This window comes from Urtica dioica, chromosome 8 (assembly GCF_054948205.1).
Source record: "Urtica dioica subsp. dioica isolate 48M chromosome 8, U.dioica_male_clone48M_v1_H2, whole genome shotgun sequence".
Classification (NCBI taxonomy): domain Eukaryota; kingdom Viridiplantae; phylum Streptophyta; class Magnoliopsida; order Rosales; family Urticaceae; genus Urtica; species Urtica dioica.
The window spans coordinates 13,076,571-13,140,852 of NC_142763.1; the positions used below are offsets into that span (position 1 = coordinate 13,076,571).

The window sequence follows — 64,282 nt, forward strand, 5'->3', positions numbered from 1 at the left end:
TATATGTTTTTTTTTCTTTGGCTAGCTCTTGTTGAATTAATCAAGATACGTAAGATAGATAAATAATACATTTGAGCTGCAATTAAGATGCACTCCATGTTCTATAATTTGAATTTTATATCAAGGATCGAATAATATCGCACAACTTTTCCATTTGATAAAACGCATTCCATAATATAAAACAACAATAGATGTTAAAAGTTTGGAAATAATGTCATAAGTTGCTATACATATTAATTAACATCAACATGGAATAATAACAGCAAAAAATAGATATAATTTTATATACTATATTTATCCGAGTACATATACTTAGTTACAATCGCTCTAATAACAAGAGATATTAACATAGAAGAATTAAGTAATGAGACGGTTGAACTTGTGTTTAACCATTCAGATCTAAAGTGCTTATGAGTAGGGGTTGAGATACACGCCATATGTGAACTAGGATTCACATCTGCCTCAATGAATTTAATCATTATGAATTCACAAGTCTACAATTCTAAGTTAATATGCAGTCCCTTAATCGTGTACTTCCAATACCAGCTTCCACTTTCCATCAGATTCTTTGCAATTGATTGGGTCCAATTTGGCTTCCCTGCCTGTCAACCAAACGACATAAATGAGTAAAGATGTGTATAAACACGAGGTCACATATAAATAAGTTCGTACTGCAGAGAAATACCTGAACTTCCTGATGTAATCTTCAGCTTGAACCCATCAGGAACTTCAAATATATGATTGCCCTGCATTGTTAAAAACGCAAGTTCCTTAATATAGATATTCATAACTAGCTCGTATGACAAACTTCTGTCAACTAAGAGAGAAACTAATGGTTTCAACGAAACATGTCTACGTGCCTGAATGGTGACATCTTTTGCCTCAAACTCAGCATTTCCGTGCAATATGATATTACATGCCTCGTAGCGTTCAACGATGTGCTTCCAATATATGTTGTCCTCGCAATTCCAGTTGATTCCCTCATTCATAACTTTCACATCTCCAATTTACATCTTCCACACCTGCCAATGAGAATCCAGTTTAACAAGTTAATGACGTTATATTAGATAGTTAAATCTTTTTTTTTTCTTTTTCTTTTGTGTAGGATAATTATAATATGTAACATGTGTCCATATTGCAAGATATTTTCTCCATTGTCATGAATCCTAGTTGAACCCGTGATATTATCGGCCTTTATGATCAAGCTTCCATCAACCTTGAAAAGAGAAGCAAGTTCACTTCACCACAATATAGTAGCCTTTTGAGAAAATCATGAAATTTCAAGAATTCTTAACTCGCTATTCGTGGGTTGGTTATTTTATGATTTTTTAACGGTAAAATCCACATAGAATTAATTAATAATATATGTGAAGAATTATAATTTTCCAACATTTGCTAAAAGTTCTACTTCCATAGATTAACACTTTTGAGAAAATCATGAAAATTTTAAATGATAATATTATTATAAACATGGGACATTTTATAACGAATTTTTTTTTTCCGTACGATGCTTATACTATAAAATATTAATATGTATGTAAATATTCTAATTTTACGAACTAATCGAAATTTTACTTTTAAAACATTACCCCTTTTAAGAAAATAATTAATTTTGAAATATTCTCAAGACGTTAATTGTGGATCATTTTTTATGATTCCTTTTACGGTATGATAATTCTAGTATGAAATATTAATACCAATGAATTTTGAAATATTCTCAAGTCGTGGATTATTAAATATCCAGCTGTAAATTATGAGTAACGGCCTAACGGGTATGATAGCATTAAATGTAATTGAGAGAAATCAATCAAGACAAACTTGGAAAGAAAGAAAGAAAGAATGAAAGAAATATAGCTATGTATTTGGGCTTCGAGAAACAAATCAGAAGGGTAAAATAGAGACATTGTTGGTGAAATGAGATACTACAGGTGTGACTATCGATTATAGGCTTCGTTGGCGTATTTGTTGTGATCGTTGATAGACTCATTTGATTGGACGATGAAAATGTAAAGTTGACTCCACTAAGTAAAGTTAACTGATAGGACGAGGAAAATATGATGGAAAATAACTCAACTTTTGTTCTCTGGTTCCTCCAATTCTTATGTGTGTGAAAGAAAATATTCATTCACATTCTGTTAGACGACCTTTAATATTTTTAATTTTCTGATATTAAACGATTATTACTTTTACTATAAAAGATTAATTTTTGTTCATTATCCTATGTACCTAATTGGGGTGAGATAATACTGTAGTTTCTACAGTGACTTTTTATTCCAATGATGTGTGCCGTGTAAATGTGTGGCACGTCTAAGTTTTCTTCTTCAATGTTGTGCAGTGGTGACGTGAACCCCACAACCATTTTTTATTGGCTTCTTGATTATATTTTTATACGTCCTGTGTCAAATTGAGTTTTGTCTTCTTATACATTCGACTGTTATTTGCAAAATTATTCTCCCCCTCTCACTCACGTAGTCACGACGACGTGTATTTATCATAATATCATATACCCACAATTTTTGTTTTTAATTTATAATAATAATAATTTATTTTCTCCTTTCTCTATATATTTAATAATAAAAAATAATTGTGGCATTGTTCAAATCACCGAGCCACCAAAATACGATAACAATATGTCCCATAATTTTTATTTATCTCGCAAAGGAAGTGTCTCTTTTGTTTAATATTTTCTTCCCAGCCAAAGCAGGCAATTACTATAATAAGTTATATTGGCCTTTAATTATTCACATACGTGGTATAAAGTTTAATATATGTTCCAACTCCATATATATATATATATATATATATATATATATATATATATATATTAATTGTTTTCAATTTTATAATTCTTACAATAATAGTTTGAAATATAATATATTGTTCCTAAAAAAGATATAGTTAAACCAAAGTATTTGAGATATACATTATCACAAATTTAATATTTTTGTAAAATGAAACTCTACCTTTATAGTGTTTGAAAGTCACTGATTCATATGTGCGTATACGCATAAATATGAAAATATTATATAATATGTTTATGGATTTTGTTATATGTATAAACTATAAAAGGCAATCGTTAGTATGTGTTTGACATATTAGGGAAAATAACACATTTATACCCTGTGTTTTAGTTAAATATCGAGTTTAACCCTCGGTTTTCAAAAATGTCGAGTTCATACCCTCTGTTTAACTAAAATGACGAAATTATACCATCTGTTTAACTAAAATGACGAAATTATACCCTGAAATAGACAACAGTGTCACAAATATTCTTTTTATTGACTTTTCATTGCCGTTGACTATAATATTTATAATATAAACACCAATTATCTTTATTCATTCGCATCATATATGTAATTTATTTAAAAACTAAAAAATAAACAACAGTTTCTTAATCGTGAAGAACACAGAAAGAGGCAAAGGGGTAAACATCGATAGTTGATAGTCATCAAAATCGCATATTCGAACAGAGAATCCAAGATTTAGAGTTACAATTCGAACACGGAATGAAACCATTTCTTAGGCGGTATGAGTTTTATTATTTAATTTCAATTTAAGGCTATTTTTATTTCAAAATTGAGAATTTGGAAATTAGGGTACTGATTTAGATTTGATTCGATTTTTCTTATATAAGAGCTAATATCAATGAAAGGGAGATATGTGACGCTGTTATTCATTTCAGAGTATAATTTTGTCATTTTAGTTAAACAGAGGGTATGAACTCGACATTTTTGAAAACTGAGGGTTAAACTCGACATTTCACTAAAACACAGGGTATAAATGTGTTATTTTCCCGACATATTATTGCCTTTTTATTTGTCACAAAAAATATCCCGCAGCAAAGGGCGGGTACTTAAACTCGTAAAATACTAATAAAGTGACACTTGTTCTTATGCATGTTATCTAGAGTACTCTAGACTTACTCTCCTTGCAACGAATATCTCTCTCAAAACTTACCTTAATAATAATAAGAATTAATCTATTTTCCCCTTATTACCATTACAGAACCATAATTTAAATTTGTATTCAATATTTTTTCATGAACCCCAATGTCCCCCCAAAAAAAAAACATATATATGATGTCTTGTTACAGAACCATAGCTTTGCATTTATTCTATAGGTAAATGACTTTGCAAACATTAGGAGGATTGGACGAATTCGTCGAGATCAGATGTGTCCAATGCGGCGAACTCTTTTGCAGCAGCGAGCACAACGAGGCCAAGCTTCACAGCATGTTCACGGCTCGGCGCCTGTTGGAATTGAAATGCCATTTACATATGACCACACTAATAAATAAAAAGTAAAAAAAAAAAAATGACTAAAAGGTTTGTGTAGTGTAGTATACCTCAATGTTGAGTGGAAGCACAGGATCGTGGAGTGAGAGTCTAAGAAGAAACCAACCACCAAAACCGGAAACCCGAACCTGACGAGGACAATAAAAAACAATAAGAATTTCTTGATTGCTATTGAACCCTTCATTATTTTTAACCTCAAACTTACCCCTTCGTAGTTCACACGGGCTTTATTCAGTTTTTGGTCAGAATCAACCGAGTTCTCCAAAAGTTGCAAAACTGCTTCTCCGTAGTCTCGGAAACTCCTGAAAAACGAGGGAATTATTAATTAGTTGAGACTGAAGCCTGGTAATGAGTTTCATAGGTTAGCCTACCCACCCTCCTTTAAGATCAGGGTTGTTTTGGTCGATTTTTAGTCTCAGTTCGATGGCAACACCCGGCTCCTCTAATCCGTCCACAAGCTCAGTCAAAACCTTGCTGCCATGACTCTGTCCCGAAGCTCTTGTTGAAGCGAGTTTATTCAGGATTTTGACCTGCGATAAAAAAAATATAAATTGATTATAATACTGTTCACAAATCTCAACTCAACATTCTGTATAAACTCTGCAGCGTAAAGTTGAAAGCAGTGGTGGGTCAAAAGTGTAGATACCATGAGATATGCCCCGTCATCAAGCCAATTATTCTCCTTGAGAGCTCCATGGCCGCTGGTTTCGATAGCCAGATGCGATTCCTCTCCGACCGAGTTCTGCAACCAGTTCTAGTGTTTTCAGTCTAAATATTGAATTGAAACCACAGAGAATTTATCTAATGATTAAGGCTATTTTTGGAATCCAGGAAATGGAAGGAAAAAACTGGAAATCCCTATCATTTTCCTTGTCTAAAGTTTAAATTGTGGAGAACTTAAGTGGAAAATGTTTCTTGGAAACATAGATCCAATTATCCCTTTAAAGTTAGCTAGGAATATAAAAATCCAAGGAACCTCACGTGCGCAGAACTCATTTTCCGTACTCGCACACGTTTGCTTCATTTTTCTTCTTTGATCTTTTTCTTTTCAAAAAAAATTTCTTCACTTGGTTTTGTTGTTCGGTTTCTTGTGATCGAAGGTATCTCTGTTCTTGAGATATTCAAGCTTCAGTTATAACAAGAAGAAAGATAATAAATCTACAAACAAAAGACAATCGAGTGGAAGAGATGGGTTTCCTACCAAACGAATAGCTTCATCGATGACGTTTTTGTAACCTCTTTTAAAGCGATGGTGCTTCCCTCCTGCGAAGATTATAATTTTAATGCATAAAGAATGTTGAGAAGAAACAAAAAGAATAGAGACGTCCAATTCAAAACTCGTTATACCTAGTTTATTCTCGATAAATGTTGTCAAACCATCTGATGTCACACTGTCAGTAACAATTGTAGTGCCGGGATGCTAGAGAAAACGCAAAAAAGAACGTTAAATTATATTCACTAAACATGCCCTTAAAAAGACCCAGAGTAGTGAAAGCTATACTTCCTCGAGAACTATTGCAGACATCAACGCAATCAAGCGATTGCGATTGAATTCACGGCCGGTGGAATCCACAGCAGCAGATCTAGAAACGTTTTTTAAATTATTAACACCGTTGTTATCATAGTGTGAAGCAAAGTCATTAGTTGGCAAGAGAGAAGATTTACCGATCAACATCCGTATCAAAGATGATTCCTAAATCAGCCTTGTTATCAAGAACAGCCTTAGTGATAGCCGTCATTGCTGTCTTGTCCTCTGGATTTGGGATATGATTTGGAAACATGCCTGATTCGAAAAGAAACTCTTTAGAGCCGAATACGATATGAAAGTATATAAAAAGACCTATGTCATATCCAATATTAAAATATACCGTTTGGCTCCAAAAACTGGCTACCAAGCGTAACTGCTCCCAAAGGTTCGAGCACCTTCGCCTAAAAAGATAGAAAACGCGCATAAGTAAAATCTTGATTATATTATATAGAAAAGAATGTACAAAATAGCCATATCGAAACTAAATGAATCACAAAATAGCTAATGTTGGCTATTTCAACAGTTTTAGACAAACTTAGGTTATTTTGCAAATCTATTAGATTCAATCGGCTATTTAGCAAGAACACCCTAAATTAATTGATTCACATATGTAAAAATCAGAGCTGCATAGGGGTCTCACAAAGTTGACCAGAAACAAGCTAAAGCCATGTAGTTTTGTTGACTTCAAACAATATTGAACGGGAAACTTACTGCAAAAAATCCTCCTGCTCCATTGCCTGCATCAACGATGATGTGGAACCCTTCCAGTGGCCTCTCTGAGATTGAGGGAGAAACACAAAACACTTAGAATCCAAACAAATTTTTACTAGTCATAGAAAAGCAATAGTAACCTTGTTACATAAAAAAGGACAATCATAATCCTGGGATTAGTTTAATGACGATACCTATATTTCCAGCAGCTTTACGAACAGCTTTCACAAGATCAGAAGTGTACACATTCATGTAATCAACTTTCCTCACACTCGCAGAGGCTTTGTTGTTGGTGGTGGTATTCGGTTTATTGTATATTTCAGCAGCTCGTTCCAAGATGTTTTTTATGTCAGGTTTTCCCAGCCCACCCCCATTTGTAAAAAATTTAAACCCATTGCGGTTGTATGGAAGATGGCTTGCTGTCAAAATGGGGAAATTGGGATAAATTAGCTATAAAAAAAATAAAGTATAAAATAAAAAAGGACCATTTTTTTAATGAGTCTATATCAGATGTGTGATATACAATCTACCCGTTATCATGATGGACCCATCAACTGGACATAAAACTGCATCATCTTCTGTGAGTGTGCTGTTAAACATTGCTGGCGTGGAGGCTAATCTACAAGAGAAAAATCAAAAGATATCATAAATCACCGGTCACACAACTGAATAATGTATAAAACATACTCAGCAAGAAATACGAGATAGTGATTGTGATGTACCCATATTGAACAACATCCAGTCCAGCACCAGCAATTCCTCTCGATATTGCATCCTGCAATCATATTATAAAGAAACCCGAATTTACGAGTTTTTAAGTTCGGTTAGGCTCTATTTGGAACCCGGGGAACATGAAAGAAAGGAAAATGGAATCCCTCCTATTTTTCTTGTATTGTTTGTATGAAAGGAAAATAGAAGGAAATGAAAATACGAGGGAAAATGTATAACTAACAACGGATTCCATTTTCCATGGAGAATTGGGTGGAAAATGAAAGTCATCCAAATTTCTACATGTGGGGCCGCCTTTGTGTCTATTTTCTCATTTTTCCCTCTTTTTCGCCTTCCTTTCCCCTCATATTTTCACTTTCCTCGCAGTTCCAAACGGAGCCTACTAGAGGTGGTGAAGCATATGATTCCCTATTCCAAAACCAACCCATTCCCAGTGAGGGCTCAAGGGAAAGAAAGCACACCTGTAACGATTGTGCAGAGATACGAGAATCGTGGCCGATAGAAATTTTTAAGTGGCGAGAAACGCTGGGTTTCTTCTTTTCAAGCAACCACGCAGCAAAGGCGGCGGCTATACATTCAGCAACAGCTTCGGTGAGATTGATCGGTTCTCCCTCCACACCACCAATTGCAACACCTCGAATATCACTACACAAAAGCAAGCACGCGTTATCAGAGGCATTCAATAACGAAGAGCAAAACGGCAATCCATTACCTGCCGTTCTGAAGCTTCAAAAAATCAAGCTTGTCGAGGGCTGGCAAAGAAGTAGCCGATGATGATGATACAGAGGCTGTTAAACGGACAAGAATAACCAAGCAAATTGATAATAAAACCAAGGAAAATAGACTCAAAGAGGTTGTAAGTGCAAAGACATGACATGACATGACATATATAAACGTGTGTAGAACAGAACAGACCATTGCAAAAAAGAGATGGAGCGGTGTGGTGTTTTGATAGGTTGCGGAATTGCATGGAAGAGAGGGACGTCCATGGTTGAAAGGGAAGAGAGTTGCGCAATTTCATTCTAGGGTTGTCACATTTGTCTCTATTTTGTGACACAAATATACCCTGGACAACAATATTCCCTGATCTCGCTGCATTTATATACACACACGCTTCTCATTTCGTCAACTACTTTATTTACCAACACACTTATCAAACATTAATGATATATTCCTCGACCAACAACCAAGAAAAATGGCAAAATCTGAATTCATGAAAGCATCAAAACCACACAACACGCTACTAGTCAATTAATTGGAGAAAAATAAAATAGAGAAAACTAATCTGATGTGATGCTCTTGAGAAATCGAAATCAAAGACCATTCACAAACCGACTAAGTTCACTTGTAAACAAGCTGTTTCTCAAATTCATAAACCAGAAAATCTTAAGGAATAGAAAAATTGAATAAACTGGATGAGCAAATGAGGATTGAATCGAATGTGGAAGATTCACCTGCCATCTGAAGCGACATTGACCTTGTGGCGGAGAGAGAGAGAGAGAGAGAGAGAGAGAGAGAGGGAGAGAGTTAACTCAGTGAATGAATGTATAGCGCTCTGCTTCGTCTTTCTCGCCGATAAAGTTTTTAAGAATACTTATATATATATATATATATAAGTATTATTTCTTGTGTGTGTGTGTCTGGTTAGAATAAATACTCTTGTTTGTTCGGTGGAACAACTGCCGTGTTCTTCTAGGCAACTCGAATAAGACCAAAGCCCAATTGGCAAGGACTTGAACTTCGGCAAAGGTTAATTAATTTAATACAAAATTGGAACTGTAAACAAAAAAAATTAAGTGAAACTGTAATAACAAAAAAAAAAATTGAAAGCATGAAAGATAATTAAACTAAATAAAGACAATTGTAACTAACTAGATCACTTTAAACTCAAAGTTTATGATTTAGCTCACGTTTGAATAGTTTTAGAAAAATAGCTAATTATATTAGATGACATGAGTTAAAATTTCATATTTATCCTTAAATAAATATAACTTTTTTTTTTTCTAGATTCATCATTCTTTCTCTCTTTTACTTTTTTTTCAAACATTTTTTTTATCAAAACTTCAAAAATCCATATCTATCTCATACGAACTCAAAATTGAGTGATTCCAAATCCTACAGATTTGTGGCGCCGAGATCTTAAAAAATAGACTCATTGTGTTTGATGAAAATCATGTTTAATGCATCATGTTTACGTTTCCATTTATTTTCAAATGATTTCCGAAAATTTTCAGTTATTTTCATGTCTAAGGCAGTAACGTGATTTTTCTACATCTATGACATTAAAAATGATTTTTTATCAAACGCAATGGATCTAATTTTTGAAGATCTCGGCGTCACGAATCCGTAGAATTTGGAATCACTCAATTTCGAGTTCATATGAGATATATATGATTTTTTTGAAGTTTTTGTGAAAAAAAAAATGTAGGAAAAAAAGTATAAGATCTCTGTGACGAATTTGTTAATAGATAAGGGCAAATCAGACCTTTTTTTTTGTTTATCAGTCCGTTTGGCTATATTCCTAAAGTTTGACAAACATGGATAAAACCAAAAAAAAAAAAAATTTGCTTTTGACCATATTTCTGGAACGCCCCTAAATAAAAGTAAGACAAATTGTAGATCGTCGGTATTTCATGAAACTAACAAATTTTGGTTAGTATTTACATAATTAAATTTAAAAAATGGTATCCCTGTGTAATCTTTTCAATAGATACGATTTCTCTTTTGTTACACTTAACTATTTTTTTTTAAGACGCACATGTATAAAAAAAAAATTGAAAGATGACACAAATTTAAGTGATGATACTTTAACTCACAACAAATTGTACATATATTGAGATGTATCAATGAAATAAAATTTACTTTTTTTTTTTAAGACGGCTTCGTTACTAGTGAGAATTGAACTCACGATCTTTATTTCAAAAATAGTGTAGAATTATCAATTAGCATATGCTAAGGTACCACAATAAATAAAATTTACTTGGGAAATCCCATTCTTTTATGTCACATATTTATCTCCTCAGATTTTGACAACATACAAATTTTCGACAACTTGTTCAAGCGAATTTAAGGAAATATCAGTTATGTGATGACCGAATTTCTAGAAATGACAAATTGATCAGTTTTCTCAACATCATGCATATTCCTTAGTGAATCTCATGTATTGTTCATGACCGCATAGCTCGGTGATACTCATGATATTAACTTCCAGATACCATCAAGAGAACATTTTCAATAACTTTGTCTCTTTCTCCACCTTCAATTGTGACAAACTGATTAATACAGGTTTTGACATCGACAAATTTTTTATTTTATTTTCAGTCATCCACAATCGAAGTCTCGATTTCCATTTCTCATGATTGCTAGAAGTAAATGACTCTATATTCCTTAACTGTGTGATCGAACTTGCGATCTCAATTTGTTAATTTTATTCTTCTTGAGATCCTCCGAAAACAAAATAACTTTGATGTATCCCTTTTTATTGAAATAGTGATAAACATGTCCCACTTGTTAGAAGTTAGAACCATAGTAGTTATTGCAAGAGTTTATAAGTCCTTTTCTCGTATTCAATCTGTGAGTATTTAAGTATTTTAAGTAATCTTAGTCTTCACAAACGTAGTATTTCCACCAAATGATGTCTCATGTAGCCAAGACCACAATTGCTATAAGGATTTCTCTAGGGTGTAAGAATATCATCAAAATTACCAACTAAGGTAAAATAGTTACTTAGACTCACAAAGTCCCTCTCAAATTGTCTTCTTCATTTCTCGACAAACGCTGTAGTAACTTTGAATATAAACTCTCTTTAGATATGAGATCCTCTCACGTAATTATAATAGATGTGAATGTCGTTTTTTAGACAACAAATAAAATTATCACCATGAAAATTTTCATCAGTGCTTTAATATAACATTATCCATCAATGTGCTCAAGAAGACAATATAGCACTAAATGAAAACTTCAAGATGCCACAAACACTATGGACATAACTATGGCATTTTATTCAAGCTTCAAAAGTTTGGTTTTTAGGGGTCAACCCCTCTCTGAAATTGTAAAAAATCTTTCATATTGTAATTAAGGTTATTTAATGTTTAAATGTATAATATAATTGATGACATGAATTTAAATATGATGTATAGATTGAAAATATCAAAAATAATAATAATAATTTACACCGCCAAAAACTCAATTGACGAATATAGTAACTTGTTTTCCCTGAAAAAAAAAATATGAGTAAATTATTATGGGCGTCCACTTAAATAATAAATATAAGCTAGCACCTTCCAGGAAGTTGACCAATGAAAAGCTCCTTCATTGTAATTTCCTAAATTACAGAGGACGTGATTGATAATAAATAATATATATAATAAAAATGACACGCAGAGAGAAACTTCGCAGGCCATTTCTCATCATCTTCAAGCTCTGTGTGCAACATTTTCAGATAACTTCAAAACGAAGGAAGACCGAAATCCGAGTGATCTGATTCCTAACACAACTTTTCTATAGCGATGAATATTTTCTCCAAGAAACCTACTGCCAAAGGTTAATTCAATTCGTTTGAAAATCACGACAATTCAATTCCATTTCGATTATTTTATTTATTTGATATAATTTGTTCGTTTTGCTCTTTTAAATCAGAGGCTCTTCGGCAGAGCAAGAGAGAGATGACTAATGCCACACGAGGTATTGGTTATATTTCCAATTTCACTTAAACTAGCCTTCGATTACCAAAATTTATAATAAAAATTGGTTTTTTTTTTTTTCAAACTGGTTTTTTAGTACAATCAATCATGAAATTAAGCTAGGAACAGTTGATTTTACTCAATTTTCTTCTAAATTGCTATTTAGTTTCTCTAATGCCATAGATATCGCTGATCCCAGCACAAAATCAGTTCATAAGATTACTTGGTCTAAAATGAGAGTATTCGAGATTTCTGATAAGAAAATGTTCATGCTTTTCAGCTTAAGAGAACTTAATTTTTTTTGCTTGGTATGGGATTCTCATGGCTTCCCAATCCTCACGCTTGTGATATACATTTTAATTACGACAGGTGTAGAGAGGGAAATCGGGTCTTTGGAATCCGAAGTACGCCAAAAAAGCCCTTCGTAATGATTTCCATCTTTGATTGTGTTTGTCAATTAGATTATATCTGATGTCATTTGTGCTTGTATTAGGAAAAAAAGCTTCTTGCTGAGATAAAGAGAACCGCCAAAACTGGGAATGATGTGCGTAACGTGATATGCTTGATTGTGATGCTATAAATTCGTTTTAAACATCTCTGATCGTAATATTTCGGTCGTGAATTTCATTCATCAGGCAGCGACCAAAATTCTTGCCCGACAACTCGTCAGGTTAAGGCAACAGATTGCCAACTTACAATCCAGTCGGGCTCAAATGAGAGGCATTGCAACTCATACACAGGTAAGACGTTGAAAATCAGTCCGTTTGCATTCTTACCTCTTTCACATTTTGGCTCAGTTTTTATGAGTACATTGTTCTTGAAGATACTTGTCTTTTTTTTTTTTGTTCCTCTGTTCTTTTCTTTTCTTTTGCAGGCCATGCAAGCTCATTCTTCTGTTGCCGTTGGCATGAAGGGTGCGACTACGGCGATGAGTGCTATGAATAAGGTTGATTATAAACACTCAAGGATTGGCCGGAAGTGTTTTTAATAAATGTGACATAGCTATGTTCTTAGTCCATACTCTTGTGATGACTTTGACTGACATATGGTTTTTACAGCAAATGAACCCAGCAAAGCAAGCAGCAGTGATTCGGGACTTCCAAAAGCAGTCCGCGCAAATGGATATGACTGTAAGAATGTTCACTTTTATAAAATTCCACAGCATGTTTTCTTATTGGTTCTGTAGTATCATGAAGCCAGTGATTAAAAGCTAGGATTTTGCTGGGTGAAAAAATTCGAAAGAAAATTCAAGGAGTAGAAAAACTTGAGACAAATAGGAAGCGTATAGTGTTAGGATTTTGATAAAATTTGAAGGAAACTGAAATTAGAGGGAAGGGTATATGGGTAGAAAGAAAGACATGATAAGGGAAAGTGTTAAAAGGTTTATTTTTCTTTAGAATGAAATCCAAGCTTTGGTTAGTAGTTCTACCCAAAAATAATAATAATACTAACAATAATAATCCCTCATTTTCATTTTTATCCAAGCAACGAAAGGAAATGTGTTGCTTTTCAATATTTTTCCCCCAAAGAATTACTGCTCCTATAGAAGGATAACTATTGGAATATGTCTCACACTTTTGCAGACAGAAATGATGTCCGAAGCAATAGATGATGCCTTGGATGGTGACGAAGCAGAAGACGAGACCGATGAGCTGACCAATCAGGTAATTCATCCCAGAAAATATATATATATATATATATATATATATATATATATATATATATTATGAACCTCCACGAATATGTATTGGTTGACTTTTGGTCCACAGAATTAACAGTATTGTTTCTTTTCTTTATTTAACCTTTCCAGGTGCTAGATGAAATCGGGGTTGATATTGCGTCCCAGGTTTGTGTAACTAGTCAAACATCTGTCCTGAGCATGTCCAGTGGCTAGTTATTTTAAGTGTCTCTAAGCTAATTGTGAACATTCTTTCACTATTTGCAGTTGTCAGCGGCTCCAAAAGGAAGAATTGCTAAAAAGACCACCGAGGAGGCTAGCAGGTTAGCATTCCGTTTCATTCACATTTTTGCTTCCATTAATAATTGTGTATTTGAACGCACCGGGGCTATGAACCGTGTTACATGCTCATTTTGTGACGAGAAATGTTGAAACGATGCAATTGGATGTATTGGAGGATTTTTCCAAATCACTCTGAAAAATCCACGGTTCAACGGTCTGAGAAACTGCCTCCACCTGTATCTCAAACATCGAAGTTTGCCTAGAAAAAATAATAAGGAAACCAAAGAACGTAAAATAAACAAAGAAATATACACGACCGCGGACCCAACTTCGGGCTTAGCAATTTTTTGTCTTTCTTGAGGTTTTCGCCCCCACGGGCAAATCCAAGAAGTCATTGCCAACTTTACAAAAACTTCATCAGACAATTGGCCCAAGCCATCGTAAACGACCATCAAACCATGAAGCACGCCATTGAGGCGCTTTCGAACCCTGAGATATATATTTACTACTAACTCCCCGTGACTTGCTTTTAACTCATTCACACACGTCGGTTCACTCCGTGAGTGAGAAATCAAAGCTCGATATTTCCAACATTTTCTATCACCCGTGCTGAGAGGAAATTATGGAGGTCACGGGAGACATTGTGGAGGTCACGGGAGACATTATGGAGGTCACCGATCCCCATCTCCTTGACAGAAATCTATTTCGACCATTCTCCGATTGTAAGGGCAACATAATTTTGAACCTAGAAAGTCACTCTCTTTAAATCTCTATCATCACCATTCTCCAACTCGAGGAACTCCTATACACCGCGAAATTGAGAATTTCATGAGACACCCTCTGGTGAGTCTGATAGATCATTTCCGTCATTTTATTTTAGGAACCAAGCTTGGAGGAGGTGACACATGAACCTGAGGTGTTTGTCGAATTTTCGCATCATTATGATGCACTAGTATCTAATGGTTGTTATTATCCAATTACAATTTAGATTTTTTAGGCTCTCGAAAAATATAGGATCCAAATGGTGCTAATTTTGGGATATGTTTTGTTCAACTAAACACTGCCTAGTGGTTACGGATAGAGTTCTTTTTCCATTGCTATAGGAGTTTTGATGCCTAGCGTTTTCTTTAATCTACTTCTAAGTTATATTTTTTTAATAATTTTTTGTCGAGCGTTCTATTATTGTTAAGTTACCAGGCTTTCTACTCTTTGCAGTTCTGATCTTGATGAGCTTGAGAAGCGATTGGAAGCTCTAAGAAACCCTTGAGAGGGAATCATTTTTGCTTCGGTATTTTTTTTTCTCCGTCCAACATGGTGATTCTTTTATGCTAACTGAAAAATGGCATTGGACTCTCTGAAGCTGTATTCAGTGTATGGTATCTTCTCGTGCTTCGTCTTCATATCAGCTGGTAATTGGAATGGGAATGGGATGCTCTCTCAAATATTATCCTTGAAGCCTCATTATTACATCTAGGAACTTGATGCTTTGAAGTTTCAGACTTCATAGCTTTCTGAACATTTTCTATTTTGGGTTATATCAACATGTGAAAGACTCGAAAGTAAGTAAGGTACGCATTGCATTTGATATATTATGTTGTATATTCGAGTCTTGAATATCATGGGTTGTATTGCAAATAATCAGCTTTTTACATCAAAGGCTTGTTCATATGTTTATGTGGTGTTCAACTTTAAAGATTAGAATGACTTGGTTTCTGAAGAAGTGGCCACCTATAATCTTTACAGAGCATGATTGAGGATAAATGGTATAGATTTGATTTTTAAGGTATAATAAAAACTGAATGTACAAATGTTGACAATACGAGAATCAAAGTCATTTTCCCTATATTGTACCGAGCTAAGAGTTTATCATATCAACCCACAGATTCTTGTCAAGAATATTTTGATATACAATCCGTAGATTCTCGAATTTGAATAAGCCCCAACATGTTCCACATCCTACAAAAATACGAATGGCATGAAAATGTAAAACCTCCAAGTAAAAAACTCTAGCGATTGCTATTTTACCGACTAAAGTCGTAAGCGAACCAATCCCATAGGCAGTGTTTACCAATAATCTCACGAGTGTGCGTCTTCTCTCGACTTGCGCTTGTATAAGTTAGCCAGAGTTGACACATTAATGCACACCTCCGATTTCCTTGTTGATATTTTATCGCATCAATAAAATCATGGTGTCACCACTTATGTGAACTCTACTTCGGCACTACAATTCAGAAGACACCACGCCAAGTTGTCTTTGCCAACACTTGGATGGTGAAGAAAACCATTGGCAGTACAATAGAATTCATAGCAATCAAACCATGCAAGAGTTTTAGCGGCAACTAGTCGACGACTCTCAACGCCTAGCATGTAAGGGGTGACTCAAAAGGTTATGATCATATGAGATTTTGTAAAGTAATGTCACTAATCTTACTCACAAACAAGAAAACATTGACTATATGGGTCATACATAAATCCTACACTAGAGTCACATATGAGTATGTAGTAGCTTCTAAAGCCACAAATGCACTGTTTTTTAACTGTGTGATACAATTTTTTCTTACCATCTCCCTTGCAGGACATACAATAAACCGATCAGCGAGAAACACTGTATCGAACCATAGGGAACTCGGGTAAACAAGCACCAAATATTGTCCCGTGTGACATCAAGCGATTGAGTACATAACTAGGCCGAGCTCGATTACAAACAATTTATAAAATAAACCTGGCTTAAACTAGCATTATTAATTTATTTTGGTTTACAATCAGATCATTATCAATTAAAATAAAGGGCTAACCTGCTCTATGCCCATTAAATAGGACACCGAAAATGAAAATTCTTTTACTAACAAATCTTATGGAAGTCATTCCCTAACAATCTTGGGGAAGTCATTCTCATGGCTGAGGTGAAACAAATACCTTAACAATGTGGACATGTACAGTTTAATCAGAGTTCAATTGCAAGGTGGACATATGTGATATATATTATATACTATTTCTCTGGACAATGTGATAAATAAATAGCAATTGGAATCAACACCAGAAAATTCAAAACATAAAAGTCACGACTAAGAATCAGTGCTAACTCGCCAAAGTAGGGAAAAAAAAGGCACAAATAAAATTGTCAAACAAAAGAGGCCGTACAAAAGATTTTATGAAGTAACATGTGTATTTTAAAGATCGTAATAATTATTTATTATTACAACTTCTCGAGTTACGCCACGAAATAAGTTTCCATACAGACAAGAAAGAAATAAACAGGAAAAAAAAAAAAAAAAACGCATTTAAATTCTCTTCTTTTGGGAATTTAGTCTTGACGTTTCAAAGACCCAAATATGGCCTTAAGATGGATATACCTGACAAGGAAGAAATGGCGGGGTATATAAAGTAATCATAAGTAGAAGTGAGATTGATGCCCCGTTATGATAATAAAAATAAAAATATAAAACCGACACCCATGCGTGCACAAACGAGCGAAAATATCTTCCACGAGAGGATATATTCTCAACTCGTAAAGATTGATTTGCATAGTGAACCATATGTGTGTGTGTTAATGTTTTTTTCTCACTACTTTCTGATGGAAAGGAGCTCAAAGCTTCGGAGAGGGTCGTCGCGGGTGCGTCGAGTAGCGGCGGAAGTGCGAGGATAAGACGGCTTGGCTTCGTAGCCGGGGCCCGGAACGATTCTCTGGGTTGTGGAAGGCCGTCCGGTGCTAGACACTATTCTCCCCGAGCTGTGCTCGCCCGACGAGCTCGGCTTGCTGCTCGAGATTATCGCCTTCCTTGAGCTGCTTCCGTATCGGGACGAGCTTCGTCCTTTTTCCACATCAACGTGCTGAAAATTGGCAGAGGTTTTTCGTGAGTTTTTTTTTTTTTTTTTGGGAGATCGTTGTGAATCGAATTTGAAATTTTACCGCATCCTTGGAAGAAGGTGCTTCGTCGTAGGTTCTGTACTTTGAGGGGTGATCGTTGCGTGGGCTAGAACCTGAGACGTGCTTTCTGGAGAACGCTTCGACTGCGCCAGAGAATCTCTCGCGGATCTCCTTCCCAACTGAGGAGAGAATCGTAGCATCACGGGTCGGTATAAATATTCTAAACTCTGACCTAAATACCAATAACGGGTCTTAGGTTGGGGTATCAAATTAAATGAGCACCTGAAGTCCTCTCTGGTCTTTGTATTGATGGCCCAGCATTCATATTTGGTCTTCCAGTGACATGCTAAAACCGAGACAGTAACTCCATAAGTAATGTTACTAGTAAATGTAAGCTCAAGAGTGAAAGGCATAAATACTCACCCGTCCCTTAGAGCTGGCACCAATCTGAGGATACTTCAATACAGTCCAGTCAAAAACATAATCAAATTGATAACCTGGGCAGCATATCCACAAAGTAAAAAAATAATTAATAAAAAGGACAAAAAAAAGATAGAAGGGAATAGGAGAGACTAAAATCACAGACCTTCTCGAATAAATAAATCTCTGAAAAGCCTCTTTAAATAAGAGTAATCTGGTTTATCATCAAACCGCAACGATCGGCAATAGTGAAAGTAGGAGACAAACTCGGATGGGTATGACTTGCATAGAACCTGTTAAACATAACAAGGCGATTTTAGTAATCTAAAACTTATTTGCACCTAGCTGTGGTCTCGGATACACAATTCCAACGAAAGTTCAAACATAGTGACTTGCTATTATCGGACCTGAATTGCAAAAACATCAATGTATGTTGGGGGAAGAATATTAAATTCCACGCAAAAATATTCAAGTGCGACTAGTTGTAATACCTCAATTGGAGTTGACACCTTCTTCTCACTAATCTTGTCGTATTTTTGCTTTTTAGTGCCAGCTTTTAGTCCCTGCCAAGGAAGGCTGTAAAGAGAGAAATATATTAAATTCACAATTGGGCAAGAAATCTAGCCAACAGACAGGAAGTACAAAAACTGGGTACAGTAATCAACCTTCCTCTAAGGAAATACATAAGCACATAACCAAGAGATTCCAGATCATCCCTTCTGCTTTGCTCTGCAGATACACAACATCGTGGAACAAAAATTAAAATAATGCCCCCGCAATTCTAAGGGTAATATGCGACAGATATCATCCATTTATAATAGTAGCAAATAAAGAATGTAAGACAACTAACCAATTCCAAGATGAGTGTTAACACTTGCATATCGTGCTGTTCCAGTTAGGTTCTTGTTCTCCCTGAAAGGTGGAGAAAGAGGTAAAGTTGACAAACTTTCAAAATAACATCATTTTTTTATAAATGAACTTGCTTAAGCAGATGAGAGAGGGACGCAAAATGTAGAAAATTCTATTGTAAACTGTGTTCTATAACCAAATCCTAGTGATCCACTTTTTAACTCAATTTTGTCCAAGACTTTGTTATTTATTTTTTACTTGTCTTATCGTTATTTCAGTTACTTTTTTTCTGCAGAAAGGCGACTTAATTCAAAACAGAAAAGAGACAAAACTGCAACTGCAGAAGAATTAACCATTATCACACTAAAATCTATGACCAGCAGGTGAATTTTGTTATTAATTTCGTTTGCTTTAGTCACTAAACCTAATAGCACTACTTTTAATGACTCGCATTACGACACAATCAACCAATATTTACTGAGTTTCCTATTTATTAACAACCTTTTCAGTTTATCTTTTATTCTGAAATCACAACACCTACCTTTATTGCATGGGCACTGTTATTCTGCAAGTATAATCCTCATATTCAATTCATAGAAACAGAAAAGTAATCTGTCTACTGCTCTACTCACCCTTTTCATAGAGCATCACTATTTCTCATCACGACTTATACTGTAACTCGTTCTTTTTAGTTGAACATCAATTACCTGTAAGGAATGTGCTTATGAGTTTGAAGATCTCTATACTTTTTTGCAAGGCCATAATCAATAATGTAAACCTGCAACAAAGACAATCCGGCAAGATATTAAATTTAAGTCAAATTTATAGAAGGGTTTTACGTCACAACTTGTGTAATTGATATATCATAAAGATATAAAAACATGGAACGAACCAAACTAATAACCAATTAGCCATAAACTTATTCGTAATTAACACTGTTAATAATTGGTGCCAGTACCATAACCAAAACATTTATTACAACTTACCAAGACACAGATATGTATATGGGATATACTTGCAATGAAGTGTTAAACTACATACTAATTACCTGATTAGCTTTACGACCAAGACCCATTAAGAAGTTATCTGGCTTAATATCACGATGAAGAAAGCCTCTTGAATGCATGTACTCCACCCTGTTGATCTGATTGCAAAGTTGGAATAAACCAGAATGAGGATATAAAGGCCGTAAGGTTTTTACAAAGGTAATTTCACAAACTTACCAATTGATCTGCAAGCATCAAAACCGTCTTCAACGTCAATTTCCGGTTGCAATAGTTGAATAAATCTTCCAAACTTGGTCCAAGCAAATCAATGACCATGACATTATATTCCCCCTCGACTCCAAACCACTTGAGATGGGGTACGCCAGCTATTGAGAAAAGAAGAAGAAAATATTTAGTAGTCAATATATTGGAGGACCAATACATCCCACAAATGTATTAGAGGCATATGTGCCTCTTCAAAAAAAAAAAATTTGATTTTTACAAAAATTAGAGCGTCTCTTTCGCTAGTATTTGAAACCCATGCGATTTCAAGAAATAAAAGTTTATTAAAAAACGCATTCCATTGTTCTTGACCTATATGGAAAATGCACATCAGTACCTCACATATGCAGTGAACATAAAAGTTTACTAAGGTGTATGTGCCGAAACATTTAATTTTGGGTACCATCACAGACCTTTTAAATAAGTAGATATAAGCGCATTGTGCACACAAAAAGTCAATGACTACAGAGCATATGAGTAAGACCAGTAACATAAAGGTAAACAGACAAAAGTACAGAACATACTTCCTCCTTGAAGAAGCATATACAATTTTGATTCATAGTGAAGTTGAGGATGCTTGGTCTTTGTAGGTTCCTGAAAGTTTCAAACAAACAAAAAATCAACACATACAACAGATTAGAGGGAAAATAGTGTACTCCATTTGCTTTACTACGACACAAAAAAAAAGTAATTAATTGGTTGGGACAGAGTGGGCACGATTTTGCAAGAAATTTTTCCATCAACCTCACATGGGCTTGTTTGTCCCATGGTTAAAAAAGAAATCAAAATTATATTGCCAAAATTGTTGGAGCAAAAAAAAAGCCAAACAAAAACCAGAACTAAGTACTTAAAAAGCATGCTGAGAGTAACCCAAATGGTCAAACTAGAGAAAATGCACATAAACTGAAAAATAACTTAGAAATCGTCAGAAGCAAGAAGGATTAAATACACCATAGAAAAGCTTGAGAAAATGAAACTATTACATACCAGCTTAACAGCAACTTCCTCTCCGGTTTGTACATTAACACCTACAACAACAGCAACAACAACAAAAATCACAAAATTTTCACAAACCAACCCACAATTCTAAACCCAAACAAAAGGAGGGAAAAACATGATAAATTAAAGTAAATAATACAACAATATCATACCTAGATAAAGTTCCCCAAAAGACCCACTTCCAATCTTCCTTCCAAGCTTAAACTTGTTTCCGATCACATGTTCCATCTTCACTTCACCTCAAAACCTCGATCCGATGACTGCTTTTTTTTTTTTCTTTCCTTCTTTTTTTACCACCGAGATTTATGCTCAATTGAGCAAAATATTACCAGCACAGAAGAATGACGCAACGCCCAAATCTCTACAGATTTCCTACCCAACGCCACTAAATTGAACAAAATTGTAAAAAGAAATTCCCAACCCTTTTCTTCCCAAAAAATAAACCCGCGAAGCCTAAAAAAAATTCAACGTCGCATCAGATCGGTATCGAAAGGAATAAATGCGAATCCCGAGAGAGCAATTGAAAAGCTGAAAAGAAATCAATCTAAACAATTCACGATTATACACTTTCCTTTCTTAGCCGGAACAAAATCTTCGTCCCATCGGGCAATTTCCGATTTCCTATCCCCAAACGAACAAAAAAAAGACTTCCGATTCAGGACGACCCGTCGAAACCCTAATTTCCAAAAGCTTGACCTACACTGATCATTAAAGATCGGATTACAGCCCCGCAATAGCTCCGAAACTGATTGGAATTCGCTGAATCGACCACAAATAACAGGTTTTCTTTTTGGATCGCATAAAAGAGGACAAAAAAGAAAATTAATACATTTTATTCGGAAATGAACAGAAAGAAAAAACGGAACATGAAAGAAAGAGGAGGAAAGTGATAGCACATAGAAATGGAGAGAGAAAACAAATAATAGAAAAAAAGAAAAGCCAACGTTGGAGATTTATATTTATTTATTTTTGTTATTGGTTTCGGTATTTGGTTTTGGTTGGTTGGGTTTGGTTTGGTTAATCTGCTGTTACTGTTTTCTGTTGTCTTATTTATTTATTTTTCTGATATTTTGTCTTCTTAATTTTTTTATTTTTTTATTATTTACTTTAAGGGTTGGCAAAATAATTTCTACGTCTTTAAATATGTATTGAATTAAAAATATATATTAATTGTAATAAATTCTAGCGAGACGCCTAACACGTTTTGGCTGTCAAAAAGTCAGGGAAATTTTGGTTACATTTTACAAAACGTGCCTGCCGATTCTATCTTTCTTTCTCTCTCTCTCTCTCTGGCTACATTTTATTTGTTTATTTTATTTGTTTGATCTCTCTCTCTCTCTCTCTCTCTCTCTCTCTCTCTCTAGAATTAGATTCTGATTTGGAAGGATGATCCTAATTTTACTCATTCTTAGTCCGAACACCAAATCAATCAAATGGTATTGGATTTTTTTCTTCTTTCTATTTGATTTAAGAGTTGGAAAGTTCCGTTATTTTGTTGTCCTCGCCCAAAATCTGTCTGGAATTTCATGACTATAATGCCCCTTTTGTTACTCTTTATATGTCCATATTTGGGGTTTTTTTTTATTATATATATTTATCTAGTTTTAATATGTCCATCATAATTTGGTTGATAAATGCTATTCAACTCGAAGCTGTTAGTGCACTCTATATATAGTTTGACATTGAGCTCCGAAATAACGTGACGTGAGATTAGTTGTCACCCATAAATGAAACATGGCAAGTTTTGCTCTTAGTCCAACGTGAGTGCTAACATGTGTACTATTGTCTATTTTCACATTTTATTAGAGTAGCTCCTCCAATAATATATATTTGTTACAAATTTTCCACATCATTATTGGTAATCTTAAAGAAAGAAAAAAAAGTTTTAATGTGGGCAACTCTAAAAAAGTTGATCCACCATAGTCCCACTTTATTTTATAATATTTTTTTAGATATGTATACCTACAACAATATCATTAAATATTTGAATAAGATTTAGATATGAATTATATATAATTAAAATGGAAACAATAAGAATAACATTTTTTTAACAAGGACAATAACATTAAACTTGATGAACTTAAAATGGATGTTTAACATAGACAAATTTACATTATATTTATGAAAGAAACTAGGATAGGAAAAATGTTAAATTTTGGATGAAGCTTTGATCGCAAAAATTAAAATTGTAAATAAAGAATTTATATTTAAGTATTAACTGAAAAAAAAAAGTTAAAAATTTAGAAGTTTGCTTGTAGATAGAGGATAATATTCAATGATCTATTTTGCTTAGTTTAGGTGCTTTTAATTGTTTAATTATTTATTCATTTAAACAAAATAAAATAAGAAAGAGGCCAGGATCGGTGCTAAGCAGGGGCATTAATTCTTTAATAGGGTGAAAATTCGACTCTCAAAATAGAATGCTGACAACAGTCAATCGAGGAAATAAGAGTACGCAAGGAAATATGGGCCCTCAACAAAGACTTAACCGTCAAAATAGAGGCCGAGCGCGCCCAGGCTAACAAACAGCAGCCGAGGATGTGCCGGCCCTAACCAAGGGTCCGCCTGCCATGGGCGGCACCTTCGCCATGCCAAGCACGCGCGCGAGCCGAGACTTCCTCCAGGCATGCCCCGCGAGCCGCAGGCGGGACCCAGCCCAAAGGGCAAGCCGCGCGAGCCTTCAGACGGAACTCATCCCAAAGGACAGGTCCCACGGGCTTCGAGCGGGACCCAGCCGACCAGGCAGACCCCGCAAACCATCATACGAGACCCTGCCCAAAGGGAAAGTCTCGCAAATCATGACAGGGCACCACCTAAGGGCTGGCCCAGAAGCCACCACGGGCTCGCCAGCTGGCCCATGGCCTCGCCAACTAGAGGCAAGGCCCCACCCATCAATGGGCGGCCCATCTCTCAAGTCCTGCCACCTACGGTGTGGCCTAGGGGCTCTGGCGCAAGCCCTCTATACAGGGTCTCGCCAAGGCCCCTCGAAAATTGTGCCAAGCACACCCTCAACCCATATACCTATAAATATGGGTTCACTCACTTTATTTTGTAAGTCATTCACTACCTGGGAAAGTCCATACTCTCTCTAAAAAACTACTCTAAACGCTTCCTAGTTAAGAGGACGTTCACTCCATAACGCATACATTACACTAATATTAATATTGAGTGTCAGAGTATGCAAAGAAGAGAAACTTTTCGCGTCTCTCTAGTTCTTCCTCTCATAGGTTACAGCTTAAAAACAACTACCGACTATCTTCAGAGGTCGTTGATCTAAGGCGTTTGACGACACCAGCCTACGTGCAACCTCATGGTCCGACCCTGAATTGCACCGCGAACGACTCACTAGTGTTGACTCGATTCTGAGCGTTAACAGATTCAACATCAGACTATGAATAATATTGAAAACTAATTTAGAAGAATTATTTGGAATTCGTTCAGACACTTTATGAACATGAATACATGATAAATCACGTTTTTTTTAAGGCAACTTTGCTGCAGTAGGGATTGAACCCACGACCTCCCCACAGGAGGTGGTGTGAAATTACCACTAGGCTATCCTATGTACCACATAAATAATAAATCACGTTAAACAAACGATACTTCATTCTTTATTATAAAATTTTATAACAATACAAATGCCTGAAAAAACAAAAGCACGGCATTGCACATAAATAAAGTCTCACACGATACTCTGTGAACGTAGTTTCAAAATATTCCTACTTGACCTAAGTAGTCGTCTAATCTTAATCCTCAAGTTTTCTAACACACGATTTCCAAATAACGAAGGAAACGTTCTAAGAAAGACAGCCTCCTTTGCAACTCTTCACAAAATGCCACATATTTTACTTCTTAAAATGGCCTGGATTTTGCCTATCTGAAAGTCGGACACATCAATGGTGTCATGTTGGCTTTGTACCCATATGATCATTGCAAATCATCGGATACTAATGTCTATAGATATTCAACAACAACAAAAAAAAACACACACACACGTCTTTAACCCTTTGATATTGAGCTTTCTGATTGAGTGAGAGAGTCAACACATGAGGTGGTAATGAGGAAGAAAATCAAAGAAAATATTTAAATTTTGGATGATGACCACATAGATAAACCAGACTGACTTTCGTCATCTTTTTTCTTAACGAACATCACCTTGTTATTACAAGGCTGCACACAAGTATACAAATACAATGGGGTATTAGGACATCTTTGTACAATATTGATTGATTAAAAAAAAATTGTGAAAGGGAGAAAATCAAAAGAAACTCAGCGGTGAAATGAATAAGATCTACATCGCAGTTTTCTCTTCTGCATGCATTCAAGCTAAGAAAAACTCGCAGGGCATATACTCTTTTTTTTTCTTGGTGTTTTGTTTTCGACCTTTTGAGAAACTATCCACGGTCACTATTTTAACCCTCAAAATTTCCTGCTTGATTGATGCAGCCAATGAAAAATTTTGGGCATCAAAAAGCATCACGTTTAGGACTCTTTATGCTCGTCACACACTTCTAATTTACGAGGCAAGAGGTTCAAAAAGCTTCCTAGGGCCTGTTGATTGCTTGTGGGTGTACCTGATGATTCTGATGTCTCCGAGTCATTATCTGTCATGAGGAAAAAAAAAATGTAACATTAAAAAAAAATGTAACATTAAGTCATATATTTCAAGTAATCCAACTATGGCTAGTATGAGCGCATATGGCTTTTAGCATACCAAAAAGTGATTTAATAGATGGCCTCTTCGGTTTGTTGGTTTTCTTCTTCAGTTCCGCTGCAAACTCGAGAATTCGGCAAAATCAGCCATCAGAGTTTCGGAAAAATTATAACAGTTGTTTAATGGTTTTAAATGGTGAATGATTGGGCCCATTCTACTGTAATAACTATGTTTTTCAAACATTTTCATCCCTGCAGCTGGCTATTTTGATCCTCAATTTTTGAATTTCCTTTCCGCCGAACTTTATTTTTACATGAGACCGAGACAAGGTTTTATACCAGTTTTAACGGCCAGTAAGCAGTAAATTTCATGCATGCAGGGTAAGAACACGTACCGATCCCAGGCACTTGATAATCATTTATGATTTCAAAATTCTTGTACGTGTATCCAACAAAATTGAGATCCTTTGAGGAAAGCATCTACAAAACATGAACCAAAAAAGGGTAAGGAAAACTTGAAGTTCGAAATAAAAAAAAAAACTCAATTCCTCGAGATGGCAAGTTTGAATAAAGAAATAACACAGTGAATAGGAGTTGTGAGTTTACTTTTCTCCACGGGCCTGTTTTGGAAGATGTTTGCATTTGACTATCAGACTGCCACACCACACAATGAAGCAAAAACAGGAAAGAAGTCAAAATATAAAAAGGGCATATGTTGTGTGTTGTTGGATTAGATATACAAATGCAACATTCCCAAGAGTTGTGCATTGAAAACTGAGAGAAGTAGAGCATTAATACAATACCTCTTCAAACTTCTCAAAATTTTGAGTATCCAATTCGTCATTGACTTCAGGGATAAATGCAGCTTCCATTTGATAGAGCTTGTCCCATTCAATCTCGCTAAACCAACGATGAGCCTGATATCGGTGTTAAGAAGATTCCAGTCATAAGCTACTAGTAAATGATGAATATAAAAATCTTACTACGAAATAGATACACCACCTTTATCTCATCTGCACCTCCTGATCCCAGCCTCTGATTGACATTACACAAGAGTTTGGTAATGAGATCTTTGGCGTTTGGAGATAGCTTTGCTTCTTCGGGAAACTTCAAGTGTGTTCTCCAGTTAACTATCTACATATGAATCAGGAAATACACACCTCATTATCATCCCGATGAACTTTCCAATCGCACTATTTTTCAAAGGGATGCAAGATTAGGTGCTCAAAACTTGCATAGTGGGGTACTAATTTACCTTCCTGCATGTTGACATTGGATCGTCGGAATAGAATGGTGGGTAACCGACTAACATCTCATACATGATAGCGCCGAGTGACCACCTGTTCATCATTAAGCACGCTTTGTCAAGCTGATACAGCTAGGAGTAGCACCGAATACAGCTACTAATATTATTGTTAAATTACAAATTACCATTTTGTGTCTAACACATGTCACATCTCCAATAGAACTGAAATTTGAAACTCATAAAAGCTAGGGAATGAAGCAAGTCTATAGACATAATTAGGCTAGGTGTTGAGCTAAAGAACCTTATAAAAAGTAAGCATACAAGCACAAAGGGAATATAAGCTAAAACATGGTGTTCGTCTTCACCGTATAGGCGTACTGCCAAAAGTATTAAACACGTAAAAACAATAACTACATACCAATCGCATTCCATTGCATAACCCTTTTTCAAGAGAACCTCTGGAGCAATATAGTCTGGTGTGCCGACAGTAGAATAAGCCTGCAACAGCCACCATACAAGTGCTATCAAATGGGGAGAATTAAATAAATGAGAGAAACAGTTCCACCTAACCAACTTTCATGAGCATAATACTTCATAAAGAGGAAAATGGAGAGCTTAAAAAATGCATTGCTCTCAACTGAAACAAGGACCATAGTGCTACATAAAGAGCTTACCAGCATTCTTCTATTCTTCTGCCAATGTTGCAGTTGTTCTTGTTGGGTCCGTTTGGGAGTGGATTGGTTTTGTTCAGTTTGTGCAACGCCATTTGAGCTGTTGCCAACGGAAAAATCCTGTTCTTGGAGTTTACTGCAGTCTAATGGTTTACAAAGTCCAAAATCAGATAATCGCATGTGTCCAAAGCGATCAAGAAGCAGATTGTCGGGCTTGATATCCCTGAAACAAGTAATGCTGCAAAAGTTAACCACCACCAGAAAGCAAGTCATTTAAGCTATGTCAGTGTGGAAGTAAGTATGCACAGACCTATGAATGTAATTGTGCTTGTGGATAGATTCAATAGCCAGAATTGTTTCTGCAATATAAAAGCGACTTTCGTATTCCGTCAAAGTGTCCTTTCTCATAAGTAAAGTCATCAGGTCTCCTCCAGGTAGATATTCCATAATGAGGTAAAGATACTCATCATCTTGAAATGAACAATAGAGTTTGACTATGTAATTGCTGTCAACCTCCGCAAGCAAATTCCTCTCAGCTTTCACATGCTCAACCTAAAGGGACGGAACCAAAATTTGTAATTGAAATGTGAAATGCTTTCAAAAAAATCGTAAACTCAGAAGTCAAATCTATACCTGACCCCTTCGGAGCATCTCCGATTTCTTAAGCTTTTTCATGGCATATACATGACCAGTTGTCTTCTCTCTACAGATTCGAACCTAGAAAACAGAACCAAGTTAGTACTCCATTAAATATAAAGACCTTCAAACCCCGTAACAAAACGAGCTAACATGCGATTAAAAACCATTGAAAAAACAACGACAACATATGCTCCAATAAGAAAGACCATACCTCCCCAAAAGCACCCTTGCCAATCATTGTCAATAGCTCAAAATCATCAGCTCCCATTTTGTGCCTTTGTAAGCGCATGTATTCAGTTTCCTTCTTCTCCAGGAACTTAAGAAGGTTGTTCTGATCCTCCTCGGAGACATCAGCATCGGCTAGTTTCTGTTCCAATATATTTCTCCTGCGTTCAAAATAAAGGTCTTTTTATTTTATTTTTCTCCCTCTCAAACATCTTATGTGCACAGAAATAAAGAAACCCATATGCTTGACATGAAAAATAATGTCAGTGAGTGACCAAAGAGAAAACTCAACTAAAAAACAAACAATTCCTTTCCATTTGACCACTTTAGTATTGCTTTTAGATTATGCAGTGTGCTATAATTAAATACTTGTTTAGTAAAACTGCTTTTAGCAACAAAAATAAAATAAATAAAACTAGATCTAATATTGATGTAAGCCTCTGTTATCTAATCAAGCAAAAAAAAAAAAAAAAAAATTGTTGAAAAATTATTTAAACTAATTTTTGCAAAACCTTCATCATCATTACCAAACTGGCCAACTGAGACACAAAAGGCGATTTCTTCCACAAAAAGCAAGAGAATCATGACCACACACACATACGTGTCATACCTTTCTTTCCTCTCCTGCAGATTCTTCATCTGCTCCTTGTAGTGGTTCTCGATGTACTGCTTCGCCGCCGCCACCTTCTGCTTCGTGATGCTGGAGAGCGCTTCGTCGTCCATCCTCGGATTCAGTTCGTCGCTGCTGTTGCAATCCTGACCAAACTCCTTCTTCTTCAGCTTATCGCGTGGTTGAAGCTTGTGAAACCAGCTCCGCGCTGAATCCATACGCCGCTCCGCTCTAACCGCCAATGGCCTCGTCCACGCCGAGAAATCTCATCCTCGTCTACCTCTGAATTGCTGTAGAAGACCGATCCAGCCCGATCCGATTCGCACGGTTCGTTCAATTGTTTCCTCCGGATTCAAATCTGTGTTTCCTCTAGTTGGACAATTCTCTCGATGCCTGTACTCTTAATGAAATGAAATCGAAGTCTGTTTGTGAAGCAACGCCCAAATCCCTACCCCAACCCGCGTATCCTAAAAAAAACAATCAACGTCGCATCAGATCGGTGAATGTGAATCCCGAGCGAGCGAAATCGAAAAGCTGAAAGAAATCAATCTATATAACTCACGATTATAATTCCTTTCTTAGCCGAAGCAAAAATTTCGTCCCATAGGGCGATTTCGGATTTCCTGTTCCCAAATGAACAAAATAAAAACTTCCGATTCAGGCCGACCCGTCGAAACCCTAATTTCCAAAAAGCTTGACCTACACTGATCATCAAAGATCGGATGACATCCCCGCAATAGCTCCGAAATTGATTGGAATTCGCCGAATCCACCACGAGTAACAGGTTTTCTTTTGGAAACGTATAAAAGAGGACAAAAAAAAAAAAAAACTAATACATTTTATTCGGAAATTAACAGAAAGCAAAAACGGAACGTGAAAGAAAGAGAATGAAAGTGATAGAACATAGAAAGAGAAGGAAATGAGGAGGGAATAGGAAAAAGAAAGAAACCAACGTTGCAGATTTATATTTCTTTTTATTTATTTGTTTATTTTTGTTATTGGTTTGGTTGATCTGTTGCTGTTTTCTGTTGCCATATTTATTTTTTTTACAATATTTTGTCTTGTATAGTTTTCTTTTCTTACAAAAGTGTATGGAAGTTTTTTGTTTCAAACGTCTTTAAAATTAAATATGTATTGAATTAAAAATCTATTAATTGTAATGAAAACTAGCGAGACGCCTAACACGTTTGGGATGCCAAAAAGTCTTGGGAAATTTTTGTTACATGACGTGCCTCTCTCTCTCTCTCTCTCTCTCTCTCTCTCTCTCTCTCGCTAAATTTTATTTGTTTTTCTATTTCTCTCTCTCTCTCACTAGAATTAGATTGTGATTTGAAGGATGATCCTAATTTTACTCATACGTTGTCCGAGCATCAAATCAATCAAATGTCATTATATTATTTTTATATTTTTGGTTTGAGATTTTTTTTTTTCTGATCGATGTTTTAAGCGTTGAAAATTTCCGTTTATTTGTTGTCTAAAATCTGTCTGGATTTTTATGACTGTTTTTTTTTTCAAGTCTGGATATTGATGACTATAATTCGCCATTTGTCACTCTTTTAGTATGTCCATATTTGAGGGATTTCTTTTTATTTTCTATTTTTTTTTATGTATATCTAGTTTTAATATGTCCATCATAATTTGGCTGATAAATGCTATTCAACTCTAAGCTGTTAGTGCTCACTAATATAATTTGACATTGAGCTCTGAAATAACGTGGAGTGAGATTAGGTGTCACTCGTGAGTTCATAACACGTGTGCTATGTCTATTTTAATAGGATTACGGTTATGCCGTCGTTTTGACAATGTAAAAACGACACCCCGAAAGCAAAAAACGACGTCCCTCAAAGTAAAATCCCGAAACTTGACTCGCAAAACAAAAGGGTAAATTTCATATATACATATTTACATACATAAATACAAATATATATATATATATATATATATATATGTATACACACATTAGAAAAGACACATGTATGCATAATATATATATACGTATATATATAATATATATACAAATGCATACGTAGATAATATTCATGCATGCATAACACATGTATACCCAAAAAGGGGTATTCAAGAAATTAAATGCAAAAGTGGACATATACGGAATAAACAACTCAAACAAACACCACTAAAAGAACCTTCGAGAAGCTCTAACCATCGGCATGGCTCAATGTGGGCAACCATCGGCGTCCTAAAGCCTTTGGCATAGCAAGACTATCGACGAATAGAAGAATCATTGAACTATCGGCGGCCATACTATCGGCGAAGTTCAAGACCAAACTATCGGCGTCCTAAAATCTTCGGCAAAGTAAGATTATCGGCGAAGACAAGAATCTTTAAACTATCGGCGAAGACAATAATCTTTAAACTATCGGCGAGCCTACGAGACCTTCGGCATGAACTCGGACTATCGGCACGCGAGACCTTCGGCGAGATGAACCATCGTCATCGGCATGATACCATCGGCCAAATACTATCGGCATAGCAAGAATGGCCAAGTAAAACCATCGGCCATGGACTTGGGCCACGACCAAAAGTGGCTTCTTTGGTCTAAATTGTCCTCTATGCCCATTCACACTCCAAAATGAAAAGCTATAAATACCCATCTACCATTCATTCACAAGTAAGTTTTCTCAAACTTAGAAAACCTCTACTTCACTCCCGATCCACTATATTTTCCTCTCTCGACACTCGAGACGAGATAAGCCCCCCACCTCGACTAATGTTGAGCATCGAAGCGCGCGCCAGGAGAAACCCATCCGCGTCCCTCTAGTTCACGTTTCTTGTCTTTTTAGGCGAAGAACACGAAGAACGCGAAGAGTCCGAAGATTGCGAAGAACACGAAGGACTCGACGAACACGAAGAACGTGAAGAACTCGGCGAATCTAAAAATCGTGAAGAACCCGAAGAACACGACGGGCTAGAAGGACTCGTTGAACCCGAAGAATGCGAAGAACCCGAAGATCGTGAAGAACCCGAAGAACACGACGGAAGCGAAGAACTCGACGAATCCGAAGATCGCGAAGAACCCGACGAACTCAACGAACACGAAAGTGAACTAATCACGGAGTGACGGGAAATCGGAAACCTTTTTCCGGCGAGGCAAAGACTACGAGACGAGAAGATTTCACCACACCCAACCTACGTGCGGTCATAGGGTCCGGCCCTAGACCGAAACACGGACGGTTCTAAGTGTTGACCAAAAAACGGCGTTAACAATTACTATAAGTTGTTTTGCAACAAAAACAGGATTGTAATAACAATGAATATTTAGGGATAGCACCATATAAATTGGGTAATTAATGTAGTTGTTAATGCACTTTCTCGAATAAACGTTTGCAATATACGTAATGGGATAGAGGCTTTTTCGATAGATTCAAGAGAACTATGATCAGCGGCGAAACTAGAATTTGTAGTCGGTGGAACAAATTTGATTAAAAAAATTATTCTAAATTCTATAAATGATGTGTGTAAGAAAAAAAAATCAGGAGGGATGAATATGAACAAAATTATATAATTTTAGATTAAAAATTTAAAATTTATGGGTAAAACTTGTAAATTTATAAGCAGCGTGTAAGAAAAAAAAATACTCAGGAGTAACGAATATGAAAAAAATTACATAATTTTTGGCTAAAATATAAAATATTATGAAAAAAATTAGGAATAAAAAGTTTAATGTTTAAAATTTTAAGCTACCTCTGTCATTGACTGTGTTGGATCTACCCATTTGTTCATTGACCTTTTAACCGAGATCTGGATATGCAAGTTCTGCTTCGTCTGACACTACTTCCTCCCCATGACGTCAATCTTTGACGATCAATCTTGTAGGTTTGTTTGAGAAGAATATGCAAAAAAGGGACAATTGATCTCGTCGGATAATAAGAATTGGGTGGTATGTTTGAGAGAAATATGCATAAAAAAATAAAAGAGATTTTTTTGTTTTTTTTTTCGAATTTTAAAATTTAGTTGAAAAGGTACAAAAGTCTTTACGCATAAGATTTGTTGTCAATTTTTTAGTTTTAGTTGAAAATGGATAAATGATAAAAAAAAAGTAGTAATATTGGTGTCAAAATGTTCAAGCTTGCTTGGGCCAAGTGGTAACACCACTCTCCTCCCAATGGGAGGACGCGAGATCGAATCCCGGCGGACGCAATGTTCATATTTAATTATTCATGGGGTGTGTTTGTGTGGTTCTAGAAATAGATACTTATATTTGTCCAGCCCCCATATTTGTAAATATCTGATCTTGTATCTTTGGCTACTTATAAAGCTCCCCTAAAAAAAATAAAATATATTGGTGTCAAAATATCATTTTTCCGCTGTGATTTTAACCTATTTTGGCATTTAAGGAATTTTACTTTACCAAATGATCTGACATTTCTTATCTCTAGTTAAATTAGTTGGAGAGCAATCTTGGGTGAGAGAGACTAATTTTTCACTACTATCATAGTTCAACGCAAAAAAAAAAAAAAAAAAAAAAAAAAAAAAAAAAAAGTACCGACATATCTAAACTTTTGGATCCGAGAAGATCCGCTTTGGGCGGTGATTTTCATGTTCTTTATCTTTTGTGTGTGTTGTTCAATTATCTCAAATTTTTTTATTCATATGCATATACAGATTTATACTCGAATGTGCGTGGATTAAGTGCTTACTTGTAACACTACTAATAGGAATGCGTTTCTGAGGAAGTTTTTCATTGTAATAAACTTTCAATGATAATTAATTGAGTTGTATTCCTAAAAAAAATTTATAAAAAATTGAGTTGGTTGATGGGTTGGTTTAGTTATCATCTCTAATGCACTAAATGAATGGCTGTTTCTTTTTGTATTTTTTATCTGCTAAAAGCAGATAAAGACAAAAATCAACAAATCCTCAAAGACAAAGTAAACACCTAAAAAGACAAAAAAATAAAGAAAAGAGGAGTGCCGTGTGGAAAGGTTTCAAGAGCATCTCAACGAATGACAATTTGACGTAAAAATTAAATCAAATATTTAAACATTAATTTAATTAATTCATAATATTTAATTAAAAAATATTTTTTAATTAATCCAAATTTAATAAATATATTTTTAGAAATCCGGTAACCCAAACGATCCGCCACCACCAAAATAATTAATATATGGTTGAAATAGATTAACTTTATTATCATTAGGAGAATGTATTATTTATGTAATGAAGTTTATTAATTTTTACTTTTATTAATTATATTTTTTAAAAAGTTATTATTGATTTATACTATATTTACACATAATTAATAAATAAATACAATTATATTTTTATATATGTAATTAGACATAAGAAATAATTAAGAAAACTAAGACACTGAATCTAAAAGCATCTTCGATTGAAAAGTCTAATAAAAAAAAATATATTACTAGAATATTTGATTTAGTGTAAGATATAGTGTAATATTATTAGAGAAAAAAAATATTTGACATAAAAGTTTCCCTAAATTTGATGTATGCATAGATGCTTATAAAGATGACATAATGGACCGTTATCAAATAATTTTTGTGACATTAAAGTTCCATAGTATATCTTACAAAGGGCCGATGAAACTTGTCATGGCCTTTTATTTGTGAAATTTGTTGTAACTAGCTAAGTTTGCCATTTTTATTGAGAGAATAGCTCAAGTTTCATTTTATGAAGCAAATAGCCCATATATTCGGCTCGGACCATAATGCCCTCACTTCATTCGCGAATAGGTTAATTTAATTAATGTACTGGAGTGAGTTAGGTTAATTAATTACCTTATTGGTTGAATATTAGCTTAGGTTCTGATTTTTTTGTGAGTAAAGTTAATTTACTAAATGATTGAATTAGGAATTAGGTTAATTAATTGAATGCTTTGAATATCTATTGACTTAAGTTCTTATTTTTGTAAATTTTTTGTGAATTTCAAATCGTTCACGAATCAGTTAATTAATTAACCTAACTCACTTCAGTACGTTAATTGAATTAACATATTCGCGAATTTACAGTGAATCAAAAAAATCATCGAATCCCTCGCCGGAATCCTCTCTTCCCCGTCGGAAACTCGTCTCTGACCTCGCGGCCATGGAGGACTGCGATTTTCCTCTCCTCGATCGTCGCCGTCGCTCCGGCGCCTGGCTTCGCTTCGTCGGAGACGGAGGCGGCGATTCCGGCGATCTCATTGGAGACGAGAGGGATTGATCCGGAGCTGTGCTTCACCTTGGAGGACTGCGATATTCCTCTCCTCCATCGTCACCGTAGCTCCGGCGCCTGACTTCGCGTCGTCGGAGACGGAGGCGGCGATTCCGACGATCCGGAGTTGTGCTTCACTTTGGTTTTCCGGCTCCAGGAGCGAGCGCAGAGGAGAAATACTATAGAGCTAGGGCTCCGATGAGGGAGAGAGAGAGGATCGCGATTACCACGTAGAGACCCGAGGTTCACTGGGAGAGAAAGAACGAAAGCGGAGAACATAGTTTTTTTTAGCGAATTGAACGAGTTTTAGTTAAGGGTAGTTTAGGAAGTGTCTAAATGTTAGGTTATTTACTTAATAAATTGAAACTTGGGCTAGTCCCTTAATTTTGGTGGGTCAATTAGGATAATGAGCAAAATAGCCCCTTTTATTTGCTACAATTACAAACAATAAATAATTTTCGGATGTTCAAATTTATGCTTGCCGATCATTAAAATTTTAACCCCTGCGCTTTTGAATATCTAACATGATCCACTTGTTTTGAAGTCAATAACACGACATAAATTTTTTAAAATATGATAAATAAATATAACACACCAAAATTTGTTTTATTTATTTATTTTGAAAGTGTAAAAAAAATTCGAAAAATACATTTTAACTATAAAATTACATTTTTTTTCGGCTACACTCTTATGCGGCAACAATATAATCATAATTAGTTTGATATATTGGTCCAACATATCATATATTTTCTCAAATAGTTTGATATTTTGGTCCAACATATCATATATTTTCTCAAAATTCTCTTCCCGTATATTTTTTTCTTCTATATATAGAGCTTAGTTAGGGCATTTAGTAGTGCACTTTTCTAAAGTCTAAACTAGTTTTGGCGGGTGAAGAACTTGCTTTGGCTTTTGATGGATTGTTGGGGAGCTCGTTTAATGAGATATAAACAAAGTTGATTGTCTACTGTACGAAACAGAATTAGAGGACTGATAGTTTATTCTTTATAGTGAATAAAGGTTGGAAAGAATTGCCTTACCCTTAAATAGTTTCATGGCAGAAAGCTGGAGAACTAATGCCACATAAATTATCCACAGGTGGTTGGCCAACAGAAAAATAAATGGGTTTAGCTCTCATTTATTCTTCTTCCATGTTACCCCGTGTGAATAAAGTGTTCAAATTATTAAATATAATGTATCTTATTATCATTCTATTTACACTAATCCAATTCACGCCTAGAGCTAAAACCTATGCGAGAAACTAGATTCGCTATTAGATTTGAATAATGCTTCGTTACGCCCATGTCATGTCTAACTATTATATGATCAGAACTTTTTTTTTAATTATTTTTTATAGTAATTTCTGTTGACGTGATTAACACTACAGATCCAAAGAAGAATAACTAAATAAATACAAATAAGGGTGATAAAATGTTTCAGACAGAGTGAATACTATTCTCACTCGAAACAAGATCCAGATTTGAAAATCCATACCGCTAAAAGTCAACTGCTAGGATATCAAAATAAAGTTTTTTTTTTTTTCAAGGAACTTACCAAAATTATTTGGAATTTCTTTATTCAATTTGGCCAACATGGGAAGAAAAGAAACTAGCGAACACAGTCGAGAGACGAGAAATAGGAACTCGACGAACACAATAAAAACTTGACATTTAAGTATAAATAGGAATCAAACAAGAGCTACGCAGGGACGGAACAGAACGAAAAAAAGAATACGTATAAATATCGTGATTTAGATTTAGCTGCGAGGAGTTCAACGGTAATAAGCCATGTGCCTAGACGAGGCAAACGGGGAAGTACCCAAAGACGACACTGTCTTTTGGATTCCAGCCGGAGGAGGGTTGACGGGTTGTCTCTTTTGGCGCTTGGTCTCGGAACGAAGCCATGCCTCGACGACAGAGAGAAGGTTGACCGAGCTCTTCAGCTCGTTGACTTCATCCAACTTCTCGGCTCTCTTCAGCTCGCCGTCTTGGATGTAAGCGAGATGCGTTGCCCATGTCTCCAATCCATCGAAGATATGGGTCGCGTACACTATCGTAGCTCCTCTCTGACAGACATTCAAACAAGACATGTTGAATAAGAGACAACTAATTAAACACTGCATTGTGTGGTTGTCAGGTCAAAGGCAAGGCACATGTATTGTCTAGGATCTGGTGTGTTCATGAACATGGGATTTATTGGGCAAACAAAAATTAGATGTAACAAGTGAATATATATACATATACCTCTTCACATTCTTCCTTGAAGAAATTGAGTAAGTCCATCCTAGCAACCACATCCAAATCGACTGTGACCTCGTCGAGCAAAAGAACCTGTTGAAAAGAACAGATGACAATGCTGATTCACGAAACGCAGTGAATGGAACGATATTTCACGATCTAGTGCTTGTTATACCTTGAAAGGGTGAAGGAGACCCATACAGATTTGAACCCGACGCCGCTGCCCATCTGAGACCTTATGCATTCTCCATCGTAGGTCGATATCGAGCAGGTCGATCAGCTTCTCGCGCCTAACTGGATCAGCCCCTTCAACTGCATTGCAAAGAAGAAGAGAACTTGGTGATCGATTTCCGATTTCAGAAATAGATTCGAAAACTGGTCTAGCGGATCAGTGAGCCCACCTCCAAATATCATATGCTCAGCGGAGAAATCCCCCTGGAGCGGAATATCTCCCTGAAAGTTCCAAATGTACAATCGAAAAGTTGTTAGATTTGCTACTTCCATTTAATGAAAAAGAAATTGGTCAAGTTAAATCCATGAAACTTGAATGTTATTCGAATCCTAAGTGCGTTATAGTGTGTATACAAATACAAGTGGAATATCCAATCTCCCGAATTGTGATCAGTAACACCAGGCTAACGATACGAGAAGCTATATCAACAAACTCATTTCAGCTTAAAATTGAAATCAACAAAAAAATTACAGCCATTCAAGTTTCAATTCTCGAAGACATGAAATTGACGAAGTTAGGGTTTTAAATATATAAGCGCAAAAAAAAAAAAACTCACCGCAGAGCTAACGGTTTTGCTCCAAGAACCTCCCAAGTAGGCCAAATCACCGCTACAGACCAGACGAGTGTCGTGGAAAGCGGAGCAATCCAAAACTCGAACCACGTTTCTACCTCCGACCATGTGCTTTCCCGCCAGAATCTTCAGCAGAGTCGTCTTCCCTGATCCATCGAACCAGTAACAACACCCAAACAGAGAGAGGAAAGACAAAGTCAGCATGAAATGAGATCGTATCGGGAAACAAACACTCCGGAAATCAGTTTTCCTTTTTCCACACCAGATCCGTTGGCGCCAATGAGAAGGCACCGCGATCCCGGCGAGATGTCGAGGCTGAAATCGGCGAAGACCGGAGATCCTCCGTCGTACGAGAACTGCATTCCACACACTCTGATTCCGTTCGAATTCTCATCTTCGCTATGCTTCGATCTCTCCTCAACCGCCATTTTCGTCTGTGCTGAAGATTTCCCGAGCCTTGGTTTAGTTCGATTGCCTGGTCTCCGGTCAAGTTTATGTACGTTTCCCAGAATCAAAACCGACCACTAGAAATCGAGCACGTGTATAGGTAGGTGAAAGCCACAGTAGAACGTCGAACAGACACGTGTTGTGATATTGACCAGCCACGTCGGTCAATAATAAAATACTTGGTTCACACTTCACATATGGAATCACAATCGTTCCTTGCCCAAGAAGCTTTGCGTTCTTAACAAAGCTGGTGCGTAGGTTTGTTACCGTACGCCCTGAGCGTATGTTAGAAATAATACATTATAGTGCACGGTAAACGACGTAGAAACCCTTTGGGTTTCACGGCTCTCAAATATTTTTCGATCATTTTTTTGGTTCTATAGTTTCTGATTTCTAAACGATTATATATCGCCGAAACCACAATCTCTCGAACTGGGAAATTTTCAGGCGATTGATGCCTCCGCTTAAGTTAATTTAGGTCATTATTTTTCTTCCTCTCTCTCTCCCCATTTATTTTTAATTTGTAGTCAAGTGTTTCTACAATTCTTGTGGTTTTTCATGTTTGATATTGTGATTGCTATTTTTGTGTTTTTAGGTCACAATATTATGAAAGGGATTCATGGAAATTGATCGGTGAAATTCAGAAGAATTCCCATGGAGGAAGACGAAGACAGGATTTTGCTGAGCAGTTTAGGAGTAACCTCAGCAAATCCCGAAGATATTGAGCGTAACATATTATCTCATGTAATTTTTTAATTTTTTTTTCGATTGTCGGATTGCATTTGAATTAACCTTGAGCTTGTTTTATTAAAAAAAAAAAAAAAAGTGCTGACATTTGTAATGTCTAGGCAATAAGTAATGCTGGGAAAGGCTGTGAAGAAGGTAACGAGGAAGATGATACTCTGGAAAGGTCAGAGAGCGTTGATCTCTACAGCAAATTGAGAGCCGTAGAGTTTGAAATCAGCGCCGTTGCTTCGACGGTGAGACCAGAAAGGAAAACAGAAAATGGCAGCAAAGAAGGCTGTTCTTTTGATAGTACCGATAAAGGCGAGGGAGACCAGGATGGTCGACACTCTGTTAACGAGCCCGATCTTCAGCGTGCTTTGGCTGAGGATCGGCTGAGAAGTTTGAAGAAGGCAAAATCCCGGATTGAGAAGGAGATTTCGGTTTTGCCCGAGGGAAATGCGCCGAAAAGCTCCGATCGGGAAAAGCTGCTATCGAGTATCGTAAAGGAGAACTCGAAGCCCAAGAGAAAGTTGAAGGAAGCTAAGAACGCGGGGAAAGGTTTGGAGAAGAGGAAGAAAACTGTCTCGTTTGACGATGATGCTGATTTCGATGCGGTCTTGGACGCCGCTTCTGCTGGCTTTGTAGAAACAGTGAGTTATAAGTTGTTTGAGAAATCATTAAGGAAGTATTCTGTATCTGTAATGGAATGAATAAGTGGAGGACTAACAAAACTTTCTTGATTTTACTAGGAACGTGATGAGCTTGTTCGGAAAGGAATTTTAACTCCTTTTCATAAGCTCAAGGGTTTTGAGCGTCGGTTACAAGATCCAGGGCCGTCTCAAAGGCATGAAATATCCGCAGATGAAGGCAATGATTTCGCTTCACGCGCTGTTGCTAGAGCTATGCAATCGATGGCAGAGGCTGCAAAAGCTCGCCCGACAACCAAGCTAGTTGACCCGGCGTCTCTACCGAAGCTTGATGCGCCTACTCATCCTTTTAATAGACTAAAAACACCTCTGAAGCTCCATCGCTCTTCGGAAAGCGGGGCGGAGAGGAATAAGAATATTAGAAAGAAAAGTAAGAGGCCTTTGCCTGACAAGAGATGGCAAAAGCGTATAGCTCGCGAGGAAAACAATTCTGCGGAACAGAGCGGTATGTAATGAGCTTACTCGATGAGCACCCAATAATTGGTAGATTTCATTCTCTTTTGGGTCATGAATGTGGTTCAATGTTTCGTAATATATTCTCTGGGTATTGTCTCGAATGAACTGTCTTGTCATTTAGCCATTTCCTATACGCTTGCAGAAGATGCCGAACCCAATGACACGGGCGGAGAAGAGCTCGGAGAGGATATTGACGATGAAAACGACGACGATGGGCCTCCTTGTGTAATCCTTGAAGGTGGGTTGAAAATACCTGAGAAAATCTTCGACCAACTTTTTGACTATCAGAAAGTAGGGGTACAGTGGTTATGGGAATTGCATTGCCAGAAGGCAGGAGGAATTATCGGAGACGAGATGGGGCTTGGAAAGACCATACAAGTCTTATCTTTTCTTGGTGCATTGCACTTCAGTGGAATGTATAAGCCAAGTATTATTGTCTGCCCGGTCACTCTTTTGCGACAGTGGAAAAGGGAGGCTAATAAGTGGTACCCAAGCTTTAGGGTGGAAATACTTCACGACTCAGCTCAGGACGTAGGTAATAGGAAGAAGAGGTCACATGAAAGCGATAATGAGAGTGATGGCTCAGAGGAAAGTGACAGAGAAAGAAATCCACTGACTAAATCATCCAACAAATGGGCTTCCTTGATAAGCCATGTTCTAGGGTCCAGATCTGGGCTGCTTATTACCACTTATGAGCAGCTCCGAATCATAGGGGAGAGATTACTTGACATAGAATGGGGATATGCGGTTTTAGATGAAGGGCACCGCATTCGTAACCCAAATGCTGAAGTTACTCTAGTCTGCAAACAGCTCCAAACAGTTCACCGTGTTATAATGACGGGTGCGCCGATTCAGAACAAGCTTTCGGAGTTGTGGTCCTTGTTTGACTTTGTTTTCCCTGGAAAGTTAGGGGTATTGCCTGTGTTTGAAGCTGAGTTCGCAGTTCCTATATCCGTGGGAGGGTATGCAAATGCTTCGCCATTACAAGTATCCACTGCATACAGGTAAAACACTCAACATCCTTGAAATTTACAAAACCTCTTAACTTGTTCGTGATCGTGTCTCTCTTGCTTTATGAGAAAGACGCTATAGAATAATGTTATGCATTTTGTGGCTCTTTGCAACCCAAGAGTCGTTGGTCTGACGATCAGGTCGGTCCTGGTTTCTGGCCTTTCTAAGGATACCCACGTAGCGATTGCTAGTGTTTACAGTTCCGCAAATGTTGTGGGGTCGAGCGGGAGACCAAGGGACTAAAATGTAGTAAAAACAGGAAAAAAAAAAAAAAAAAAAAAAGTAGCGGTCAGGCCTTGATTTATTTCTAAGAAGTTCCGAGTTGTAGCCTCTCTAAAAGTGCACACACCTAGCACTTGCTAGTGTTTTCAGCTCCCGAAACATTATCAGTTTTCGAATGTACTATTTGTCCTTAGTCGGGAATTTGTTGTGTGTAGGTGTGCTGTGGTTCTCCGTGATTTGATCATGCCATATCTCCTCCGGCGGATGAAGGCTGATGTCAACGCCCATCTTCCCAAGAAGATCGAACATGTTCTCTTTTGCAGCCTCACCGCTGAACAGAGATCATCATACAGAGCATTCCTTGCCAGCTCCGAGGTGGAGCAGATATTTGACGGGAACAAAAACTCACTCTATGGAATCGATGTGATGCGCAAGATATGCAACCATCCCGATCTCCTTGAGCGGGAACATGCTCATGGGAATCCGGACTATGGAAACCCTATACGCAGTGGGAAAATGCAAGTGGTTGGCCAAGTGCTCAGAGTTTGGAAGGAGCAAGGTCACCGTGTTCTTCTCTTCACACAGACTCAGCAAATGTTGGATATCATTGAGAACACTATGGTTTCTTACGGCTACACATATCGGAGAATGGATGGTCTCACTCCCGTTAAGCATAGAATGGCCCTGATAGATGAATTCAACGACTCGAATGATGTGTTCATTTTCATTTTGACAACCAAGGTTGGCGGTTTAGGAACTAATCTGACTGGAGCAAACAGGGTGATCATATTTGATCCTGACTGGAATCCTTCCACTGATATGCAGGTATTTCATGATGTGTTTTTTATGTTGCGATTGTGCTCATTTATTACCCGGAATATCTGTTTATAATGCTGTGGGAAACTCGTTGCAGGCAAGAGAACGGGCTTGGCGTATTGGTCAGAAACGGGATGTGACTGTGTATAGATTGATTACCCGTGGAACTATAGAAGAAAAGGTTTATCATAGACAAATTTACAAACATTTTCTCACAAATAAAATACTGAAGAATCCGCAGCAGAAGAGATTCTTTAAAGCTCGAGACATGAAGGATCTTTTCACCTTAAATGACGATCCCGAGTCTGGAACCACCGAAACATCTAATCTATTTGGCCAATTGTCTGAAGACGTTAACATTGTTGGTTCGCTAAAGGATGAAGAGGACAAGCACAAAACTGCCTTAGATGCTAGTGGTGCTCTGGTTGATAACAGAGACAACATAGAAACTAGCCCTTCAACGAGAAAAGGAAAAGGAAAGGCTGATCTTGGTGATGATGAGGAAGTAAATGAAGAAACAAACATTTTGAAGAGTCTGTTTGATGCCCATGGGTTACATGTAAGCTTCTCTGTTTCTTTGCACGATCACGCCTTGTCAATTAAGTGCAAATTCCTGTCGAGCTTTCACCTTCGATCTTAAATTCCACCTCACATATGACCTTTTTGTTGGCTAGTATAATCTTAAATTTCTGAAGAGTCATGGTTCTTATCAGTAACCTTTTGTTTTTTTCGCTTGCTAACTCGGATTTTTTTCTAATTCTTCAGAGTGCGGTGAACCACGATCTAATCATGAACGCTCACGAGGAAGAAAAGGTGAGGCTCGAGGAGGAAGCTTCTCGGGTGGCTCAGAGAGCAGCCGAAGCTCTTCGCCATTCGCGGATGCTTCGGAGCCGCGAAGACATCTCCATCCCAACATGGACCGGGAAATCGGGAACCGCCGGCGCCCCGTCATCATCATCATCATCATCCACCCGAAAATTCGGCTCGACCGTGAATTCCAAGTTGTTCGCTGCGAAACCACCGGCCAGAAGTGGAACGAGTAATCTCAACGGCATTTCAGCCGGGGCATCTGCCGGGAAGGCATTGTCTTCGGCGGATTTATTGGCGAGAATCCGAGGGAACCAAGAGAGAGCCGCCGGGGCTGGAACCACCACCGTGTCTAGATCACAGCCCGAAGTGTTGGTTCGTCAAATCTCTACTTTCATGCAACAGAGAGGCGGGTCTACGGATTCTTCGACAATTGTTCAGCATTTCAGGGAAAGAATACCGTCCGAAGATCTTCCCTTGTTTAAGAATCTTCTCAAGGAGATAGCTGTATTGGAGAAAAATCTCGGTGGTTCGGTTTGGGTTCTGAAGCAGGAGTATCGGTAGCGATAAATCATTTCTGGGCTATACTGTACTGCTAGCTAGTCATTCCTCTAGGTCTAGTTAATTTTGTTTAGAACTTAGACGATTGTTCTTTCGAACTAAGCTAGGAAGGAAATTCACCGTGACAGTCTAGCACGATTTTGAGTGAAACCGCACCGAAGAAGGTGCATTTTACATGTACAGCGGAAATTTATGTACACATTTTTTTGTTAGGCGAGCGATTTGGTGTTTTCGGCTCCACTTTTAACAGCAAAAGGAAAAGTTGAATTGAACTTCAGTTTTCTAAGGATGGCATTTTTTTATTATTGAAAATGCTAGAAGTACGAACTAGGAACTCAACTCTCCAGAATGCCCTGTATCGAGTTCTGTTGGTTGATGTGATCCGAATATTCAAAAGCTAAAATGCAATGGACAAGTTTGGATTAGTTAGTTACAGATTTGTATTTAAAAAGCTCAATCTAAGTCCATATAATTTTATTGTGATTGGTAGAAAAGGCAGTAACTGTAATTACATGGTCTACATTAGTTACTAAAATCTGATTCACTAATTATCACGAAATTAGAGAAATAGCGAATTTCAGAAATACAAAAAATACCAATGTCAAATATGATTCCAACAAAAATACCAAAAAATATTCCAAACAGTATTTTATAATGTTATCACCGAATAATATTAATAAAGTAATTAACACGATTCTGCTACTACTTTTTTGGGCTACTTTTAAAACATTTTTAAAATAGTGGCTACTTTAAATCTTTTGAAGAATAATTTTTTAATTATAAAAAAAAACTGTAAACAATAGACAAACAAGAAAAGTGAAGCCCAAAATAATTACATTTTACGTTTTTATTTTATACATCAAGAAAAATTATTGTTTATAATTAAAAAAAAAAAAGAAAAATGGTATGAACTAGCCAATCTCAAACTATTGCTTTTGCAAAATAGCCATAGTTTCATTTGTTTGGTAAAATAGTCATCTCTCAAAAACTTTAATCCAGGATGAATCAGACTTAGGGTACTCGTGCTTCCACGCCCGCCCCGTGCGGCTGTAGAACTCCTCCGCCCCGCCGAACGCCTCGAGGTCCTCCACGATCTCGCACTTCGTCGCCGGGTCCATCGCCAGCGTGTCGAAGCTCGCCGGGTGCTGGCACGCCACGTGGCTCCAGTAGGCCCCGCCCCCTCCGTTGGTGTAGAGCCGTCGCTGCCGGTTGCGCGCCCTGAAGGCGATCCGGTTCCGCCGCCGCCGTCGGAGCGATCGGGAACATCACGAGAATCGAGGACGCAAGAATCGCGTCGCCGAAGAAGGAGATGTTTCGGTTCTGCTTCAGATCCTCGTTTCGGTTCTGCTTCAGATCTGTTGGATTTCCAGATTGTCATTAAATTTAATCCTGCCTCGATTAATTTTAATCCAACCATCATAAACCTTACATTCTGTCTTTATAGTTCGTTGGGATTAAATTTAATCCAACCTAGATTAAGTTGGCTAGTTTGCTTATAGTTGACAAACTATGACTATTTTGTAAAAGCTTAAGTTCTATTTGACTATATAGCCGCTTCACCCTTAAAAAAATATATATTTTTGCGACAAAAAAAACTTATTCCTCCGATTAGTTTAAAGAAAGCACTACCAAAAGCAATTTCCACAACAAAAACACCCAAGCTAAGACTTGCAAGAATAGAAGAAAAATAAAACCCGCAGACAAAGATTAGTTACCTAAGCTTGGTGTTAGCTCTTGCGTAACTCAACGAGAACCTACAAATATGTTTTTGAAGTGCAAAAAGTCTGCAAGATAGTATCGTAGAGATATTTGGAGCGTTGATGTACGCGAGAAAATAACATTCATATCGCTTAATATTCCAAGTCCAAGCCGGTCAATCTGATAAGAAACATGAGACAAATTAACAAAGCCGTATTGCTGAACAAGTGAATGAATTAGAACAAACTACAAAGACAAGTCATAGTACAGCAAACCATATATATATTACACGTAGAGAAAAACACAACTTGCTCTAGACCTAAGAGATTTCATTTTTCTTTTCGTTGCAACCTTGGAGAAAAAGAATTACGACTGACCCCAAACGATGAAGAAATTCTGCTTAGGTTTGTAACTCTTCTGACAATAATTTTGACTGAATTCTTTCTTGCTTTGAAGTTTGAACTACCTTGTCAATTTAAATTCACAATGAGCTTGTGTAGCATTTGCATCCATACGTATTACTTATCAAAAGAAAAGGTTTGATGAGAATCGGTGGGAAAAGTCATCTCTTTGTGTTAAATTTTTATGGCAGAATGATTTAGGCCAAGAACTCATCAAAATTTATTAGGAGGGAAAAATAAATAAATTATTAGTCAAACCATTTACATACTAATACTAAGAAACGTTTGAATTAAGCAAAAATACTTACATCTTTATCAGGAAGTCCCACATCGACTGGAGATGTATCCTTTGTGCTCCTTATAAAGGTCATGGGTTACTCCTCCTATTGTCAATTGGTTTTAAGATGGAACCCCATGATACTTTAACATGGTATCAGAGCCAAACCTATTCTCGATGTTGGGCCACCCGTTTCTACAAACTTCACGCACCAGTTGTTCAATCATGGGCGTGAGGGGGGTGTATCAGGAAGTCCCACATCGACGGGGTGTTACGATCCTAGCCTCTTTATAAGGCTTGTGGGTTACTCCTCTAATTGTCAAGTTTGGTTTTAGATGGAACCCTACACCTTTAAGATGGTATCAGAGCGAATTTCCGCATTCGATTTTCTAGGTTAGAGAAATCTACTTCGTCTTCCCCGATTTCCTCGACGATCGGAAAAGATCTCCGACGCGAGCCCGGTGGAATTTCACGAAGGTCAATTTTCTTTTACCTCCGAGTATTCCGGTTATTTGGCGCCTCTTTTTCTCGATTTCAAGTTCTTCTCACCATCGCTTCATCGACGGAAGAAGCTACATCGACGGAGCGCATTGGAAGTTCGGAGTATTTTTATCAAGATTCTAGTCCGGCGAATTTCAAGCCGTTTCATCAACAAGAATCTATTTCCGGCGATTCAAGCCGTGTTCACTTTCAAGATCTTCTTCTGGCGATTTTCCGCTTTGTCAAGACTTCAAGATCTTTTTTTCGGCGATTCAACGTCGTATCAACGGGTTCAAGATCCCAATCCGGCGAATTCCCGCCGTGTCAACATTCAAGATCTTCTCCGGCGAGTCCCGCCGTGTTAAAGTGTCAAGGCTTCAGGCTTCCTTTTTGTTGCTATGATGCCGGATAATGAAGCTTCATCGACAGAGATGGTTCATACGATACGTTTCGCCCCCAAATCCAAAATTTGTTTCTTCTTCATTGTCTGTTTCATGACGCTTCAAGAAACCTCGACGGAAAGTGGATCGGCGACGTTGCTATGCCTAATACTGATTCAAGATACCCAACCAAATCAGGGTTCTTTCTTCCACGTCCGTACTCTAATGGCGTCCATGGCTGCCGTAGGAGCGAGTCCCTTCGTCTTCATCTCTCTCTCTCACATCCTGGGGAACATTGTGGGGTTCCATCTAAAACCAAGCTTGGTAATTAGAGGAGTAACCCACAAGCCTTATAAAGAGTTCAGAATCGTAATACCCAGTCGATATGACCATCAAAAAGCCTTTCAATAATAAGTCTTGCTCAAAAAAAAAAAAAAAATCAACGTGTCAATTCTTCTTTATTCCTTGGATGGCCATACCCATAAATTACTTTTATGTTACAGAATTCTCTTTAAAAAAAAACAAAAAGGAAGAGTAAGCCACTATAACGATATTCACGTACCCAATATCCATGTTAAAAGATGTTTTTGGAGGGCAAAAGTTTGGTGATTAGTTTTGTGTACACAATACACGTTGACCAGGGACGGAGTTTTTCAAGGGGGGGCTAACTTGGAAGAAAAAAATCTCAGGGAGCCTATGAATTTTTCTTATTTCAACATTATATAAATCCTTTGACAAATATGCCAGACACATTTCTGATGTTACCGTAAATTTAGTATAAAGACATGATTTGCTTTAGAAACACATACCACATACTCACACTTATATCCCATTCATTATCGACTTAAAGCAAGTCTTAATGTCTCCAACAAGGTACGAAAAGGAAGTTTCTTCAAGACTCAAGAGACATGAAACTACATTTTTTTCATTACTGTAATGAGCCAACAATCAACTATGATCCAAAATAGAAACCGACACATTTAACTTGATTCGCAAGGCACACCAATCTATCACAGAATGCTCGGAGTAGAAGAAAAGGCACAGGCACTACTACTATTACAAACTAGGCGATACAAAGGTTTAGCCGTTCAATACTTTTGAGCAGCTTGTTGGGTCGGCAATAACCCAAAGCGCTTCTTCAGGAGAACCCTCTGCTTCGAGTACTTGTCATCGGGTGAGAACCGGGCTGCCAAAAAACGGGAATCAAAATTTTTAAAAACCAAGCGAACGTATCAGATAATAAACACGATGCATAATAACAAAGCCACATTGCTGATCGAATGAATTAATTGAATGCAAAGACAAGTCGTGGATGCAAACAAACGACCATTTTACTAAAACAACACAACTTGCTCCAGACCTGAGATTTTTGTTTTCATTTGGGGAAAATATTTTACAACCTAGTCACCGACACAAACTCATGAAGAAATTCTGCTTAGTTATGTAGCTCTTCTGAAAGAAAAGATTTACTTAAGTCTTTCTAAATACCATTTCGCCTTAGATTGAGCTCCATATAGGTAGCTTAAAGAGAATTATCAGCAGGAAAAAAAAAAGTTTGAAGAGAATCGATTGGAAAGGTCATCTGGTTGATTGATTTAATTAGACTGATTCAACAAGGTGCCTGTTAAACTTTAGAGAGAAAACGGACCAATAACATAGAATCAGTCATTTTCGGTCAATTATGTGGGCTTAGAAAGAATAGCTTTTTCTGGTTTCCAAATTTTGAACAAGTGAAAAAACAAACAAGTCCATAACCGTTGGGTAAATAAGATTACACACCACTCATAAACACCTATCAAATAGTAAGACTAGTAATGAAGTATAAAAATAGAAAGTATGAAGTAATGGTTATCATACCAGGATGAGCAGATTGCGTCGGTGAACCCACCGGCGATTCTTTCTGCAAACAAACAGAAACAAAGTGAAGATTAATCATTTGTACTAACAAATCATAAATCAACGAAAATAATTTAGAACATTAGTTTCTCACTAATATGTCAAAGACCAATGACCAATATCTAGTGAGATTCAGAAAATATATACTCAACGTTTCAAAGTTTTAGAATACTGCCTTGTAAGTAATTGCTTGACACTTCTTATTCCTACCAAAATCCTGATTTCAAGGTATATTTCAAACTTCGTCAATACCGTTCTATATTAACTAAAAAAAAAACACTAGAATTGATACCATTTTTTGTGCAAATTTACAGAACACGAGTTTTAATCAGCCAAGACAGACGATACACCAGAAAATCGAAAGCCTAGACTGCGAAAAATCATATGATGGACACGTGTGCATAAGCAACAAACAGCTAAAAGCCTTGTTCTACATGAATTCGGACTCAGATTCAGGACTGAATCAATATACCAAAGTGCCCAAGAAGAGATATTTGCATGACAAAAAAAGAAATTGACAAGAGATGGAAATACCTTGGTTGTGTAGACTTTATCGCCATTGTCGTTGATGTAAAACTGGAGATACATTTTGATTACGCTGTTAAACCCTGCAACCTAAAGACCGATTATTAACAGCTTCAGAGAGAGAGAGAGAGAGAGAGAGAGAGAGAGAGCTAACCAGGAGTGTCGAAAGTTGGAGAATCGGAGTTAGGGTTAGTCGCAGCGAACGGGGTGGAAAGAGTATAGAAAGGCTATGTGAACAAATACTAGGGCTTTAAGACGAAGGTTTTAGCCGATTTTCTCTATAAAAAAAATTAATAATAATAAATCATTATAATTTAGAATGAAACTACCTCATTATAAAACTTTTTCTCCGAGAATACCACATTTCTGATTCTTATTTTGAGAATACATCATTTTGTTATAAAAAGATCTTTGTTTTTGTAATTCTTTTTTTTTTTTTTTTTTGTCGTTTTACAGTTAATACTTTTTTTTTTCTTTTTACATATTCATTTCAATTTTTTATTAGTTGTTCGTAATTTCATTAAAAATTTCAGTGAAATCATTAAAAAAAATGGTATTTATAGAATATTTGAAATATGAGGTGTTTAAAGAACCACCTTCTTCAAAGTTTGAAAAAATTGTTTGTAGAAATTTTAAAATCAATATATACAAAATTTCAAAAATAGCCTCTGTAAAGCCTAAGTTATAATTCAAATACATTTTAACCTCAATATTTTTTTTTTTTTCATTCTCAACTGTAATGCTCTAAATCAATCAATCTATCTTATTTTGTCTCACATTCACTTTCAAATTTTCAATAATCACAATCTATTTTCAAACTAATTTTTTGTTCGTATTTACAAATGTATTTTGACGTATATTGAATTACACAATTGTTAATCGCGTTTTTAGATTAGCATTCAGAATCGTCCGTGGTTCGATCGAGGGATGGACACTATATTGCACGTAGGTTATGTGTGGTGAAGTTCTTCTTTTCTCATCGTCTTCATTTCTCATGGTCTTCATTTCGTCAATGAATCTCCTTTGTGCTTCTCGCGTTCATCGTCGAGTCTTCGGATCTCCGAGTTGTTCTTGGGTCTTCAATTCCTTCGTGTTCTTCATCGAGCCTTCGAATCCTCGCACCTTCACCTAAGAAAAATAAAACTTAAATCTAGAGGAACTCATAGGATTTTTCCTCGGCCCGCGCTCAAACGCTCAACATTAGTCGTGTTGTATTATGTTCTCGGTGAACGATTTGTAATCGTCTCTATATTTTCTAGAGAGAGAGAGAGAGAGAAAGTTGGAGTGTCAATTGTGTAGAGTTTTTATAAATTGAGAGAACTTACTCTGCAATGAGAGTGACATGGGTATTTATAGCACTTTGGAGGCACATGGAGGACTTGTTTTGAGCCTTAGAGGTTTGTGGATCATGGTGTGGCTGTCTGGAATGAGGTTGGCGGCAACTCTTGGTGTCATAAGAGAGTTGGCGGCAACCCTTTGTGACACAAGAGAGTTGGCGGCAAGCTTTGATGGCACATTGTGGTTGGCGTCGTCATGGAGCATTTGGCCATTTGGAGTTGGCGGCATGGTGTCTTGGTGACATTGTTTGGGGTTGGCGGCAATCCTAATTGGAGACACTTTGGGTTGGCGTCAAGATGGAGGTTGGCTGCCAAAGTGGTTGATGGTAAGGTGTTGCCGGCCATCTTGAGTAGGCGGCAAAGTGTACTTGACGGCCAGAAATGATAGTTGACACCAAGGACTTGGCGACTAGTAACAAAATACTGCATATGAGCTTCTCGCAGCGTAGTTCCTATACTTACGCCGAAAATGGTTCTCTTGACCAATATATTGTCGGTTTCAAGTTTGCCTCTACTCTTCAATCGGTCTCTTTGAAGGTGATTGATTTAATTATCGGTTAGTGAAATCCTTCGCCCAACTTACTCACCGCATGTTAGAGCTCAAGATGAAGATCTCAAATAGTGGTGAGTTTTGAGTTAATGTCATGTTGAGGCTTTCGAGGAATCTTCATCACCTCCCCCCCTCCACCCAAGATCACCTCAGTTTTATTCCATCAAATGATGTTTGTCTATCACCAGACTCACACTCAAGAGCGATATATTCCCCTATAAAGTTGGAATATCTTATACCACTTAAAGTAAATTTTCTTTGATACGAGTCATCTTTTACTTTTGATACCAAGCTGTTACGAACTGAACATATTAACATATTAATTCAGAAAAATATAGTAAGAACGTGATAACCACACTGAGAGAGAACTCTATTATTGATCTTGTACAAACAAACGTTACAAGTATGCAGCGAGAGGATTTTTTTTTTTTTTTTTTGCTCTCTTTTATTCTATCTTTGATAACTAATTTGATGACTATATACATTCCGCTCATTCGCATAAAATAAAGATTCACACACATCATTTGATTATTTTCAAGCTACACATTCCCTTGTTATCCCATGTAGCTTCCAACATAAATTACCGTGGTTATTAACTTTTCAATATTCGCTATGTCACCTTACGTAATTACCTTATTTTCAAAGTGAAATGTAGGAATCTCGGCAGCCCACGACACTTAGCAATACATGTTATCTTATTATCTGTTACTAATATAATTAAAGTTTCAAAATATATGATTTTAAATATTCCATTTGAAATTGGATGGGTATTTATTGGTTGAAAAACAGAATGCTATGAGCACCAAACACATAAACGAATATGGGATCAAGAGTATAATTATGATAATAATATATAATTATAGAGAAAGAGTAGAGAGGGATATAAAATAATAGGTGCTCTTTCATAATCGGCGAGTTGACCTTTCAAAGAAAACCGAGTCTTCAAACCCACGCGATATCATCAACCCCTCAGATTTCTCCAAACCCACACACAACAAACCTTCGAACACACTCCAGAATCAACAATGTCGTTCGACGACGAGGAAGAGTCGTTCGAGCACACGCTTCTCGTGGTCCGCGAGGTCCAGGTCTACAAAATCCCTCCGCGGAGCACCTCCGGCGGCTACAAGTGCGGCGAGTGGCTCCAATCCGACAAGATCTGGTCCGGCCGCCTCCGCGTCGTCTCCGGCGGAACGCGGCGCTGCGAGATCCGCCTCGAGGACCCAAACTCCGGCGACCTATTCGCCGCCTGCTTCGTCACCGCCGGCGCGCGCGAGGCCTCCGTAGAGACCGTCCTCGACTCGTCCCGCTACTTCGTGCTCAAGATCGAGGACGGCCACGGAAAGCACGCCTTCGTCGGCCTGGGCTTCGCCGAGCGGAACGAAGCCTTCGACTTCAATGTCGCTCTCTCCGACCACGAGAAGTACGCGAAGAGAGAGGACGAGAAGGAGGCCGACGCTTCCGCCGCTGGCTCCGCTGCGTCCGATGATGATCGGATCGATATTCACCCCGCCGTGAATCACAGGTTGAAGGTGATTTCGCTCTTTCTTCTTCTATTACGCCAACTTGACAAAAGCCATACGGATCAGAAAGCATTTTTCTGATTGGGGATTTTAGAACCTAGAGACCAGAAACAGTTTTATTTTTTTTTAAATTGTTAATAACTTGAATTGTGGGAGGTTTTGATTTGGTTAAGTTTTATTCTTTCTTCTTCTATTTCACCAATTTGAGCAAATTTGCATATATTTACAATGAATAGAAAAGCCATACAGATCAGAAAGTTTGCTTCTTTTTAGCCTTGATATAATGGCGGTATTTTTCCCAATTAATTTGGGAGATTCTGATAGGCTTATTTAATTTGTTAATAACTTGAATTGTGGGAGATTTTGATATGGTTATGGTTTTCTTTTTTGGGGGTATTGTTAGGAAGGTGAGACTATAAGAATAAATGTGAAGCCTAAGGCAGTGACTGGGACTGGAATGATCTCGGCCGCGGCTGTGAAAAGCACCAAAGTAGTGGGATTGGCTCCTCCGCCGGGATCCTCGAAAATTAGGTCTCCTCTGTTGCCGCCTCCGGCGAACGATCCGGCCAGCCATGGTGGCGTGGGTCTTCTCAAATCCACTTCTAACGAAACCAAACAGCGTGGCAGCGATTCGTTATCAGATCTTTCTCCCCTCGAGGTACATACGTAACGCCCAGCTCATGATTTTCATTTCCGTTGGAAATGTGTTGTGCTCGATAAATGATAACGCGTTCTTGTTCACGATATAGAAATTTCAATATACGAGTAAGAAGATAAGCCCTGCAATTTTGTTCCTGTTTTAAGAGAAAGACTTTCGGTGCTGTAGTTTTGACCCATCCAATCTGTAGTTTCTTTGCATATAAGATCTTTTAGCAATTTAAAAGTTAAGATCAATACTTGCTTGTAGAGCGATTAAAGAGAAGGACATAACAGGCAAACTTGCTCGGCTGTCCGAGTTTCTATCAGAATAACAAATAAGACGTCTGTCTCTGTGACAAGATTGATAAGAGTGATTCACTTATTGTGATAAGATTGATTCACTTCTCCGTATTCCTTCCAACCCAAAAGGAGTACTAGTAAAGATTCGCGTTATGTGTTCAAAGATTTAATGGGAATCCTACCTATCTTTGATGGGACCTTCACAGCTTACACGGTTTGCTGTTCCTAATGAGATATCAGTTTAAGAAACTAGCTTTGTAGAAGAACTTAGAATTCATCCTAGAATATTTGGTCAAACATGTATAACACCACATTGTCGGTTTTGCTGATTTTACAGAGGAGTCTTCCTTCGGGAACAGGATCGGGATCAGCGAAGACCACTGCGGCTGGATGGGCAGCGTTCTAATTCCGGAGCATTTGTTCATTGTTGCTGAGTTTATTAAAATGCCTCAATATTATTTATATATAAAAAATGTATTTTTTTCGGTAAAAAAGGGGAGGAGGAAATACTTGAGATTTGTATGAAAAGAGCAAGGAGGTATCGAGTACTACTGGCTACTATATATATATATATATATATATATATATATATATATATATATATATAATATGACAAAATAATCGTTCTCGGCAATTTATTTACGCTTCTTTTATCCTCTATCCAATCTTGCTTTGGGATGCAACGATTCTAAATGGATTGTTATTAAATAAACAAACTGCAGTCTGCAATATATTTAAAAAAAAAAATGATATTTTTAAAGCAAATTTACTCTGGTGCCTTTTTTCAAACTTAATCCTTCAAATATCTCATTTATGTTTTTATTTTATAGTTTTATTTGTTTTTTTTTTCAAATGTTTACCATTTTTGCAATTAAATTAAGGGCCGGCTAAACAATTAGCCAAAACAACACCCCTACTTTAAAATTATAGCCCAACTATTAACATATTTAGGAAAATAGCCAATTTATCATAGTAACATTCCAAAATTCCAATAATACCCTTAGGTTAATATTATTAACTATCATAGTAAATAATATCATCCATAATAAAAAAAAATTAGTAAAATCTAATTAACAATAATAAAAACTATAGTAAATCTTATTTGTCGTAACAAGAATAATAGTAAATCTTATTTACCGTAACAAAAACAATAGTAAATCTTATTTACCGTAACAAGAACAACAATAAATCTTATTTACCGTAACAAGAACAAAAGTAAATTTTATTTACCGTAACAAGAACAAAAATAAATCTTATTTATCGTAACAAGAACAAAAGTAAATCTTATTTACCGTAACAAGAACAAAAGTAAATCTTATTTACCGTAACAAGAACAATAGTAAATCTTATTTACCGTAACAAGAACAATAGTAAATCTTATTTACCGTAACAAGAACAACAGTAAATCTTATTTACCGCAACAAGAATAATAGTAAATCTTATTTACCGTAACAAGAACAACAATAAATCTTATTAACCATAACAAAAACTACAGTAAATCTTATTAGGTACATTTACAGATTAACCATAACATTTTCTAGTTAATTTAACAGGAAAAGTATTAGAGATGAGGACTAGTTAATCTAATAGTAAATTCGATTTACTAATTATTTCCGTGAACAATCAAGAACAGTAAATCCGACAGTAAATCATATTAATCATTGAGTAAATCATTCATTTCAATGATAAATATAACAGTAAATCCGATTTACTACATATTTGTTACGGTATCCCGTAACAAATATACCCATAATATAGTCTTAATCTAAATATTAAAACACATATACCCATCTGAAAGGATAATCACAACAATTTGTGAAATTTCCTAGTATTTTTACAGTTAATATGAAAACTTTTGTTCTGTGTGAATATTTTAAATATTCTAGACCATTTTCAAGATGAAGAATAAAGTATAGAAATAAACAGATGAGAATTCGGAGCTTTCTTATACAAGTGACACATAGATGCAGATTAAACTCCAAAATCTATATTTCGTGAAAAAAAAAAAAAAAAAAAAAAAAAAAAAAAAAAACTCTGAAAACTCTGAAATTCGGAAGAGGCTCTTCCTCCTCCTCCGCCGAGTCCCAGTGCATCGCCGAAGAGACCCCAAGAATCTTCGCCGAGCTCCAATCTGACTCCGATCCCAGCAACCCCGATCCAGACCTAAACGCCACGTCATCATCGCCGTACATGCTCGGCCCGAAGATCCAGAACTGGGACGAGGAGCGAGCCACGTGGCTGGACCGAAACCCTAGCTTCCCTTGCCTGACCGGCGGCGCCCGGGAAAGAATCCTCCTGGTGACCGGATCTCCGCCGAAGCCCTGCGACAATACGATCGGAGACCACTACCTCCTGAAATCGATAAAGAACAAGATCGACTACGCGCGGGTCCTCGGGATGGAGATCGTCTACAACATAGAGCAAGAGACGATCAGATCGGAGACGGCGCTGGTGGATTCCGGCTATGAGGCGAAGTGCAGGGCGGTGTACGGCTCCGCGAGGAGGAGAGCCTTCAGATCGGCAATGGAGAAGATCGGATACGAGGGCGGGCTCACCGCCAACGAGGTTCAGAAGACGCCGTGGGACTCCGTGGCGCCCGAGATCGAGACCTGAATCTGCGCCGCTAGGGCTTGCTCCAGCGAGATCTTCTTGACGGAGAGGAGGCTCGGGGAGGCGATCCTCCGGGGAAAGGCTCGGCCGAGGCCGTGGTGGGGTGGTCCACGGCGAGGCTGATCGAGACCTGGATCGTTGGCATCGAGGCTCCGAACCCCGTCGTCGTGGTCGTAATGGCTTAACGCGCTGGTGTTGAAGCGACAGAATGATGTGGCAGAAGGGCGGAGAAAAGAAGAAAATACCGCGTTTTGTGTCGGGGCTGGGAATGTATAAATGGAATTTGGGTTTGGGTCTGGAACGTATAAAAAGAAGGGTAATTTTGGAATCCAAAATAAAATGGACCATTCTCTTAATTAAATTGATAGTTTGGCTATTATTTTAATTGCCTCCATTCAAATTGGCTACTTTGTTACAAATCTCTTAAATTAATTGTTTACTGTTTCATTTAGCCTTTTAACACTTTTATTTAGAATAAGACAATAAATTCAAAATCATATATGGATATAAAAATAAGTGAGGTGTACGGAAAGGTATTCTAGGAATTATCATATTGAGTATTTGTGAAATTTAAAGAACCTTTTGACTCAACAAAATTATAACAACTATTCAAATATTATAAAAATTGTATGACGCATACGTTGTTAATGTCTTAGTTAATTTGAGATAATTTTTTTAATTATCAGATGTTTATTGTATAATTTTAACAAAAATGGTTTAAATAAGTCATATTTCTAATACCCTTACTCAAATTCACCATACTTCTCTCATATTTTGCCTTTTTAAAAGGGGGCAATTATGTCATTATCTCAATAATTCACCATCTTTTTAAAAAATAATCAAGATTTCTTTTATTAAGAAAATAATTCACCATGCTCGCAATAAATTAATTAACTAAATAGTAAATTAAATTAGCTAAAAGAGTAAATTAAATTTACTACTCTTCAGTTAACTAATTTACTGCGGGTCCGATGAGTTATTTCTTAATAAAATAAAACTTTAGCTAAAATATTAAAAGAAGTTAGGGATTGACTGGTTGCAAAACTTTATATTTCCATTCTCTTTAAGGTTAATTTGCGCCAATGGTCTATATGCAGTGTGTTATGTGTTGTGACATTGACTGATAATTTTTCTTTTTAGTACCACTGGTTCAAAAACTTTGAAAATTTTGCACAATTTACTTAATTTTTTCAATTTTGACATAATCTCAAGTGAGCCACGAACTATTTTGCAGTGTCCATTTGTTAGACGATGTGCAAAATATATCAATGAATTCATTTTTTCGACAAATTATTAAGTGCGTGGCTCGCAAATTTTGTTAAAACTTAAACATACATGCATTGGTGATTATTTTTTGCATGAAATAACCATATGATACTATTATTAATTACGTAGATCGAAAATTTGAAGAAAGTTAGACAAAATGGCCATCATGCCTGTTTCGGACTACTTGTGCCAAAAAAAGAAACTAGTGGTCAATATGCCACAATGTGTAATTTATGGGGTCACATTGCAATAAGCCTTAAGCACGTATCGTATGTACATACAACATGTACACTGGTTCATATTCATGGAAGAATAAATGAAAATTTTCATACCATTCTTGAAGAGGAAAACTGAACTCCTGAAATTCTCAAAGGTTGTGAAAATTCTCCGTTATAACACAACCAAATGTCTACTTAATTTTTTGATAAATCCTCAATAAACTATAGTAAACCATCGATTCGTAAGGCTAAAAAAAGAAGCAATAGTAATAATAATAATAATAATAATAATGATAATTTGATTATTGGGAGCAAATCATTAACCTTACAAGAGAAAAATTGCGTAGAAAAAAGACGCATAATAATGCTAAATCAAAGACGACCGAAGGATAAGATTGCGACGAAGATCGGGCCAATGTGAATGTTGGACCGAGGTGGAACTCAAGTGGGGACACTTGGAGATCAAATCATACCTAGAGATCAAGTCAGTGTACTTTTCAAATTCGAATACGAAATTTGAGAATAATTGTGCTTTTAAGTAAAGAAAATGCCGACCGCCAAAAATAAAAAAGTATAGAAAGAGATTGAGAAAATTTGCGCTAGAACAATTTGATAATTGAATACTAAATTTTATGTGTAGATTGGGTGTGTTAAGTTTCTTTGTAAGATATTAGTGTTGTTGGTGTTTTACATTATTTTTGAAGTTTAATTCAATTTAATAAGGTTGTATTTTGTTTATCATACAGAGATAGTCTATTTTAAGAATTAATGACATTTTTGGCCCCTCGTCTTTGACCTCTTTAACACCTTGGTCCCTGATGAAAAAACTCTGCAGTCTTGGCCCATTATGACCAGACAATTTTCATATTTGGTACTTCTGTTAATTTTTCTGTCCAAATTGCCGGATACGCGTCACGTGCAAGTCACGCTTGCGATACAAGGAGGGAAATTATCGTTTTGCCCTTGTTTGTAGATGAAAATAATAGAGTAAAATGGTATACTAAATGAATATATAAATTAATAGAACAAGAAAATAACCCCAAATCGAAAGTCCGACCTAGAAAACCATTCGAGAGAAGTGCGATTCGTGACTCAGCGGATCGGAGGAATTTGCAAGCGTGGAAGATCGATGGAGTCGAGTCAAAGTTCATCGTCGCGGAGGAATTTGCGCAAGCAAGGCAACAACGCCGGCAAGGTGACAAGTGAGCGTCGTGGACGAGTTCCGGCGTGTAAATGCGGTCATATCGGAGTCGAGTATACTTCATGGACATCGGAAAATCCTGGGCGAAAGTTTTATGGGTGTCCTTATTATAAGGTATGGATTTATTCTGGATTTTGTTTCGAGTTTGAGATTTTTCAATGTTTGAATTGGTGAACTTTATACCAGGAGAAAAATGGATGTGGATTTATTGAGTGGGTCGACCCTCCTATTTGTGCTAGATCAAAAATGATTATTCCCGGGCTTTTGAAGAGGATAAATTCACAAGAAAAGAGCTTCCCTGAGGTTGCCGATGTACTACAAGAAGATCAAGTAGGAGCAGTCGAAGAACAATTAAGAGCAATAGAAGCACAATTAGGAGCAATTCAAGAACATTTACTATCAATCGAAGAAAAGAATGAACTGAAACTCCTGAAGCGAATGATTCTGTTGATTTTATTGATTGTGTTTGTGTTGTTGATGAAGTGACTGTGGTAACTTAGCTTGGTTATGCAACTTATCAATGGTAAATCTTTGGTTATGTAACTTATCTTTGAGCAGGTCTTATTTGTAACTTATTTTGGTTATGTAACTTATCTATGAGAAAGTCTTATTTTGTACGTTGAGCAGTTGATGAACAATGTAAATTCTTCCAATGTACTGCTAAAATATGTGACAAAATTGTAACATTCAATATATAGTAAGTTATGTCATATAATATGAGACAAATCATGATAGTGATACATCTGTTTTAAAGTTCCAAAAAATGAGATAAGTAGAATGTCATGTACTTCTAGGTTGCCACAAGTTTTTAGCCTTTTTTACAACATATACATGCTTGATTATAATCAAAGCATTAAACCAAAAAAATTGTTCAAAATAAGGACTTCAGACAGGCTTAATCTAAGTCCTAAAAACAGCATCGACTCGTCTCTGAATAAACCCCGCGGTTGCATGACGTTGGTCTTTGTGTTCTGACTCCTGAACCGCGGACTTCTCTGTTTACATTCAAAATGAGCCATGTCAGTCCTTATCTCAAATATCACAACTACTTTTCAAATTATAAACATACCCTTGTTGGCTGGATTGGTTGTGATCCTCGAGTTGCTTGGGATGGTTAAGAAGCCATAGGTGGCTGGTTGGATTGACTGGATGGTTGGGATGGTTGAGAAGCCATAGGTGGCTGGTTTGATTGACTGGGCGGTTGGGATGGTTGAGAAGCCATAGGTGGCCGGTTGGATTGACTGGGTGGTTGTGACCTTCGTCCTCGACGTGATGGGCGTCCTCGCTGTCCATTTCGATGTCGCTGAATAAACCAAAAATGTCGGATTATAACAAGAGATATAACAAGAAACCTTCAATTACGTTACCTCATTTTCTTTCTGTCTTCTATAACAGGTTTTCACATTGTGTCCCGTTTGACCACATTCAGTTCACTTTGGCTGAACATATTTCCTCGTCATCTTTGTTCCATGCCTAGGGACTAATTCGTCATGTTGAAATCGACGAAGCTTCTTTGGCCTTCCTGGTTTGACTCTGTTTGGAGGCATTGCCAGTGGTGGTTGTCCAGTACGTGGCCACTGCTCTAGAGGGTTGATTGGCTTAATATGATGAACATATGTGCTCTCGTAACAAGGTTTCTTGTACCAATGGGAGACATATGTCAAAGGATCTTCCTGTCGGTGCCAGATGCAACTGATTGCATGCGAACAAGGAATGCCTGCATAGAATTAGAGACAAACTTAATTAACATTGCAAAGAGTAAGACTGTTTACACTGAACATTGCAAAGAGCAGATGAATACCTGACAAATTCCATCTATTGCATGAGCACGACTGTGTAGACAGATTCACGGCGTACATGGTTCCATACATGTTTGAGACTTGGTAATCAGAATCACCAGCCCAATATGGAATATTCTCAGATGATAGAATTTTGTTTGCTTCGAGGATCTTGAAAATTCTAGGTCCAAGCTCACCATGCCACTTCTCAACGGCTGTTCTCTGTTTGGAGAACCTTTGCAGTAGGTACATCCGAATGCGCTCCAACAGTGACAATATTGGTTTTTGCCTTGCCATAAGCATGACCCTAGTTCCGTTGAAACTTTCACATAGGTTATTCAACACTATTTCACAATTAGGAGCTGACCTGAAATTGCATCTTGCCCAGTATTGAGGACCCTTTTCGATTAGCCAATCGTACGCGTCTTGATCTTCAACTTTGATTAGTTCCATCTCTGCCTCAAACCGAGCCTGAGAATAAGCCATTGCCGCGGCCATCATTTTCGCTTTCAAAAATGCTTCCTTATGAACCTGGTCAATTAAATCCAAATCATTCAAGTCAGTAAAGTGCCAAATTAAGTACATGAGAACAGAATATAATGATAATAAATGTCATTTACTTGACCTTTGTAAAATTGCCTTGGAGATGGCGTGCACAGTGCCTGTGTTCACCTTGCACTGAGCCCTCGCCCCACAAATCATTCAACGCCTCTTGAAGGCCTTTCTGTTTATCAGAAATGAATGTCCAATGGTGGCCGTTGTTGAGACTCAAATCGTCCCTGAGTAGGTCAAAAAACCAAGTCCAAGAGGACTTGCATTCAGCTTCCACAACAGCATACGCGATAGGAAACATCGAGTTGTTGGCATCGATTCCTATCGCTGACAGTAACTGACCGTTATGTTGGCCTTTGATATGGCATCCGTCGACACCAATCAAAGGGCGGCATTGTTTAAATCCAAGTTTACATGCTTCAAAACATATATAAATCCGTTGAAACACAGCCTTTCCTTCGCTGTCGAGTTCGGATTCAATCTTCACAGTTGACCCTGGGTTTGACCGCTTGATTTCAGCGGCGTAGCTCCATAATGCAGCGTACTGCTCATTATATGACCCTTCAATAGCCTTCGTTGCATGCCTTTTTGCCCTATATGCCTTCATCACGTTACACTTAAGGATATGGTCCTTCTGGACACGGTTCATGAACTCTGGTGCGGACCACGACTCGTTAGTTTTGAAGCTCTGCATATACTCTTTCGCGAGCCAACTAGCTGTAGCAAATCTGTTAACGTTCACTCTAGGACATGTATGCTTTGGTTCATACGTCTTGATAAGGAATGCACCACCTGTTCCCAGACTTGATGCATAACACACCCATTTGCAATGTGAGTTCTTACACGCTGCCCTAACCCTTTGGGCCTCGTTTTTCTTGAAATAGACGTCTTTGCCCTCTTTGATAGCTTGTTGCCTGATTGCCTGCTTGAAGACATGAGAACTATGAAATGACATTCCCAGTTTTAGTATCACGTGACGCATATCAATTTCTTCTCTGAACTCCTGAAATCGTGGCAGCTTCTTCTTGATGTGTACCTTCTGCTTGCCCTTCACACCATCACGAACCTCTTCTGCCTGGTTGTTAATAAAGAATGCCATTTGTTAATATTTTGAATACCAACTATGAGAAAATTGCAATAATATTTTGAATTCTAATATTTTATCACGAACCTCTTCTGCCGGGTTGTCTTCTGAGTCCGATCCATTGCCTCCAATGTCAGCGTCTATGTTGTAGTCGCTATCATCTTCAGAATCATCAATTAGAACGCCCTTCCCTTTCTTAACTACGCCTGCTAGGCCCAAGTCAACAGCTGCCCCATCCACTTCAATTTCTTCGTCACTCAACTCGAAACCAAACTCATCCATGTCATTTTGTGCTTCCTCATCAACTTCTTCACGGTCTTCCTCCTCAATGTCACCCTGTGCGTCGCTATCACTGGCCACGAGATCAGATAAATGGTCATTAATGACTGGTTCAGGACCCGGGTCCTCATGCTCTTCTTGCTCAGCCACAACGTCGTCATGGTGGTCTTCGTCGTCCTCACCAACGCTGTTTTGTATAAGTAGTGATGCAACTGGATGATTACAATAAATATTGACCTCCCAGCTTGTCTTCAGATTTTCAGCTACACGTTCCAGCAACTGACCGTCCAACTCAATCCAAATCACCTTACCTTCAGGCGCGTCCATGTAGTAATCACAACCAGTTGAGTAACCAAGTTCCTTTGTCATCATATTATTCAACACTTGAATAGACATTCTGTCTATATCTACAAACATAAACTGACTGACAGTGCCGCCTTCGTATTTGTCCAAACCATATCCACAGTCAAACCTCACCGCACCTCCATGGTAGACATTGATAGAAAACTTGTTTAGAAGTTCCTCTGAAACAAAAACATGGCAACAAAAGCTTTCATTTAAGACCTTTCATGTACAAAGTAAACTAATAAATACCCATTTAAAACATGACACCCATTACATAAATACCCTCAAAACCCCACACCCACCCTTACCTGTACCAAACTCTACCGACAAAACCGGGACCACAACAAACACAAAAAGACCGGAAACAAAAAAAATCAAACAAAAATGAAGCCACAACACTAGTGGTCCCATTACCCTCACTACCCATCTGCAAAAACATATCCCACTCGCGATTTATCCCCTTCGATAACAACAAAACAATAAAGAACAAATAAAACCATAAGCTTACCATAAGCCCCTTCTTGAATCGGGGTTCGAGATTTATCCCACTCGCGTTTCTCCCTCGAAGTGGCTTGCTTCGCCGGCGGTGTCGTACGTCCTTTCTTCGCCGGCGATGTCATACTTCC

The 64,282-nt window shown here is 37.2% G+C and overlaps 8 protein-coding genes across 11 annotated transcripts; 3 read left to right on the plus strand and 5 right to left on the minus strand.

Annotated features, from left to right (window-relative positions):
• Positions 1 to 3,795: 3,795 nt before the first annotated feature.
• On the minus strand, positions 3,796 to 8,850 carry LOC149388287 (phosphoglucosamine mutase family protein). 3 transcript variants are annotated; one of them, XM_089622977.1, is made up of 18 exons: positions 8,718 to 8,850; positions 8,179 to 8,355; positions 7,976 to 8,051; positions 7,725 to 7,908; positions 7,257 to 7,309; positions 7,065 to 7,153; positions 6,729 to 6,953; positions 6,535 to 6,599; positions 6,164 to 6,224; positions 5,961 to 6,078; positions 5,797 to 5,878; positions 5,643 to 5,715; positions 5,497 to 5,558; positions 4,942 to 5,037; positions 4,671 to 4,825; positions 4,501 to 4,597; positions 4,346 to 4,423; positions 3,796 to 4,250 (listed from the first exon to the last, which is right to left on the minus strand). In XM_089622977.1, the coding sequence occupies exons 1-18, from the start codon at positions 8,734 to 8,736 to the stop codon at positions 4,140 to 4,142; spliced, it is 1,821 nt and encodes a 606-aa protein (XP_089479103.1). In that variant the 5' UTR covers positions 8,737 to 8,850; the 3' UTR covers positions 3,796 to 4,139. The 3 variants fall into 3 exon arrangements, with proteins under 3 accessions (XP_089479103.1, XP_089479102.1, XP_089479104.1); XM_089622976.1 differs by having other exon boundaries at positions 8,179 to 8,376; positions 8,718 to 8,844; XM_089622978.1 differs by lacking the exon at positions 8,179 to 8,355.
• Positions 8,851 to 11,643: 2,793 nt separating this feature from the next.
• On the plus strand, positions 11,644 to 15,639 carry VPS2.3 (vacuolar protein sorting-associated protein 2.3). Its single transcript, XM_089624039.1, has 11 exons — positions 11,644 to 11,805; positions 11,902 to 11,946; positions 12,315 to 12,349; positions 12,439 to 12,489; positions 12,581 to 12,685; positions 12,820 to 12,891; positions 13,004 to 13,075; positions 13,529 to 13,609; positions 13,756 to 13,791; positions 13,891 to 13,946; positions 15,121 to 15,639. Exons 1-11 carry the CDS (start codon positions 11,772 to 11,774, stop codon positions 15,170 to 15,172), a joined length of 639 nt encoding a protein of 212 aa, XP_089480165.1. The 5' UTR covers positions 11,644 to 11,771; the 3' UTR covers positions 15,173 to 15,639.
• A 1,413-nt stretch (positions 15,640 to 17,052) lies between these two features.
• CKL6 (casein kinase I-like 6) lies at positions 17,053 to 22,235 on the minus strand. The gene is made up of 14 exons (XM_089622902.1): positions 21,462 to 22,235; positions 21,298 to 21,338; positions 20,835 to 20,904; positions 20,266 to 20,414; positions 20,091 to 20,186; positions 19,750 to 19,820; positions 19,044 to 19,105; positions 18,859 to 18,922; positions 18,685 to 18,769; positions 18,360 to 18,486; positions 18,197 to 18,270; positions 18,056 to 18,119; positions 17,816 to 17,952; positions 17,053 to 17,736 (listed from the first exon to the last, which is right to left on the minus strand). Exons 1-14 carry the CDS (start codon positions 21,535 to 21,537, stop codon positions 17,470 to 17,472), a joined length of 1,383 nt encoding a protein of 460 aa, XP_089479028.1. The 5' UTR covers positions 21,538 to 22,235; the 3' UTR covers positions 17,053 to 17,469.
• A 3,178-nt stretch (positions 22,236 to 25,413) lies between these two features.
• On the minus strand, positions 25,414 to 30,284 carry LOC149388290 (AGC (cAMP-dependent, cGMP-dependent and protein kinase C) kinase family protein). Its single transcript, XM_089622901.1, has 14 exons — positions 29,916 to 30,284; positions 29,354 to 29,820; positions 28,730 to 28,904; positions 28,513 to 28,596; positions 28,190 to 28,431; positions 27,883 to 28,102; positions 27,627 to 27,706; positions 27,218 to 27,302; positions 26,965 to 27,096; positions 26,766 to 26,879; positions 26,569 to 26,616; positions 26,358 to 26,442; positions 26,024 to 26,080; positions 25,414 to 25,913 (listed from the first exon to the last, which is right to left on the minus strand). The coding sequence occupies exons 2-14, from the start codon at positions 29,569 to 29,571 to the stop codon at positions 25,792 to 25,794; spliced, it is 1,662 nt and encodes a 553-aa protein (XP_089479027.1). The 5' UTR covers positions 29,572 to 29,820; positions 29,916 to 30,284; the 3' UTR covers positions 25,414 to 25,791.
• Positions 30,285 to 36,988: 6,704 nt separating this feature from the next.
• On the minus strand, positions 36,989 to 39,059 carry LOC149388291 (ABC transporter I family member 21-like). Its single transcript, XM_089624352.1, has 6 exons — positions 38,827 to 39,059; positions 38,550 to 38,710; positions 38,163 to 38,214; positions 37,937 to 38,073; positions 37,768 to 37,854; positions 36,989 to 37,589 (listed from the first exon to the last, which is right to left on the minus strand). The coding sequence occupies exons 1-6, from the start codon at positions 38,990 to 38,992 to the stop codon at positions 37,296 to 37,298; spliced, it is 897 nt and encodes a 298-aa protein (XP_089480478.1). The 5' UTR covers positions 38,993 to 39,059; the 3' UTR covers positions 36,989 to 37,295.
• Positions 39,060 to 39,351: 292 nt separating this feature from the next.
• CHR8 (chromatin remodeling 8) lies at positions 39,352 to 44,603 on the plus strand. Its single transcript, XM_089623304.1, has 8 exons — positions 39,352 to 39,489; positions 39,607 to 39,755; positions 39,860 to 40,387; positions 40,487 to 40,889; positions 41,043 to 41,904; positions 42,349 to 42,958; positions 43,047 to 43,508; positions 43,715 to 44,603. Exons 2-8 carry the CDS (start codon positions 39,666 to 39,668, stop codon positions 44,318 to 44,320), a joined length of 3,561 nt encoding a protein of 1,186 aa, XP_089479430.1. The 5' UTR covers positions 39,352 to 39,489; positions 39,607 to 39,665; the 3' UTR covers positions 44,321 to 44,603.
• A 3,763-nt stretch (positions 44,604 to 48,366) lies between these two features.
• NOP10 (nucleolar RNA-binding Nop10p family protein) lies at positions 48,367 to 50,276 on the minus strand. Of its 2 annotated transcripts, none has more exons than XM_089621665.1 (4): positions 50,129 to 50,276; positions 49,984 to 50,064; positions 49,411 to 49,453; positions 48,367 to 48,739 (listed from the first exon to the last, which is right to left on the minus strand). In XM_089621665.1, exons 2-4 carry the CDS (start codon positions 50,035 to 50,037, stop codon positions 48,642 to 48,644), a joined length of 195 nt encoding a protein of 64 aa, XP_089477791.1. In that variant the 5' UTR covers positions 50,038 to 50,064; positions 50,129 to 50,276; the 3' UTR covers positions 48,367 to 48,641. The 2 variants fall into 2 exon arrangements, with proteins under 2 accessions (XP_089477791.1, XP_089477792.1); XM_089621666.1 differs by having other exon boundaries at positions 49,984 to 50,057; positions 50,129 to 50,275.
• A 2,365-nt stretch (positions 50,277 to 52,641) lies between these two features.
• On the plus strand, positions 52,642 to 54,957 carry ABCI18 (non-intrinsic ABC protein 4). The gene is made up of 3 exons (XM_089624461.1): positions 52,642 to 53,393; positions 53,788 to 54,042; positions 54,661 to 54,957. Exons 1-3 carry the CDS (start codon positions 52,887 to 52,889, stop codon positions 54,727 to 54,729), a joined length of 831 nt encoding a protein of 276 aa, XP_089480587.1. The 5' UTR covers positions 52,642 to 52,886; the 3' UTR covers positions 54,730 to 54,957.
• Positions 54,958 to 64,282: the final 9,325 nt, after the last annotated feature.

Coding starts and splice junctions, on each gene's coding strand:
- LOC149388287 (XM_089622976.1), bottom strand. Junction 7,154..7,256: donor CTGGATGTTGTTCAATATGG/GTACATCACAAT, acceptor TTTCTCTTGTAG/ATTAGCCTCCACGCCAGCAA. Junction 4,598..4,670: donor AACCCTGATCTTAAAGGAGG/GTGGGTAGGCTA, acceptor CTCGTTTTTCAG/GAGTTTCCGAGACTACGGAG.
- VPS2.3 (XM_089624039.1), top strand. CDS start 11,772: ATGAATATTTTCTCCAAGAAACCTACTGCCAAAG. Junction 12,686..12,819: donor GCATTGCAACTCATACACAG/GTAAGACGTTGA, acceptor TTTCTTTTGCAG/GCCATGCAAGCTCATTCTTC. Junction 13,076..13,528: donor CCGCGCAAATGGATATGACT/GTAAGAATGTTC, acceptor ACACTTTTGCAG/ACAGAAATGATGTCCGAAGC.
- CKL6 (XM_089622902.1), bottom strand. CDS start 21,537: ATGGAACATGTGATCGGAAACAAGTTTAAGCTTGGAAGGAAGATTGGA. Junction 21,339..21,461: donor TTTTGGGGAACTTTATCTAG/GTATGATATTGT, acceptor CTGTTGTTGTAG/GTGTTAATGTACAAACCGGA. Junction 17,953..18,055: donor AAGACCAGAGAGGACTTCAG/GTGCTCATTTAA, acceptor TTCTCTCCTCAG/TTGGGAAGGAGATCCGCGAG.
- LOC149388290 (XM_089622901.1), bottom strand. CDS start 29,571: ATGGATTCAGCGCGGAGCTGGTTTCACAAGCTTCAACCACGCGATAAG. Junction 27,097..27,217: donor CAATGTCAACATGCAGGAAG/GTAAATTAGTAC, acceptor ATTCATATGTAG/ATAGTTAACTGGAGAACACA. Junction 26,081..26,357: donor TTATCAAGTGCCTGGGATCG/GTACGTGTTCTT, acceptor TCGAGTTTGCAG/CGGAACTGAAGAAGAAAACC.
- LOC149388291 (XM_089624352.1), bottom strand. CDS start 38,992: ATGGCGGTTGAGGAGAGATCGAAGCATAGCGAAGATGAGAATTCGAAC. Junction 38,215..38,549: donor GCAAAACCGTTAGCTCTGCG/GTGAGTTTTTTT, acceptor TGGAACTTTCAG/GGAGATATTCCGCTCCAGGG. Junction 37,855..37,936: donor GTCTCCTTCACCCTTTCAAG/GTATAACAAGCA, acceptor TCTTTTCAACAG/GTTCTTTTGCTCGACGAGGT.
- CHR8 (XM_089623304.1), top strand. CDS start 39,666: ATGGAGGAAGACGAAGACAGGATTTTGCTGAGCAGTTTAGGAGTAACC. Junction 39,756..39,859: donor AGCGTAACATATTATCTCAT/GTAATTTTTTAA, acceptor TGTAATGTCTAG/GCAATAAGTAATGCTGGGAA. Junction 43,509..43,714: donor TTGATGCCCATGGGTTACAT/GTAAGCTTCTCT, acceptor CTAATTCTTCAG/AGTGCGGTGAACCACGATCT.
- NOP10 (XM_089621665.1), bottom strand. CDS start 50,037: ATGTATCTCCAGTTTTACATCAACGACAATGGCGATAAAGTCTACACA. Junction 49,454..49,983: donor ATAAAGTCTACACAACCAAG/GTATTTCCATCT, acceptor GTTTGTTTGCAG/AAAGAATCGCCGGTGGGTTC. Junction 48,740..49,410: donor GACGCAATCTGCTCATCCTG/GTATGATAACCA, acceptor GTTTTTTGGCAG/CCCGGTTCTCACCCGATGAC.
- ABCI18 (XM_089624461.1), top strand. CDS start 52,887: ATGTCGTTCGACGACGAGGAAGAGTCGTTCGAGCACACGCTTCTCGTG. Junction 53,394..53,787: donor CCGTGAATCACAGGTTGAAG/GTGATTTCGCTC, acceptor GGGTATTGTTAG/GAAGGTGAGACTATAAGAAT. Junction 54,043..54,660: donor CAGATCTTTCTCCCCTCGAG/GTACATACGTAA, acceptor CTGATTTTACAG/AGGAGTCTTCCTTCGGGAAC.